Genomic DNA, 72089 nt, shown 5'->3' on the forward strand with positions numbered 1-72089 from the left:
ACGGGCTTATGATGGAATCAGGTCTGGAAACTCCACGAGCCCCGTGGGACAGAGTCTACAGAGCTCTGCAGAGCTGATCACAGGTGCTGGGGATAAAGAGAATGGGGTGACCAAGCTTCCCCTCGGTGCTTCTGCTGGGACATGAGTGTGGAGTCGATCGTCTGTGATACCTCCCAATGGGTATGAAAGCAGGATGACACTTGAAGGTATGGCCTTTGTGAAAAACTGTTGTTCCCATGAATATGATCTTCTTACCCGAATGTGAAAACTGCTCTCTTGTATTGAGTGAGTTTCCATGGTATCACAAAAAGGATATTTTCTGCTTCACAGCTTGGACCCCGTCTTTAACTTGTCAACATAACTCCTCATTTTTGTCAAGTCATTTTGAAATCTTTAGCATGCTTTAACCAGGTAGTCATGAGGTGTTTTGAACTATCCTTTGCTAGACATGGTTTGTGGACCCTCAACCTATGTTGGGGACTTCGGTTGGTCGTTAGTACCTTTGGAAAGAGAATGAGATCATTTCAAGGATCTATTGACAAATCCTTCCTAGCGTTTTAAAGGAGCCCCTTGGAAACCATGGTGCACCATGCTCTGGAAGGTTCTTTTCTACCTTGACCTGCGCTGGTGGAGGCATTTTGGAGAGAGAAACTCTGGTGGCGGCTCCTTACTTCAACCCCAGTCCTGAGACTTTCATAAATTGGGTTCAGTGCACTCACACTCACCCCATCTGCTTGAACGTTCACATTTCCAGGCTGGCTGTGGGTCACCTAACTTTGCTATTGTGTGGAATTTTTTCTCATTGTTTTATTTTTCTCCCCCCAGGTTTATCCCTAGGCATAAAAGTCGGTAATGCCCAGTCAGAAGCCTAAGTGAGTGGGGCGCCTGGGTGGCTCAGTTAAGCGTCTGCCGTCGGCTCAGGGCGTGATCCCGGCGTTATGGGATCGAGCCCCATATCAGGCTTCTCTGCTGGAAGCCTGCTTCTTCCTCTCCCACTCCCCCTGCTCGTGTTCCCTCTCTTGCTGGCTGTCTCTATCTCTGTCAAATAAATAAATAAAAGATTTAAAAAAAAAAAAGAAGCCTAAGTGAGTAATGTAATGATGTGGTTGGTGGCAGCCACAGGTGTGCCAGGCTTTTTGTGGGGCCGGGGGAGAACTGGAAAGTGACTGCCCCCACAGATGCCCAGTGGAGCTTCGGGGCCTCGGGGTAACAGACACTCAGTGGCCCTCACTCTGGCCCTAGGACGGGGCAGCGTGCAGCGTGATGTCAGCAAATCCTATCTTCCCCTACAGGCCCACCTCCCTTGTCTGCAAAATAAGGTGTGGGAGAACAACACGTATCCAGCAGGGTCTCCACAAGGATCCCATCAAGGGTGGTACTGGAGGAATTTGAGAGTGTGTATAAACCCACAAGGAGCTGCAATCATGCATGTCCAGCCAAGTTCCTGGTGTGCGTTGAGCGCTTAATAAGAGACGTGGAATTAACTCACGAACAGAATGAAGGCACGGAGGGCTGGTTCTGCACAGGACTGGGTGCCCGGGGAGGCGTCCTGCTCAGCAGCATGGGGATGGGATGTGCAGCAGGGTATTTCCAGGCTCAAGGTTCGTGGCTGTAGCAGGACGAAAACCAGAGTAATGTGCGTTAGCCAGGGCCTAGAAGGCACCTACTATGCACAGGGCCCTGTGTGTTGGGAGAGAGGGAGCTTTGTGGGACATGATAATCGCCTTTGAGCCAGGCACTCCTCCGCCACATCTGAAAAAGGAGATGAAAATAACGCGAGTCACAAAAATATACTCGAGGGGAGCTTGCCAGGCAAGGGAGCCTGCGTGCCGCTCGCTTCTCATGCTGAATTTCCTCAGGAAAATCGATGTGAATCATACTCAGTCTGCAAAACGCATCTCTGAGGATTCGAGCGGCTCCATCCATAACTGCTCCCCTAATTCCCCAGCACCCAGTGGGCCCCTATGTACCTCGTGCCGTGTTTACTTGCGTCTGTGTCTGTGTCCAGCACAACCTTGCTTCCTTGAGGAGCGTAGAATTCCCCCATCAGCTGTCCTTTCATGCCTCTGGTGTCGGGGAACATAGTAGGGATACAAGAGAAAGAACCATGTAGGCGGGGCTGAGAGAAAGCACTGGTGACTTGAAACAAGGCAGACAGTGACTTTCCAGGGCTGGCATGGGTCGGGGTGGGGTGTGTGTCTCATTTCATGCCCCAGCTAAGTGTCCTCCTCTTCACACACCTCTCACCTGACAGTCCCTTGCTTTTATGTAATAATTATTTTTACATTATGGTAAATAAAATATACCTATAATTTTTACCATTTCAATTATTTAAAAAAAAAAGATTTTATGTATTTATTTGAGACAGAGAGAGGGAGATCACAAGCGGCAGGGCTCTGAGGGGAAGGGAGAAGCAGACATCCCGCCCAGCAGGGAGCCCAACGCAGGACTCGATCCCAGGAGCCTGAGATCATGACCCCAGCCGAAGGCAGGTGCCTAACTCACTGAGCCACCCAGGCGCCCCGCCATTTCAATGATTTTAAGCACACAGGTTAGTGGCACTGAGGACGTTCAGTGTTATGCAACCAACCCCACCGTCCGAGTCCAGAACCTTTCTCATCTTGCAAAATGAAAACTCTGTAGCTGCTAAATGATAACTCCCCATTCCTCCCAGTCCCTGGAAATCACAGGTTTTTATACCTGGGATGAAAAATACAAATAGTGAGGCATGTAAAGTGCACAAATATTATGCAAATAACTGGATGAAATTTGACACATCTGTAAACTGTGTAAAACCATCACGGTTGACGTAGGGAATATGCTCACCGTCCCAGGAGGCTCCAGAATGATCCTTCCCAGTCAATATTCTTTCAAGAGATAACCACTACTGTGAATTCAAACACCATTGATTAGTTTCATCTGTTTGTGAACTTTTGCATAAGGGGAATCATGGGGTGGCCACTCCTTTGATTATGACTTTTTTTCACTCACTGTAATGTCTATGAGATCTTTCCAGCCTTTTTTGTGTATCAGTAAATTGGTCTTTTCTTATGGAATGGTATTCCAATGAATGGATGGGCCACAATTTATTTAACCCATTCCCTTGCTGGTGCGCATTTGGGATGTTTCCAGTTTGGGACTATTCAACATAAAGATGCTATGAACGTTTGTGTGTGCACATGTGTTCATGAGGACGTTAGCACTCCTTTCTCTTGGTCTAAACCCAGGAATGGGATGACCGGCTTGTCAAAGACTGGGTATATGTTTACCTACGGCAGAAAAATGTCACACCGTTTTCTTTTTCTAAAAAAAGGTTTATTTATGTATTTGGGGGGGCGGAGGGAGAGAGAAAAACTTCAAACAGACTCTGGCACTGAGTGTGGAGCCCGACGAGGGGCTTGATCCCACCACCCTGAGATCATGACCTGAGCCAAAACCAAGAGTCAGACACTTAACCGACTGCACCACCCACCCTCATCGGCAAAGTATGAGAGTTCCTGTTGTACCACATCCTCGCCAGTATTTCCTTGACAGGTTTATTCTTTTTCATTTTACGCTTTCCGGTGGCTGTGTCATGGTATCTCTTTGAAGTTCTGTATTCCTGAGAAGTAATTACATTCAGCGCACTTCCCTGTGCTTATTGGCCAGCTTGACATCCTCTTTTGGGAAGGGCCTGTTAAAGGCATTTTCCCACTTCTTAAATCTGATGCTTTGTCTTTTTAAGATTGACTTGTAGCTATCCTGTAGATGTTTGTGGCACTGGTCCTTTGTTGGACACATACCTCGTGAATATTGCCTCCTACTCTGTGGTGTGTTTTTCACTCTTTAAATGGAGTCATTTGGGGCGCCTGGGTGGCTCAGTCGTTAAGCGTCTGCCTTCGGCTCAGGGCATGATCCTGGGGTTCTGGGATCGAGCCCCACATCAGGCTCCTCCACTGGGAGCCTTCTTCTTCCTCTCCCACTCCCCCTGCTTGTGTTCCCTCTCTCGCTGGCTGTCTCTCCCTCTGTCAAATAAATAAATTAAATCTTTAAAAAAAATGGAGTCATTTGATGGACAGAAATTCTTGATTTAATTGAAGTCCAATGTACCAATGGTTTATTTTTTTAGTTAGTGCCCATTGGGTCAAATTTCAGAAATTTTTGCCAAAGTTGTGAAGATCTTTGCATACGTTTTCTTGTAGAAGCCTTAGTGTTTTTGCTTTCATAATTTCCCATCTCAAATTAAAGTTTATGTATAATATGAGGTAGGAGGTCAAGGCTCATCCCCCCAACACTGATCTCCTATTCCTCCAGGACCATTTATTGAGAAGATCATCATTTCTTGCCTGAATTGCATGCATGGGTGCCTGCATTGTAAACTAGGAGACTGTATGTGTAGGTCAGTTTCTGGACACTCTAGTCTGTTCCATTGGTCTATTTTTCTCTCTCTGGGCCAATACCCAAATGCCCCAGTTAATGAGTTTTTGTAGTAAATGTTGAAATCTGTTAATGGAAGTCCTCCGATTTTGTTCTTCTTCAAGGTTGTGTGGACCATTCTTGGTCCTTTGATCTTTCAGATACTTTTTAGAAGCACTTCCATACACTCACACACATACACACACACACACACACCCCTGTTGGGATTTTAACTGGTATTGTGTTGCATCTGTAGATTAAGTTTGGGGAGAATGGACACCTTAACAATATTAGACTTTCCTGTTTGTGATCAAGATGCATTTCTCCAATTATTTAGGTCTTTAATTTCTGAGTAATGTATTTTCGCTTTCACTTCAATGGTTTTGTCTAGATTTTGCTAGATTTATTCCTAAGCATTTGATTTTTTTTGAATGCTATTGTAAATAGTATTTTTTTAAAAGTTATTTTAAAATTATTTGTTGCTTTAGAAGCCCTGGCTTGAGTTCAGATTCTCCCATTTACTGGCTTTGTGTCTTTGGACACTTTCTTTTATCTGCCTCAGTTTCTCCACTTATAAATGAGTTATAACAGTTCCTCAATAACTGATTTGTCGCGAGGATCTGCTGAGATGTCAGTGCCAGACCAAGAGACACTCAAATCCTGCTCTTTTGGAAGATATGTTGGGCAAGTTGGTTGTGGGCCTTTTTGAGGTTGAAGCTCCAGGAAAACTCAAGAATCGCTAGTTCCTTTCCACACATCCCCTTGTAAAGTGAGAGAGTCTCTCTCTACAAGAGAATACAATTGTCAGATCTTGAAAGTGGGAGAGGCCCTGCCCACATGGTGCATGAACGAGTCTATGCTGTTGCTTTAAGCATTCCAATTTTTGGAAGAGGAGAGCCGTTTTCTTGATCGATCATTTTTGCAATTCCTTGCAAGGATGCCATTTTAAGAGCTCACTAGGGGCCTTCTGCGGAGCATTCTGCCTCATGACCACCACTGAGAACATACTTAGTGCCCAAATGTACCGAGAAAATGTTCTGCATGAGTTATTTTTCTAAGTAGATGGTTTCCTTTTGATCATAGTAATTGAAACTCCAACCCCTTAAGGGGTTTCTGGAAAAGTGTGCGTTTGGTGGACAATTGCTCGCAGAGCAGGGGGAAATTATCTGAGAGGCTGTGCTTCCTGGTGGATCGTTGATTGTGGAAAATAGGCTTCCTGCAAATAGTTTTGTCAGCTTAGCTGCCACTTGGATCCCCCACTACCCCTATTTTTGTCCAGGTCTGGCGGGGCCCTCACTACTTCCTTCCCCTTCTCTGCCATGTCATTTGGGCGTGAACTTCCCCAGGTACCATTCGGGATGTGCAGTCCATTGGGGGGGATGACCTATGAAGACCTAGGTCTTCCTTCTTCCAGGAGTCTTCTTCCCCGGGCCACACTCAGACCTGCCTTGTGGCTGGGAGATCCCCTCTGCCACAGAAGCTCCTGTCCCTGCAGCCCGCCCCTGGAAGGCAGCTTAGAGCTGCCAGAGGGGAACAGTCCTAATTTCATATTCTCTTCTCTCCCCTTGGCCATACGGTCTCTTGATACTCCTTCCTGCCTCTCCAGCCACTAAATACAGAATCAGAGCTTTGCACTCTGCCTTCGTCCCGCCTTACACACCCCCCTTTAATGAACACCATTCTAGATGTCAGTCCAGGGTCCCGCCGTTGTAGACGGAAGTCTAGATGTCAATAGAGAAAAGGTAAATGATTCAGATTTGAAGCTGGACAACTCAGAAAATGATTGTCAATCACATTAAATTGTGCCTCATTTTTAGGAAAAAAGAACATATTCATCCTCGTTTTTTGTAAAATCTGGAGTCGCCGAAGTCCCAGGGGCTGCCCTTTGCCTACGATGCCTGTGATGCCGGGAGCGCGGGCTTGCCCTGGCGTTCCATCTCAGAAACCAGATGCGGTTCCACCACGGTTTGAGTCCGCAGTTCATGGCGGGCAATGGCTATAGTGGCGTACGGGCCGCGTCGCCCGCAAAGGCTCAGGAAAGTGTGGTGCCTGCACCCGCGTGTCCCAACAGCTCGCAGGCCCCAGGCGGACCTCAGCTGTTTCAGTGACTTTGGACCCCATGGCCCAACTGGACCCTCGCTGAGCAGTAGCTCCGCGTTTTCCGTCTGGAGCAGGAATAGTTGGTGAGAAGAAGGAGCCTCTGGGAGTAGAATGTTCGTTCTGTTGTGTAATAGGAAAGCAAGACATCTGCCTTATTCCAGGGCTCCTCTGAGAAGGAGCTCTGAGCCTGAATCTTTTGTCACAGGGACACACTGAGAAGCATTTTGAGTTCTTTGTGCACAGAAGAAAACGATGATCTTCCATTCCTAGCCCATGGTCGACGCTCAGTAAATGATTGTGACATATAATCACATGTGCTGGACCTGAAAGGGTCTCTTTCTAGTTTCTATTTATTTATTTATTTATTTATCTATCTATTTATTTATTTATTTAATTATTGCTTTACAACCACTTCATTCAATCCTCACACAGTCCTACAAGGCAGGTATGGTTATCCTCATTTAACAGATGAGGAAACTGAGGCTGAGAGAATCCCTCCCCCCAGCTTTATGGAGGTGTGGGTGACAAACACAGCTTGTACATAGTCAAGGGATACAACCACAATATTTTGATTTTTATGTACATTGTGTAATGATTACCACAGTCAAGCTGATTGACACGTCCATCACCTAACGTACTTCATAGTTTTTGTGTTTGTGGTAAGAATGCTTGCAATCTACTTGCTCAGCAAATTTCAAGAATATAATACGTTATTATTAGCAACAGTCACCATGCTGTACATTAGGTCTCCGGAACTATTCATCTTATAACCAGGAGTTTGCACCCTTTGACCAACATCTCCCTATTTGCTCTGCTCTCCAGTCCCTCTTAACCACAATTCTACTTTCTGGGTCTATGAGTCCGATTGTTTAGACCTCACATAAGTGAGATCATACAGCATTTGTCCTTTTGTGTCTGGCTTATTTCACTCAACATAATGTCCTCCCTGTCCATCCACATCGTCACAAGAGATAGGACTTCTTTCTTCTTCACGGCTGAATAATATTTCATTGTATGCACGTATCACATCTTCTTTTTGTTTGTTTGTTTTTGTTTTGTATAATTTTTTATTATGTTAGTCACCATACTTTCTAGTTTCTAGATAAAAAACACGAACCCCCGGTTGGCTACCTGGTTGCGGAACAGCTCCGTAGTGACATCTAGGCTTCGGCTCTTCTACCCACGTTGTCCCCCTTTCCCAGCGAGGCCACATAGCCTCGTAGAGTCTCAGACAGAACGAAGTCATCGAGGGGTGACTCAGGATAAGCCACATCTCCTGTACACTTTTTGTGCTCTCTTGCTTTGCAGGGAAAAGCAGGAAGGGGGCCCCCGCTGATGCCAGCACCGGGGCAGTGGTGGGGGGCTGAGTTCTCTGCAGGAAGTTAGGCTGAAGGGTTCGTAGCAACATTCACAGGACCATGTGCATCCACGGGCCCCTTTTCGATAAATAGGGGTGCTGCAGACATAAAAGGTTTCCTCGTGCCTCCGTGTCTTTCTTCACCATGGGGATAGTATGAATACCCGCTCGCTGGGTTTTTGTAAGGCTGCATGGATGTGTGGCTGGTACAGAGCACGCGCTTGGTAAATCTGAGCTGTGTTTATTCTTCTTGATTATAGAACGACTTGGTCAGCGTATAGCAGGGCGGTGGAAACGGGGGTCCTCCACGTGATGGGAGGGTAGGCAGATAGTTTCTTTGTCAAAGACACTTGCAAGACATTCCATATCTAAATGTTTGCAAATGGGACATGACCTCTCTGGGTCTCCCTGTTTAAGATAATCCGTGAGACGTTTCAAGGAGAGAGAGCCTATGTTGTTAGGGATTTTTGGTATATATTTTTAATCAGATGCTATGGGGCAAATAAATGAGACGTCTTGTTCCCTCATATTAGTGATATTCTGAACGCTAACATAATTCCAACTTCTGATTTCCTTTAAAAAAAAAAACCAACAAATCTAAAAGACCCCTCATCTCAGTTCATACTCTCCTTTTTTTTTGCTAACGCTAAATTTAAAATCGTAGAGTCAGATTATCAACGTTCACCCAGAGGATTGTAGCAGAGTCATTAAATCTTATTACAAAGCAAAGTGCAGAACGTAATTGCACATATTTGTAAGAAGCTTAGAATTGATTAAAAATGCATAAAGAAAAGCTGCAAAATTCTCTGCAGGCCCAAGGATGCTATCCCCTCAGGGAGACCATCCCAGCTGCTCGTTCTCTGAGTGGCCTTTTCTGTTTCCCTGTGAACAGGCAGGAAGGCAGCTCCCGGCCCTTCAGAGCAGACCGAGTGGCAGCCTGAGAGGTTGCTATGGCTTGGCAAGCCTGGGGTGGGGGGGAGGGTGGAATTCATATTCTTTTTGGGAGGCACGAGGAAAGCTCATGGTACAGATTTGATGGGCTCTCACCCCGCTCATTGTCCCGACCTCAGAGGCTGCATTTCTTGCAAGGTAGTGTTTGCTGCAAGGGTGTATTGCAAGGGGAGAAATGGAGACAAAGAGCCGGGGGGCGGCGGGGGGGGCTTCACCCATGAGCATTCGGAAGGCACAGCAGATTTGCTGATGTTTTTCACGGGGTTGCAGCAAAATTGTAAGAAGATGCCCTGCTAGGTGTCAGTCCTGTTTATAACCTCTCGGCATTCACTTCCTACAGCAATCAATCAAGTTCGATGCGGGTTCAGGGCCTGCCGTACACGTCCCGCTGCATCCAGGAGGGTGAGCCGGGACGTCCCTCAACACACATTTGATGAGCACCCGTTATGAGCCAGCAACTGTTCTTTTCTTGGTTTTACTAGTCGAAGTGTAATGGACACACAATGTTGTATTAGCTTCAGGTGTTCAGCGTCGTGAGTCCACAATTCTGTACATTGCATGATGCTCCCGAGGTCAGTGTGGTCACCATACACCATTGTCGCACAGTTGTCGGTCATTTCCCACGCTGTGCTGTTCATCTCCCTGACTTACCTACCTAAGCACTGCTGAAGGTATGAGGAAACACCCCCGTCATGGAGAAGTTCACACTACGGGGAAGGAGGGGCGTATGCTATGGATGGATATCTGTGCTACAGTATTAGACACGTCTTTAAAAAGAAGGATCTTGGAAGTATTTTGTCCTCCTTTTTCTTTTTATTTCTTCATATTTAAAAAAATAGATATGTATCGAACAGTATACTAAGAATCCCATGAATCCAGCAGGAGGACATTCCCTAAAGTAAAGCCACCCCTGTAAATAGCACCCAGAACAAGAAATAAAACATTTGGCACCCACGGTCCTCGTTTGTGCCCCCATCAGTCATTACTGCCCCTACGTCACAGACTGTTTTTGCGTGTGTTTTGACGTTTACCAACGAAAGCATACTTTCCGCAGGAGAGGGTGACAATGTGCTTTTGACCCTACGCGGATTTAAGAAGGAGCAAACATCGGAACGCAACTAGGTTTGGGTTTTAGCACAACAGTCTAATTTGGCTGCAAAACCACAACTAAAAGTAGACACACCACCTCCCTCACATTGTCTTGGACTCATTTAAAAGCCGTGAATTCCCGTGGTTTACTCAGAGTTCAAGGCCTCTACTCCTGGAAGGCCACTTCTCTTCCTTTCCTGCCCTTTGGCCATTCTGGTTTGTTTGTTTGTTTTTTCCTGGTAATTCACATATGTTTCTTTTCTCTTACTCTCAAAACCCTACAGAAAAGAGAGTTAGGGAATGAAAAATGAATTAGCTTACAACCATAAAGAGAATTGGAAGGGAGCCGACGCTGAATGACAGCTCGCCCTGCGTTTCCTGCAGGTAAAGGCAGGTGGAATCGTGGTGACTAGTAATAAATCGGGTGGATGGTCCAGAGGGGAACGTAATTGGGGGAGACCCCGCTGCACACCTGCCCGGCACCCCCAGAACCCCATGGAGGCTTGCAACTCAGAGACACTTGGGAGGGTGGGAGTGAGATGTGGGGGAGGCAGGGTGAATCAGGACCTGAGCCCTGACAAGCCCCCTTTTCACTTTTGAGCACAGACCAGCCAATAGGCAGATGTTTACCCCTCAGGCAAAAAAGCAACGGATTCTCAGATAAAGAAACAGCAAATTGAGTAGTAGCAGCGTGGGGGGGGGGGAGGATGGGGGGTGGCGAGGCCTGGCGCCGGGAGCTGTGCGCTCTGGGGCCTGATTCCCACCCTGCTCGGGCTGCGGTGACACCTGCCCTGAGGGGCCTCATTTGCAGACACTGAGCTCCCAGCTGCTGCAGTATTTAAAATATAAATAGGGGCACCTGGGTGGCTCACATGGTTAAGCCTCCGACTCTTGATTTCGGCTCAGTCATGATCCCAGGGGCGTAGGATCAAGCCCCACGTTGGGCTGTGTGCTCAGCGGGGAGTCTGCTTGAGATTCTCTCTCTGCCTCTCCCGCCACTCAAGCTTGTATGCTTCTCTCTCTTTCTCTCTAAAATAAATAAATAAATCTTTAAATAAATAAAATATAAATGGATAGCAGGGGGTCATGGACATTTGAGGAGAGCCGGTAATGTAAAGGAGAAAGGCGAAGATAAACAAGCAGAAGAAAGTGACCCAGGAGGAAACAAATAATTCAACGGGTAAAAGTGTATTTTAAAAAACCCTAACTGGTGTCTTCAGAAAGAGCAATTTGAGAAAGTATAAAATCCATAATACATCAACAGGATTTCGCAAAGAAAGACTCGTAGAGGACAAGAATGATTTCTTAGAAAGCCAAAAATTATTTTCAAACTACAAAACTCAACAGAAGTTTCCACAATGAAATCCAGGAAGCCACCTATAAAATGAAACAGAAGTACAACACAACAGAGGGGTGGAGATGTGTGTGAGGGCCGACATGACAAATATCAGTTTAAAAGTCCAAGATAATCAAAAGAATTTCTAGAGAGACCAAAGAAAACAAAGTTTCCGAAGGAACAGTCCAAGATGACTTTCTAGGGGTAAAGAAAGCACATGTGCCTGAATAGAAATCATTCTCTGATCCCAGCAGAACCTGTGAGGAAGCACACTTCCATGCACATTGTGACAAAGGGTCAAAGTACACCCATCAGTAGAAGGTTCTGAAAGTTCCCAGCAAGTATGGAACTGTTTCCTTGCCAAGGCTCAGGGTCAGACTGCCTGTGGACTTCTTACAAGTTCACTCTTACAAAACAAGGAGGAAGGTCTTCTCAGTTCTAAGTGATTTATAACCTGGAATTATATAGGCAACAAAATTCTCAGCTAAGAGTGAAGGCAGATTGTGCAAGAACCCAGATTTTTTCCCCCAAGGCAACCATTGTGGCAAAGCTATTCGAGGATGTACTCCAGCTGAGCAAGGGACTGAACCAAAAGAGGAAGACTTAAGGTCCAAGAAGAATAGGTTTTATCCAGGATGATAGCTCTAAACAGAACCAGAGAGAGATTTGTCTAGGGCCAAAGAGCTCAGAAAGGGTAAGGGAAGGAAGAGAGTTCTGTATATCTGAAAATGTCCCTGAAACAGATAGTGGTAAGGATGTGATAAAAGCAGATATAAGATAGTTGATAGATAGATAGATGATAGATTATTAAGTATCTCAGAAAAAATAAAATCCGTAGAAAAGGGGAAATTACTTATAATGTTATTTTTGATGTTACTGATTTTTACCCTTTAGAAGACCCATCGCCAGACCAGAGACCAATCATATAACAGTTACAGAACAAAATGTATATATTGTTAACCTTGACGATGAAAAGCAAAAGTTTAACAGTCTTAGAAGTGTTTAAACCTGGATTTAAAAATCAATCACTTATTTCTTAGTTTCCCCCCTTGGTATTCCAGAGTAAGGAGATAAGGTGTTCTGACCACTGCATTTCCTTGGATGTTTCCATGGTGTACCAACGAATGTTATACACTGAAGGTATATGCACTTAGACTTAAACCGTCTCTCTCTCTCTCTCTCTCCTTTGAGAGGGGGGAGGGGCAGAGGGACGGGGAGAGAGAGAATCTCAAGCTGACTTCGTGCTCATCATGGAGCCCAATGTGGGGCTCAATCTCATGACCCTGAGATCATGACCTGAGCTGAAATCAAGAGTCAGACGCTTAACCCACTGAGCCACCCAGACGCCTCTCTACCATCTTTCTCGTTAGGAGACTGCACGTTCAAGGTGGCGATCAAAGAGGTGGTTACCCAGGTGTATTGACTGATGAACACAGTCGTATTCCTGCAGTGGTAACGGGGCTGGGTGGATGTTACTGGGTTTTACTGCCTCCCTATTTCATTCTGTGTTGTTAATGTGTTAGTCTTGGTGTTTGAAGCTGGTTTTTGCTAAGCTAAACAGATGCGCGTGCCGATAGCACAAAGCCTCATATTTGTTTTCTACGAGTAGTCAAGACAGACACCCCCACACTCATCCGTCCAGACTGTGTAGTGGGCACGGATCTGGTTCAGTTTGTTCCACTTCCCAGCACGGACACGACCACAGGAAGAGCGTGGGGAGGAGGGGGGCCAAAGACTTGAGGTCAGTTACGTGGCACTGGGTCTGACTTTCAGAAGGAGGGGCAGTCTCCTGCTGGCTGATGCAGGCAGTTCCCCTTCCTCTGATAGTGAGGTGGGAGGTGGGTCAGTCTGGTGAGCGCTCCACAAACAACTGGGGGGACCTCGGAACCCAGAGCGGCGCCCACCCCTCCCTTTCTCTTCCTGATGTCTGGGCACTAACACCAACGTGCAGGAGCACAAGGGATGTGTGGAAGGGGCGCTGATGAACTGGGGCAGTGGCCTGTACCTCATTATATGCATCTAAATATACATATATTTTTTCTATTAATTTTCAAAATATGCATGTTCACTGTAACAAGTACAAACCCATCAGAGGTACATTTGAATGCCAGGCACAGAAGGTCAGTGTATCTCCCCTGGACGGTTTGCTCTTCTTGTTCTGAAACTTCCTTTTTTTTCATCCTGTAGCATTCCTGCCACTGACAAACACGTCTAAATCTGAAAGAGGCTGGTCCCCAGCGTTCTCTCCGTGTGTGCTGAAGACTGCCTCTCCATTCAGCTACCTTTGCCAGCAGCCCGCATGGCTCTTCAGCGCTGTGTTCCATTGCTCCTGAGCTCCGGCTGGCATCCCGACAATCCACCACGATCCGCAGCGTGCAGGGCTGTGCCCAAAGGGGACATCTGGTTACCTCGCTGTGGGCGGCATATTGTCCTGCTGCCCAGGATTCAAACCACACTGAATAATTTCCTTGCATCAGCTTTCTTAAAGGAAGGAGGCCGTGGCGTGTGTGTGTGTCTGTGAGCACGCGTGCATGTGTGCGTGTGTTTATATGATGAGTTTGGAAACAGTTAAAACAGAATTTCACTTACATACACACACAGACACTCCTGAGGAAGGCACCAGCTCCCTAAACACTCAGGTCTCAGACAGGCTTTTGAGGGGTGCAAATATCGCATGTTATGCTCAAGCCAGATGCTCGCTTGATTTCCAAAATACGCTAACCCTTCCTAGAGCGCCCCAGATCTTATTCCTAGTTCCCCACGTGCCCATACCTGTTCTACAGTCACTGGGCTGAGGACGTCTGTCTACACCGCACTTTCAGAACATCATCAGTTATGGAGACACAGCTTTTTCTTTTCCCTCTCCTCCCCTTCGTATGGGCAATAAATGCTGGGAGGCCTAGGGACAAACTATAACTGCTTTTCATCGGCACGGGGGTAGAGCAGGTTTGGGCAAAACAGCACGATCCCTACCAGTTTCTGGGGGAAGCCTGTTTTCTCCAGCTGACTGGGTTTGCCACGCGGGGCGTTAGCCCGTCACCTGCTCTGGCCGCAGGAGCACCCAGCAGGGGGTTGACGCTCGGTGAGTGCCACTGTTAGGACAATGAACCCTGGCGGCTCGGAGGTCACAGTGGTGACGCCCGTGATGACCACGGTGATGGCGGTTACCCCCTGGAATCTGAGGAAGTGGGTGAAGGACACGCGCGCCTCTGAGTGTGCTAGGAGCACGTTCCCCTCTCATCCTTCACGGGGAGCGTCAGGGTAGCAAAGCAGAGCCAACGACTTGCTCAGTCAGTTTTCTCCTGCCTGTTAGTATAGTTTAACACGCTGACCATTGTAAACAGGCTTATTTGATATGCTATATTTTTCTTTGAACATTAGAAAACTTAATGTTTTCCCTTTTACAAAAACAATGCATTTTTTAACAGAAAAAAAAGATCAGAAAATCAAGTAAAAGAAAACGCTTATTACCTCCCCCATCCTTAGGCACTCTTGTTTATAGAATTCTCAACTTCCATACACACTTACGAGTCATGAAAAATTACATCCTAGTGTGTAGTTTTACAGACTGTTTTTTCACTTAAAATTGGCACACGGGTGTCTCTGGATGCCGTTCTGCCACAGGGGTGAGATCTGCAATCATCCAAGGGATATTCCATGATTTGTTCCTTAGTCTGTATTTAGTTTTTTCTAATGTGTGAAATGAATTTTTTTTTAAAGATTTTATTTATTTAAGAGAGAGAGCAAGCGAGCACGAGAGAAAGTGGTAGAGGGAGAGGGAGAAGCAGACTCTTTGCTGAGAAGGGAGCCCCACACGGAGCTCGATCCCAGGACCCTGGGACCATGACCTGAGCGGAAGGCAGACGCTTCACCGGCCGAGCCACCCAGGCGCCCCATGAGGAATGAATTAGATAAGCCTTATTACCGTCTTATGACTGATCCAGCCCCAATACTGCTTTGACTTTAATCGTTCAAACTAGGAAGGAAAGAAAATGAAGGTGGACTAGTGCAGCGTGCGGGTGTGGGGGGCACAGGGTAAGCGGTTTGGGTTCCCCTTCCCACATCAGCAGGTCTAATGGTCAGTGAGCTGGCCGCCTTCTGTTCTGTCCAACCTGGAGCCTGAAGTGCCCGTCAGGCTGTATTACGAGGTTCACATTCTAGAAAACTGCAGTCAGGTTTTCTGCTACAGGAGATGCTGTTAAGTCAACGTCACCCCTCAGCCAGAATCCAAACACAATGCTCCCCAGGAACAGAGCAAACACATCTTTATGAAAAATCATGACTCAGTGGAGACTCGGAGCCCTGGGATACCCTAACCTTTACAGCCGACGTAGTACAGTTGTACCGTGTACCTCAATAAAACCCTCATGATACCAGTAGATGAGGCCAGAGGTTTCCATGGCAACTGCAATGCTACGTGAGCCCTAGAACGGGGTGTCGCACAGGCCCATGAACCAGAGAAGAGGATGGATGTGGTCTGGCGGCAGGAGACCCCTCCCCCCAACCTTGCCCATATCAGAGGGAAGCTGGTGCTGGGCCACGTGGTCAAGTTGGAAAGTTTGTTTTCAGCACCTTCCTGTGTCTCCTCAGTCCCCTCCTCGTCCTCTCTCAGCCCCACCCTGTGGGAGCATCTCAGGAATCTCCACCTGGCCCCTGAGCTCGGGAGCCTGCCATGGAGCAGGCTGTCTGTCCATCCTTCCCCGGCGAAGGCTGTTTCTCTGCCACCTCTTTAAGGACCGGGGCTGCTGAGCCAGAAGCGCTGCCGTGCTGGAGACTGGCGGGCAAATACCCGGTCACGAGATGTCCTTGATGACATTTTGCGTTAGTAGGCTGCTTCGCCCCAGGATTGGCAAGTAGCTTTCCTTGGGAGCTGAGATCCAGCCTTGCTTGTTGGCAATGGTGTTGAGAGTGTCGAGCCTGCATGCAGGCTGGAGGGAATGGCGTTGTCATCCGCTAATGACACCTGCCAAGTGTATGGGAAGGAAGCGGATGATGGGCAAGCCACTCACCCGCTAACCTTCCTTTAACCCAACTGTGGAATATCAGTTGGTAGGAAGCCTGGGGATGGAGATAACAATACACTGGTTGAGGAGCTCTGTGATCCATTGGCATGTAAGCATTCTCGTTCCCTCCCCTCATTAACACACATCCTCACATCATCTGAGTCCTGGGGCGTAGTGACAAATGAGATGGTGAGGAAAAAGGAAACAAACTAGCTGTCTCCGTGGCTGGTGTCTACATAGAAGCTTGGGTCTGAAAAGATGGGTGTTTTTTATTTCGAGTCCTCGAGTCGTAAGAAAATACGTTCTAGAACTTGAGTCCTTGGAAAGACAAAGTCTCCTCTTGCTTTGGCAAGAGAAATGCCTGGCCTCACGAAAATGGCTTAGATACGCTTCAAAGTTTGCTTCCCATTTGCACAGACACTTGGAAGTTGGGGCCAATAGCTCCCCCAGGCAGACTCACACGTGATGTCTAGAATACGGTCTGTTAGGAGCTTAAAATTATCCTCAAGTGTAGTTTCGATCCAATGATACCGCTGCCAGAAATGGAGCAGGGCCCCGAGAATACCAGCCCTATTTCAAGATTGTATTGTTTGGATGAGAAGCTGGAAGTCTGGGGAGACGGTGCGTTGTGGCAGTGCCTGGGGGAGAGTTTCCCGTGCATCTGAATGGCAGGGATGGCGATTCCCCTGGAGGAGGCAGCCACGGCCAGCAGGGGTGGCAAGGGCCCTCGGACTCTCCGGGCTCTCCAGTGAGCTGCTTTCACAGCTGGTGTCACAAACCAGCACGAAGCCAGTGGCTTTGAGCCACACGCCCTTAGCGCCTCGCAGTTTGGGAGGTCAGAAGTGCTCACGCCAAGGGCTCAGCGGGGCCGGTCCCTTCCCAGGTCTCGGTGGGAACCTGTTTCTGTGCCTCTCCGGCTTCTAGGAGTCACCTGCATTTCTGCCTCGTGGCTTTTCGCTCCACCTTTAAAGCCCCCCACGTGGCATCTTCCAGGCTCTCCCCTCTGTCTGACTTGGACCTCTGGTTCCGTTGGCCCATCCCTCTGTGTCCCTGACCCTCCGGCCCGCCCCTCGCAGCCATCGCTGTGATTACATCGGGCCAGCTGGGATTACACAGGAAAGTCTCTCCATCCCAACCTCCTTCATCGTATCTGCCAATTCCCCTCTGCATGCCACAGGCCCCAGGGGTTAGGATGTGAGCCTCTCTGGGGGGCCATCATTCTGCCACCTCCCTAAGGGTCAGGGGTTGTCCCCGGCGGCCGGATCCCAGTAGGGTGGCATGGCCCGGCTGAGATGCCACTGGCTCTGGGCCGCCAGTGGCCGCGCTGCCTGCTGAGATCCTGCCCCATGAGCCGCTTTCACCTTGAAATGGCACCAGCAAAACCCTTTGATATTTTAAGGCGAACAAAGAGCATCAATGCTGTAATTAAAAAGTAAATAATTTCTATCCTAAATACTAGCTGTGCCTCTGTACAAATTACAGCGACTGGATCTTTAGAAACAAAACCAATGCTCTCGAGACAGGTGGCTTCCCCCCAGTCCCGTCGGTCCGTGTGACATTTGCACGAGCTCCAGCCTCTCGGGCTTCAGAGGGAGGCGCGTTGGTCTTGGCGCGAGCCAAGGGAGGTTTGTGTTTTGTTTTTTCTTTTCCGAATTCCGCCTCTGATATCAGGAGGTCTAATCTGGAAGTTCGGTGAACTGGTCCCAGCGGAGGGCACACCCCCTGATTTCGCGTTCTTGTCTGCTGTAACCCCCCCCCCCCCAGCTCGAATCACTTCTCACCAAACAGTGAGAGGCTTGATTGCCTTCGGAAGGAGCGGGCTCAGTCAGGTATGTAATCGGGCCTTCACTGGAAGCGCTGAGCCTGAGTCTGGCCTGTCAGATACGCAGATGCCCTCCAGGGGAAGGATGAGTGCAGACCTCTTTGTGGGGCCTCTTGAAGCCCCTCTGCGCTTAGTAACAGAAACGGAAGGCTGCCTGAATGGGCCCATCTAGGCAATCAACACAGCTGTTTTCCGCTGCATAAAACAATTCCAACCAATTCAGTAAACTCAATTAATCCTCTTTAAAAGATACTGAGTGGGAGAGAAGAGATTTATTTTGAATATCCTCCCCAGAGCTGTCTGCACCAGGGCTCAGCAGGGCGAATAGGAGCTGGAGATAGCAGGACCCACGCGTGCGTGGATTCAGCCACGAGTCACAGTCCACACACAGATGTGCAGGAGGCCACGCAGTGAGACTCAGGGTCTGTCCCCCTCCGGGCCTGGGCTGGGGCGCAGGGAGGCTCTCCTGTTTCTGTTAAGGGGCCTCTTTTTCCTTCTCCATGATGTGACTTCTCGGGTGGGGTCTCTGCTCCTTTTGGGGGGCACGGGAATCTCCACCTGGCGGCCTACCCAGTGCAGCCGTGGGAGGGGCCCCCCAGCGCTCCCCTCTGACAGTTCCTCTCCTGGCTGCTGCTGTGAGTTTATGAGGGTCCCCACTCTTCCTAAATCTTCCCCAAGCCACAGCCTCCAACCTTGCGACACAGATGAAGTTCCCACTCTCCCTGGTTGCCCCGCATGGACTCTCAGAGGAACTTAGGTTCTCACCAGAGAACATGTCATGACTTTCAGTAGTTTCTGTCTTCTGACTGAGACAAAGAAATACTGAGACCAATCGTCTTCCTGAAATAGAGGAGGGGAAGGGGGGGGAATCCATGGTTACAATTCAGGTGATTCTGCTACGAGATGGACGTGGTGGGCTGGTGAGTAGGTCAGAGGTTCAGGTGGGCTGTTTCAGCCCCAGTGGATGGGAGGATGGGGTGGGGTGAGGTGAGGAGAGTGAGCGGGGCAGGGCCAGCCATCAGGGCCAGGTGCTCGGTGGTCATGTGGGGCAGGACTCGAGTTCCCCAGAGGGTTGGTCGGAGGAAGGCTGGGCTCAGGTGCCCAGAAGTGGGACCCAGCAGGAACTGTGCTCCCTGAGACCCAGACCCTGGATCTGGGGCATATGAGGGGGACTTGGTCAGAAGCTCTAGCCAGTGAAATGGAGGTAGAGGGTCCAACAGAACATTTGGAAGGTCAATGGTGCTGAGCTTCCATCTGTGAATTGCTTAAATCCCCGATGGAGAGAGTCATGGTTCTCGAGCCAGGGGCAGCGTTTCTCCATCGCTGTCCTAGCCACGTTCATCTCCACTCTTGCTTGAGCGGCTGATGAATGGTGTCACAGTGGTTGGCCGATGAGTTGGCCCGCCTGGTAGATCGGACCACCCTGACTGCTGAATTAGCAACCCTCGGCACCTGCCCCACTTGCTGGGCTGGTGGGCACTCCTGCTGGGTCCATTCCCTTTCCACCTGCATGGTTCTTGATGTAAACGGCCATATCTTGCTATATCCAAGGCTCAACCCTCAATACTTTGCTCAAATACCACCCCACTTATGAAGCCCATGAAGTTCAATCATGTCATAGTTCTCTCCATAGCTGTTATTCGTGGTTGTTTCCAACTTCCTAATAGATATTAATCTTTGGGATTTGAGAGGGAGAAATCTCAGTTTGGGGGAATTCTCAAGAATGCCCATGATCATAAGTTATTCTTAAAATACTTCTGATGTTCTTCATACTCTTTGCTCACTGTTAACGATATCTAAAAATCTCATAAATAAGAAATATCAGGGGTCCTTGGGTGGCTCAGTTGGGTAAGTGTCTGCCTTCAGCTCAGGTGATGATCTCGGGGTCCCGGGATCGAGCCCCACGCCGGGCTACTTGCTCAGTGGGGAGTCTGCTTCTCCCTTCCCCCCTACTCATTCTCTCTCTCTCTCTCTCAAATAAATAAAATCTTTAAAAAATAAGAAATATCAAATTGAGCAGTATTTTCAAAGAATGCAGCCCATAGCAAATATTCAAACACCAGGAAATGCTAATGAAGATAAGAAAAACTATGGAAAATTTGGATCTCCCGTCCAGGTCGACAATACTTCGCCAAATGGACAATTTAAGGACTTATTTTATTTTCAACATTTATTATTCCCTAGCACAAAACTTATAAGATTTGTGGAAAGTAAGTATGTGATAAACCAGATTCCAGGAGCGCCTCTCTATTAGCCTCCAGGAACACACATCGCTACCCAACAGCAGCGGGTGCAGGCTTGAGGGACCACTGAGAACATGACCCTTTCTCTCCCGCCCACTCCTGCCCCAGTTACCGGAAACGTGCATCTAAGCCGTCGACTCCACGTGCCAGGGTTCCCTGCTCCTGCCGTCAATGTGCTGTCAGGAGATGCCTTCAAAACAGTCACAACTTTTTGTTGATGGTTCAACTCAGAGTCACAGAAGAATTCTGGTATTTTTTGTTTTCCTATTTCTTGACCCATTTTTCCTGAACTTGGGGATTTAGGAAAGCAGATTTCCAGAGAAACCTAGGAAGGAATTCCTGCGTGGAAGCACGTGTCACTGTTGGCATAGCTAGTGCACGACAGTACATGTGTTTCTGTGTATAGTATTGGACGTCCCGTTCCCTGAGTTGTTTACGAACTCACTGGGAGCAAACCAATGTCCCGATCATGTCGACAACAACTGTGATGTCCTCGCGTTATCAAGTTGTTATTAAATAAGTTTTGTTGCCAAATAAATATTTTTTAAAAGCTTCCTTACTTATTTAAGTCATCTCTATACCCAGCGTGGGGCTCGAACTCATGACGCCGAGAATCACATGCTCTCCCCCCGGAGCCAGTCAGGCGCCGCGCCAAATAAATACTTTTAGAAATAAATTTAACAATCATAACTTCTTCTTTCTCCTCTTTTTTCTCCTCCTCCTCTTTCCCTCTTCCCCATCTCCTCATTCGTTAGGCATTTGCTATATGTAGATGCAAGGGTGAGTGTTTTATAAGTATTTTAAAAATCAAGTTTATTGAGGTATAATTTATATGCAATAAAATGCACTCTTGAAGTTCAAGAGACTTTTTTAAAGATTTTATTTATTTATTTAGAGGGGGAGGGGCAGAGGGGGAGGGAGAGGGGCAAGCAGACTCCCTCTGAGCATGCAGCCCATTGCAGGGGCTCAATCGATCCCACGACGCTGAGATCATGACCTGAGCTGAAATCAAGAGTCAGACACTTAACTGACCGAGCCACCCAGGTACCCCTAGTTCAAGAGATTTGACAAGTTTATAAGTCATGTCACTGCCACCACAATCCTGATGTAGGACATTTTCATCACTTCTGAAAATTCCCTTCGCCTGTTGCAGCCCCGGTGGGCAATGACCTGCTTTCTGTCCCTGTAGATTAGATTTGCTTTTCTAGAAACTCAGATGTATGCATTTATCAGGGTGTACTCTTTTGGGTCTTACTTCTTCTGCTTAGCATGCCTCTGAGATTCATCTAAGCCGCTGAACGTTCCAGTAAGCCATTCCTTTCCTTTCTCCTCCCCCCTTCCTTCTTACTGAGTCATATCCATTGTGTAAGAGTACTATAATTGGTTTATCTACTCACTGATTTTGGACATTTGAGTTGTTTCCAGTTTTCAGCTACTATGAATAAAGCTGCTGTAAACGTTCATGTGCAAGATTTTTGTGTGGACACACATTTTTATCTGGATAAATACTTAGGATTGGAATTGTGGGTTGTATGCTAAATATATGTTTAACTTTGTATGAAATAGCAAAACTGTTTTCAAAAGTGGTAGAACCACTTTACCATCAGCAATGTAGGAGAGTTCCAAATGCTTTATATCCTGGCCAATTTGGCATTGTCTGTCTTTTTAATTTTGGATGTTACTGGATCTGCAATGGGATCTCAGTGTGGTTTTAATTCACATTTTCCTAATGGCTAATGATCTTGAACATCTTTCAATGTGTTTAATGTGCTTATTGGCCATTCCTATATCTGCTTTTGTAACATAGATGTTCAAATCCTACGCTCGTGTTTTATGGAGTGTTTGCCTTATTATCGATTTGTGTGCATTCTTTATACTTTCTGGATACAAATTCTTCACCAGATATATGCATTATGAGTACTTACACCCAAACTATGGTTTATCTTTTCAGTTTCCTTTTTTTTTTTAAGATTTATTTATTTATTTGAGAGAGAGCAAGAGAGCGCTTGAGCGAGAGGGGCAGAGGGAGAGGGAGAGAATCTCAAGCAGACTCCATGTTGAACGTGGAGCCCGATGCCAGACCTGAGCTCCCGTATCCTGAGATCATGACCTGAGCCGAAACCAAGAGTCAGTTGCTTAGCCAACGGCACCACCCAGGTGCCCCTATTCATTTTCTGAACAAGAACAGAAGATTTTAAATTCGATTAAGTCCAATTTAAAATTTTTTTCTTTGGTTCATGCTTTTTCTCCTTGGCTAAAAAAATCACTGCGTGCACACAAAAATCCTCCCCTTCTCGATATTCTTCTACAAGATTTAAAGTTTTAGTTTTTTTTTTAAATGAGTTTTTATTATATTATGTTAGCCACCATACAGTACATCCCCGGTTTCCGATGTAAAGCTCGATGATTCATTAGTTGCGTATAACACCCAGTGCACCATGCAATACGTGCTCTCCTTACTACCCATCACCAGTTTTTAGGTTTTGATCTATAATCTGTTGCAAACTCATTCCGGGTATGCTTTACGTAAGGGTGGAGCTCCCCCCGCCTCCGCCCACCATCGTGGGTACCCAGATGTTCCAGTGCCAACTGTTGCAAGACTTTCCTTTCTTCGGGGAATTGTCTCGACGCCTTTTGGAAAGTCAGTTGACCATATATTCACGGGTTTCTTTCTTAACTCTTTCTCTTTGTGTCTCTCTCACCGAGCGCGATTCCCTAGTAATGCCCAACACAGTGCCTGGCCTGAAAGGTAAGTCAAGACTTGTTGAGTTGATATCAGTCTATATAGTTGCTGTCACTAGGGCCTCAGCTTATGTGTGGCTGGAAGTTCTCAGTCCTGCTTCCCCTCCCAGTGTGCTTTCCAGTTTCCCCGCACATGGTCATGCAGTTTCGGCTCGGTTGCTTCTCCTAACGGGGAGCTTATTATCACACAACACAGCACATCCCATTTTGGAACTCCAACTTTGCAATTTCCCAGCCAGGACACAAGTGGATCTTAGGCGGGTGAAAGACTACAGAGACCTTCTGCAGAGGAGGAAGGGTGTAGAGCAGGGAACGTGGGAGCATGAAGAGAGAGGTCACTGAACATCTCTCCCAGTGCCCACTCAGGCTCAGGGGTCCTCTTCAGGTGTCCTGGGTCCCTCTGTCTGTGTCCTTACGCAGCAGCCGGGTAACAGCTCGTCAGAGATGCTGTTTCGGGAATTTATACGGGCTGCCTGAGTGGTGGGCTGGGGCTGGGCTGCACTGGGTGACCTCCCAGCGAGCGTCTCCTGACTTCGGAGAGCCTTCAACTTTTTACTTCCTTTTTTCGCTTCTCTTCAGAAGTGTTATCTCCAGCCAGGCCTCCAAAGTCGGACAAGCTCACCCCAGTAAGTACGTCTCCCTGCATATCTGTTGGCTGGAACATATGAAGGGTTTATTTCAAGCGTCTCCAGGACTGTCCTCTGCAGCGATGATCTCATTTCATCTGGCCTGTTTCCACATCTTCCTCTTATAACTCTGAGTCCTCGCTTCCACCCCCAAATTATGTTGTGCAGTGATCTGGAATCTTGGAGGCAGCGAGACCCTTCTCAGTAGCAAGGACTCTAGAAATCCATGTCCCTGTGTCCCCACCTGGGCCTCGGACAGCCAGCCAGAAAGTCAGGTCTGCTATGTGTTTGTAAACCAAGGAGATTTTTTTTATTATAATATTTTTTTATTATATTATGTTAGCCACCATACAGTACATCCCTGGTTTTTGATGTAAAGTTCGATAATTCATTAGCTGCATATAACACCGAGTGCACCATGCAATATGTGCCCTCCTTACTACCCATCAAGGAGATTCTTAAGAAAGTTTTATTTCTTTTAATAAAGTATTTTAATTTCCTTTGAAGAAAACAAAAAAAATCTAATCGAAAATAAAGAATAAGATTACCCTATGAATAACATTCCTCTTTCACAGTGATTCCTGGTTTTGAATAACCCGGTTAATTCAATTCAGCTGTGTGCCTGGGTTAGCTGACCTGGCGCTTAATCCAAGGAGACAATGGAGCAAATTGGATTGCTCGGAGCTAACGCACACTTCCTGTCCTGCTGGCCCGCTTCTCTCAAAGGACGACAGATGATGCAAACCTTTCAGCTTCAGCTTGAGTGCACCACCTGCTCGACTCATAGAGACATAGATCGAACGGTGGGTATGGGCGTTCAGAATAAAATATTATTGTAGATTACCTCTCACGTAAATATTTCAACTACGACATATGTGACAAAACTCTTGATCATCAAGACTGACAGGATTGAACAGCAGACGAGCCATCGCCTAACGCACAAGCCTCATTCAATCATCCGGCCGGACTAATCTCTATGACGCCCCGTTTGCAAGTGTCCAGCCAAGGATTTGCAAGTCTATCAGCAATTCCGGTCCAAAGTCCAAATTTCTGGAACATACAGGCTGACTTTCAAAACGTGCTATGAGCTGATATTGAAATGCATGACCTCTGTTTGGCTAGCAAACACACACACAGCTTCCCACCAATATTCTTTCTGCTTAATTTAACTACTTTGGCCGTTTGCACCTCTCATTAACCAAACATGCATCCTAACCCTCAATATCAAGAAATTGATTTTGTAAGAAATTCTCTGGACATGGCCTTGCATGAAGGGTACCAATTATTTTTGCTCTTTATATTCCCTCCCTCCCCCCCCACCAAGCCGCATTCTGACCTTTTATCTTTTTTTCCCTTAAGGACTTAACCCTGTACATGAAAACAAATTCACTTTTTGAAGGGGGGATGGCTTTTTGAAGATCACCCAGTTTATTGATTTTTGCTTTTTAAAATCTCATGTTATGAAACATGGGAGATACAGGAAGCCCCATAAGACACCTGCATAGCTAATTCATCACTAGGATGTGAACACAGTCATCACCAATACCCACATCAAAAATAGCATTTTGCCATCCACCCAGAAGCTTCTCCATGTGTCCCCTTCCAATCACACCAGATCCTCCCAAAGTAACCACTATCCCGACTTCCGTGGTGATAACTTTCTTGCGTTTCTTTGTAGTTTGTGAATCCCTGGACAGTTCAGTTTCGTTTCGCCTGTTTTTTTCTCTAGCTTGACAGACTCTTGTCATTTACGGGTTTCTCCTCCACCCTTTCCCTCCCCTGTCTTGTCCTTCCAATCCACCTGCCGAGACACCTGAGCTGTTTGAACTATGATGATTCCCAATCTCGGTCTTGCTGGATGTGCACACACGGTCCGGTCGGGCATACTGTACTTTCCTCCTACTTCCAGCCCTTTGGGAGCTGGATCCTGAGGTCTGATCAGACACAGATTTTGTCCCTTTGGCAAGACTGGAAGAAGCAGTGGAGTGTTCTTTCATCAAGAGGCACGTGGTGTCTGGTTATCTTTTCCTCTTTTATAAATGTTTGTAGTCATTGGTGCTCATTGCCTCAGTCATGGGGTTTTTGTTTGTTTTATTTTGTTTTGTGTTGGGAGAAGTTTACTGATTGGTGATTTCTTTGTCATTAGTTAGCCTGTTAGCCTCTTTTATAAAGAGATACTTTCTTACTCTATTGTTTGTTATCCCATAGTTTAGTTGATAGAGAAACAACAATAGGGCGCCTGGGGTCTCAGTCAGTTAAGCGACTGCCTTTGGCTCAGGTCATGACCCCAGAGTCCCAGGATGGAGCCAGGCATCTGGCTCTCCCTGCTCAGTGGGGAGCCTGCTTCTCCCTCTGTCCCACCCCCCCCTCGTGCTCTGTTGCTTACTCTCTCTCTCTGGAATAAATAAATAAAATCTTTAAAAAAAAGGAAACAGCAATAAATACCATATTTTTTCCTTTATTTACCAGTTTTCAAGATAAATGCTGTATTCTCCCTCCTTCTTTCCCAGTTATAAAAATAATTAATTGGTTCCCTATCATTGTTGAACGGTGACCAAGTAGCTTTATAAAAAATATCATTAGGAAAGGATGGATTTTAGTACATTTCCTAGGTTTTGATCCATGGAAATTTTTTTTTTTTAAATTGAAGTTGAAATTTCTCCATCTTTGGCCAGTGGGAGCTTTTCAAGTTACTCTCTGTTTGCCGCGATCCATACTTTATGATGTGAAAAGATTTCAGGTTCATCTTGTGCATTTCCTGTGCTGAAACTTCATCTGGCCATTTCTGTAAGAAGTCTTTGTTTCTTTTAATGGAAAATGTTATTTCTTATCACAATACAGCAATCTGGTTTGAGAGATGTGGACGCTACTGGGGTTGGTCATTGTTTCAAGCCTTTAAGCCATTTTAGTTGAAACATACAGAACACACACACACATAATCTTATGAATACATTTTGACACTTTTATTCAAAATAAAACCACAACATGCTCTTACGATCCAGCAATCATACCCCTTGGTATTTACCCAAAGGAACTGAAAACTTGTGTCCACACAAAAACTTGCCCATGGATGCTTGTAGCAGCTTTGTTCACAGTTGTCAAAACTTGGAAGAAACCAAAATGTCCTTCAGTAGGTGAATGGAGAGATAAACTGTGGTCCATCGGGACAGTGGAATATTATTCAGTGATAGAAAGAAATGAGCCATGAAAAGATGTAGAGGAGTTTTAAGTGCATAGTACTAAGTGAAAGGAGCCATCTGAAAAGGCTGCGTACTGAATCACTCCAACTCAGGCAGTCTGAGAAAAACTACGGAGATAGTAAAAAAGATCAGTGGTTTGCCAGGAGTTGCGGTGGGGAGGGATAAATAGACAGACTACAGAGGAGTTTTAGGGCATTTATCCAAACCTACAAAACGTACAACATCAAGAGTGATGTAAAGGGAAACTGAGGACTTTGGTTCAGTCATGGTGACCGCGGTCCGGCTCTGGTGGGGAATGTCGGGGAGTGGGGAGGCTGCGCGTGTGTGGGGCAGGTGAGCTCTCTGCACCTTCCCCTCAGGTTCGCCGGGGACCTAAAACTGCTCCAAAAAAATAAAGTCTTACTAAAAAATATAAGCAAAGAAATAAACAAGAAGACTGCCTAACTCCTCCTTTACCTACCTCATCTGTGTCTCTTTTCTTCCAAACAAAGAATACTAGTTCTCAATGACAAGGGGAACGATAGCCTCGGAATACCCGGAACTGTGTGTTTCTCCCACTTTGCACACGCGAAATCTAGGATTCTGACACACCATCACGTCGGTGTGAGAGCTGGAAGCATGAAACTTCTTGTTTGCCCCTGTTCGTCCTACTTGTCCTTCATACGACATCTACATTGTCAGAGCGGCCAGTTCACACCACCCTCGCGCCCTTGAACCCACATTAAGACTTAGCTCTGGGAGTCCCGATCCATTTAAAGCTTGTCAATAGTAGTTGCATCAGGGGCGCCTGGGTAGCACAGTCGTTAAACGTCTGCCTTCAGCTCAGGGCGTGATCCTGGCGTTATGGGATCGAGTCCCTCCGCTGGGAGGCTGCTTCTTCCTCTCCCACTCCCCCTGCTTGTGTTCCCTCTCTCGCTGGCTGTCTCTCTGTCACATAAATAAATAAAATCTTTAAAAAAAAATAGTAGTTGCATCAAGCAGTCATTTTGGTTTCTGCAGTTGCTTCTTTAGCAAGCTCCCTAGGAAGAGCTCATGTGCGCTGAAGACAGTGTTTCTGTGCCGTTTATACTTGGAAGTCCGCTTCTTAACTGTAAACCTTGGACTCACTTATTTTTAATCTTAAATTTACACCATTTTCTTATGGCATAAACCATTGCTCTCAAAAGCCTGTTAATAATCTCATTTTTCCCCTTATAAAGCATTTGTTCTTTTTGCCTAGATGCCCAAATAACTTTTTATTTATTTATTTACTTATTTTAATTTTCCAAATAACTTTTGTTTAAAGATTTATTCATTTATCTGAGAGAGAGAGTGCATGAGTGTTCCAGGTGGGGGAGGGGCAGAGGAAGAGGGAGAGGGAGAGAATCCCAAGCTGACTCCACGCTGAGCACAGAGTCCAAAGTGGGGCTCCATCTCACGACCCTGAAATCATGACCTGAGCTGAAACCAAGAGTCAGATGCTCAACCGACCGAGCCACCCAGATGCCCACCAACTAACTTTTTAAAGTTCAGTAATCTTGGTATGTATTGGTAGGATAGGCTAGTCCTTGTTGTTCTGGGTCACTATTGTCAGATACACAATATTGTCAGGTTTCCGCGTGTAGTGTGTGTGCGTGTAATTGTTAATGGAAGCAATATTTTTATGTGCATTACCACCTATCAACATTTTAGTAGGACAGTAGCATCAGATTCTGGAATTTTGTGAACAAAGTTTAGGGAAGATTCTAGAGCAAGCTCATCGAACTCTAGCCTGTGGGCCAAATTCCTTGGGGCCCACAAACTGAGAATGTTTTTTACATTTTTTTAAAGATTTTATTTTTATTTATTTGTCAGAGAGAGAGCGAGCGAGAGAGAGAACACAAGCAGGGGAGCAGCAGGCAGAGGGAGAGGGAGAAGCAGGCTCCCTGCTGAGCAGGGAGCCCCATGCGACACGTGATCCCAGGACCTTGACATCATGACCTGAGCTGAAGGCAGACACTTAACGAACCGAGTCCCCTAGGCACCCCAGATTTACATTTTTAAATAGTTAAATTTGCAATGGTTATGTAAGTTCCTACATCATGTCTTCCATATTCCCTTTTCACCCTCAAAGCCTAAAATATTTACTATCTGGCCTTTTAAAAAAAAGTGTGTTGACCCCTGTTTTATAAGAACTGTTGTAATATTCAAGAGAAAGTATCCTGGGGACAGGATGGAGCCTCTCAAACCATGAAATGAAGTGGGTTTGTCCTAGACACTGGAGGCATGGGGCTCCTAGCTTCTGCTTTAGACATCCTGCAGGGACCCTGAACCCTTACCCCCTGCTTCTCTTTCTACATCCCTAGAAAGCTCCTCTTACATGGGGACTCGGGATTTCATTCACATTCAGGTGTAAAAACATGCTGGGAAATATTGCCCTTTCAGAGCCATTCAGAGAATTGTCATCTTTATAAAAGGAGATAATAGCTTTAAGACAAAAGAACAGGCGCTTGATTTTTTTAATTCCAGGATTCACCCTGTCAGTGTGTGTGTGTGTGTGTGTGTGTGTGTGTGTGCTTGTGTTTGCATGTGCAGTGGCCATGATGTGGCAAAATTAAATGATTACGTGGGGGAGAAAAAGCCTGAAAATTACCTGGAAAATAATTAGAACAGTAGTGGGGGAAATTTACACTACATTTATTTAGCATATAATCAAATCAATATTGTTTTAGCAGAGGAACACATGGATTAGTGTAAAAGAACAGAGGATCTTGAAGTCAATCCTAATACACAGGAAAATGTAATTTATGATAAAGATAGAACTGGCATTTATTTGGAAAAGTTGGCTTATTCAGAAATGATTCTGGAATCGCTTATTGACTGTTCATCTGGAAAAACATAACATTGGACCGTAAGTCAGATTAGACCCAAAAATAAATTGTAGATTGATTAAGGAAATATGTTTTTTTTTAAAGATTTTATTTATTTATTTGACAGAGAGAGAGGCAGCCAGCGAGAGAGGGAACACAAGCAGGGGGAGTGGGAGAGGAAGAAGCAGGCTCATAGCGGAGGAGCCTGATGTGGGGCTCGATCCCAGAACGCCGGGATCACGCCCTGAGCCGAAGGCAGACGCTTAACGACTGCGCCACCCAGGCGGCCCTGTTTTTTTAAAAACCCAACAAAAATTGTGAAAGGAATTCTAAGGGTAGAGAGACTTTGTTAACAAAGAAAACAGAACAGCTATGGAATAAAGATACACATATTTTTCTATATAAAGACTCATATGGTAGGAAGATGACACGAACAAAATAAAAAACGAATCATTTGGCAAAGTGTGTTTGCCATGCAGGTGCGAAACAAAGCTCTAGTGTTTTATAAGAATGAAAAGGCAAACGGGAACAAAGCAACAGGACAATGGGCTGGGTTGGACAAGAAGACGGCGTCTCCCCCAGCAGGACTGGGCACGAGGAGGCGTGTGCAGGGAGGCTCGCGGTGGAAATCGTCACTACTCGCTTCGGGGAGTCCTTTCAGGTCTCCGAACCCCTGCTCGCTTCTCCTCCTCCCGTGGGCACAGGGCTCCCGCTGCAGCACCCCTGCCTCACGGCTCCTGCTCCCCTCGGGGAGGCCCTCCTGCAGCCCTGCTGGGTGTCCCCGCCAGCTCTGACGTTTTCCTGCAGTGACGAGTTTCTTTCTCCCCTCTAGACTAGAAGCTTCTAGAAACTCCACAGGAATAGAGACCATGGCTTTTCAGCATTTTGTGCCAAGACTCCATCGACTCTGCTGTTACGTGGGGGATATGTCACCATGTTAAGAGGTTTATTTGACCCCTTTTTAATAAATTGGGCCAAGGTTTAAAACTTGTAGATGAAAAAGCCACTTTAAAAAAGGCAACATCTGGCAGCGTGAGCCGGCATGTCCGTGCCAGAGTGCCCGGGTCCGTCCCTCCCTCCCCGGTTCCCGCCACCACTGAGTTGGAAAGCTTGCCGTCTGGCCTCACACAGGCTCCCTCCCACGAACCCTTGACATTAGCCTGCTGCACAAGGACTCCCCGCAGGTTTCTGGGAGGGGTCTTTACCTGACCCTATCTTGAGCTGGGATTTGGCTTAAACCTAAGTTTGCTCCGGTGATTTCTGCCTTTACACTCAGTAGACCGGGGCTCCTGTGTTCCCAGCTTCTGAAAATGTGAGTTTCATGGTTTGTGTCTGTCTGTCTGCTTATCTATCCACCCATCCACCCATTTATCTGCCTACTTAGCATCTATTATCATCCAGCCAGCCGTCCACATGCGTGTACATACACGTCCACACATGCCCTTGTATGTGCCTGCAAACAGACGTGTGTGTATGCAGAATCTACACGTACGTGGATACACCCCTCCATATATTTTCACATTTATATACATGTGTACACACACTCACTCACACACACAGCTGCGCCCATACACCTGTGCTCGGGACCTATGTTCACGTCTGTGTCTATACCCTGGTTTTTAGGCTATTTCCCTTCAGGCGTTAGGACTCATTTTCCTGTTGTGGAAAACCTACGTGGAGACAGTCCTGCCTTTCATTCAGGGGTGAGTCGTGGCTCCTCCACGAGCTCCCCGATTTGAGGTCGGCCCTCCCAAGCAGCCCTGCAGACCCTCTGGGGTTGGGGGAAGCAAGTCTTCAGGAGAGCCCCGGGCCTGCCAGCTCTGGGGAGAGGCTCCCGTCTTACGAGCTCTTATGGAAACCAAACCCAAAGCCAAGACCAACCCAAAACTTTGAAACTCATATGCAAAATTTAGGCTTCTGTGAAAAAAACAAAGGCTTCTTTCCCGTCATGATAAACCAAACTGCATTTTCATATCCCTCGTTTGCAGAAACATGAGAAAAGAAACTTTTCAGAGGTAAATCCTCAAAAACATATGGATGCATTTATTTTTCAGTTCAAATGTTTTAAGCAAGCTTCTGAGTCTCGGGTAGAGAGACACCTGACTGCCAGGCTAGGCTTAGGATTCCACGGGAGGAAGCTCCCGGATGAGGCTGGAGAGTCTCCCTTGCGTCCTTGTGTCCGGGGCCCCGCTCTCCGTAATTACCCCAGGGGTGTTTAAGCCCCTGCAGGGGCCTTCCTGTTGCAAGGCCTCCTCCCCTGACCTCAGCCCTTGTTCTCTTGCCGGCCCCCCAGTCTCTGCAGGGCGTCCACTCTTGGGGTGCGCCCAGGAGCCCAGGTCAGTGAGAGGAAGTTACATGTTGTGTCTCTTCTGCCTTTCCTTAGGCCAGGCTCTCTCGGGAACATCTCTCTTTCCGGCACCTCCAGCTCTCAGGCCAGGGTGAGATCTCACTGTTATGCACTGAATTGTGGCCCCCCCTCAAATGCATATGCTGAAACCCGAACCCCGTCAGTGACTGTATTTGGAGACCGGGATTTTTACAGATGTAACTAAGACGAGATCACAAGGCTGGGCCCTAATTCAATAGGACTGGTGTCCCTCGAGGGAGAGCAGGTGAAGACAGAGTCACACGCAGGGACAGCCCTGAAACACAGGGAGAGGACGGCCGTGTACAAGCCAGGGACAGCGGCCTCAGGAGAAGCCAACCCCACCGACCCCTTGATCCCCGCCTTCCAGGCTCCGGACTGAGAGACGGCACATGTCTGTAGTTTGAGGCACCCGGGAGTGAACCTTGCTGCAGCCGCCCGAGCAGACTAATACAGGCATGAAGGGCACGGCGCCCAAACTCAACCACTGGGAGTACGCAGAGTGACAAGTGCAGAGCTGTCAGCAAGCATCTCCTCCGCTCCCGGATCACGCAGATACTGTACTTCTAGGGGACACACGGGAAGGACAAAGGGCACAGCCCATGGACCCAGAATATTCTTACATTGAGTGATTCCTCCCCTTACACTCCAAATTACATAACTACAATTACATTTAAATAGATGATTTTAATAAGAAAAATAGTACTTCCTTTTTCGGAATTAGGCATTTTCAGTCTTTTTTTTTCTTTTTTTTTTTTTTTGAGCAAAATTAGAGTGATATTCAGAGTTCTGGCAATAAATGATAAGAATCCCCAATGAATTCAAAAGGAATAGCTCCTTAGTGGGTGCCTTTTGGCCTTATGTCCTGTCTTTTGAGAATGAATTAACGAGAGGAAAGATGTATACAGAAGACAACTGGGGTCAGAGGAAGGTTTCTTTAACTTTCACAGATTTTTAAATTTTTATTTTAATTTAATTTTATTATTATTTTTAACATTTTATTTATTTTAGAGAGGAAGCACACACAGGGAGGGACACAGAGGGAGGGAGGGGGAGAGAGAATCCCAAGCATAATCTGTGCTGAGCTCAGAGCCCAACACGGGGCTTGATCTCACGATCCTGAGATCATGACTTGAGCCGAAACCAAGTGTCGGGCGCTTCACCAACTGCGCCGCCCAGACGCTCCCACAGATTAAAAAAGAAAAAAAAAAAAAAAGAAACATGTGACACCACGTTAATTTATTTATCTGAGAAAGAAAATCCCTTTCTATAAAACATCCCACCGGCGTCTCCTTGAAGCATGACATGTATTTCCAGGCTGCGTATATATGTTCAAGGCTGCAAACATGGAGTTGCTTCCTGAATATTCCACAGCTTTGGACAAGGATGAGCAAACAGACGACAGCCACTTCTTGAGTGCCAACCACAGTGCTGCACGTGTAGCGTGGGTCCCCAACACGTGTGTGCCCATTTCTGGATGGTGCATGGACAAGGTCAGCGTGGCTTTCATTTTCTTACCGCTCTGAGCATGCCAAGAAGTGACACAACCGCACAAAGATCCAGTGGTTTCAGCCTTGATGTGCCTGGGATGGAATGCCATTGAATCTAGTCACCCTTAGAAATCCAGGTTCATTACTGATGCCGGTCCTCTGCTTATCTTCCCATGAAAATGTAAATCATAGAGCCACCTGGGTGGCTCAGTTGATTAAGCATCTGCCTTGGCTCTGGTCATGACCCCAGTGTCCTGGGATCAAGTCCCAAGTTGGGCTCCCTGCTGAGTGGGGAGCCTGCTTCTCCCTCCCCCACCCCCTGCTCTCTCTCTTGCTATTTCTCTGTCTCGAATAAATAAATAAAATCTTAAAAAGAAAAGAAAATATAAATCCTAGAGCAATTCTGCCCTGCTTTAAAGCTCTCAGAGACTCTCTTTCGCACAGAGGATAAAATCCAGACTCCTAGCAGGGCCAAGGAGGTCCTGAGGGATTCACCCTTGTTGGTTTCTTAGCCTTGACTTAGCCTATTGTCTTTAACGTATTGGTCCTGAGGACCATTGTTGAGCTTTTCACATAGTCTAAGCCGTTTTCAGCTTCAGAGTTGTTCTGTCCACAGAGAGAACAGAGAGGTCACTACAACCTCCCAACCTGAACCATGAGCCCGTTCAATTGCTTCACGGTTTCCTATGCTTTTCCTTTATGTCACCTGTCTTGGTTATGAAAATCCGTCATTTGTGTGATCTTGGAGTACCTATCTCCTCTAAGCAGTTAGCAGCATGAAGGAGGGGTCCTATCTATTTGGCTCAGGTTCTCTCAGAGCTAATATCCACCCTTGGGGTCTCACTACCTACTCGCTGAATATAGGAATTGATGAAGCACAGAACTATTCCCTGGCACCAACTGTTGTTGCAATGCAAGTGTGTACAGACTTCCTTTAGGAGAAGAATGCTATCTTGGGATACTTCATATTTTGCTAACCAATTTGTATTAGCAGCTGGAATGGATTTTCAAGCAGCTTGAACTGGAGGACATATTCGTCACCAGATGGGAGGAATTACTCTTTCCTAGTCCTGAGTGAGGTCTCCTAAGAACGATTTGGCCTTAGCTCCCTTGTCGGGCAATTGTGAATTACCTCGCATGCCAATGAGGTCACATAGATCACCTTTTCTGGACCCCAGCCTTAACATGTGATGAGACCATAAACAACAGTAAGACAATGCCTTTGACTGTGTAGCGTTTTCTTGTTTCCTCATTTACGAAAGGGCAATTTGGCTTTGTAGCACGCATTCCTGGGGAGGAAGGGTTCTCATGCAAACCTCACTGTATCCAGACCTCATCTTGGGGGCCCCTTGGCCTCGCTGACCACTGGTGTCCACCACCTCCTTCTTGGCTCACCCCAAGGGTCTGTAAACCTCAGGCCATGGGCCAGGTCTGGTCCGCTGTCTGTCTTCGTGTAACTGTGAGCTAAAGATGGGTTTTACATTTTCAATTGGTGGGAAAAAAGCATCGAAGGAAGAATACTTTGTGACATATGAAAATTCTACGAAATTCAGATTTCAGCGTCCATAAACAAATTTGGGGGGAGCACATCCTCTCTTATTTGTGTACTTACTGTCTGTGGCTTGTGCTGAGATGGCAGAGAGGAGTCGGGGCAGACAGGGCTGCGAAGCTGGAAATATTTTCCAGGCAGTCTTTTGCAGAGAGCGATTGCCGGCACCTTGCTCATGTGGGGATACTCTACAAGGTTTTCACCTTGCCTGCCTGTTACCTGAGCTTCTCTCCCATCCTTCAGCATCTCAGCGTCCCTGTCATTGCTGCTGGGAAGCCCCCTGATCCCCAGCTTACTCTAGGTCCCCATTCCGTATTTTCTTGTGATCCCCTCCCCTTCCACTGCCTGCACTGTGTCTTTCGGTCCTAACACCTGCTACAGTTAATACCGGTGGGATGAGGAGATTCGAACCCATGCCCCTCCAGCATTATATCGGCAGCACCCAGCACAGCACTGAAGTGTTGATAGAGTCCATGACTGAGGTTTGGAATGCCATCTCACACCGAAGAGAACAACGTCGTGTACAAGAGAAGGAGCCTTGAGAAACTCAGACAATCAGAACCCATCCTTATCCTGTTCCTGATCATGGGCCACAAGACACAGCTGATCAGATATCAGATCCAGGGACAGAAACCTCCTACTTTAACTCAGGAAACCTCCCCAAGATTGCCAATCAGAAGCAGAAAACCAATGTTTATACTATGTGGCAGAAATTTTACCAAACAGAGCAGGTGGCACTAAGCAACCCAAATGTGAATTCACTTTGGGCGCTTACCCTACACCTATCAGGGCTAATGTCATGTACATATCATGAGTCAGCTATCCCTATGCCCATTTTACAGATGCAAAACGCAGGCAGAGGAGTCATATCCTCGTCCAGAGTCTGGTTTAAAATCTCGATCCGCTTCTCCCATTGCCCGTAAATGGGACCGGGTTGAATGCAAGTGTCCTTCACTGAATGTTGATTCCAAAAGCTTGCCAATACCTTGGCGTCCCTTGGGGCTAAACGGTGCCAGCAGACATGTGGAAAGTGGGCTCCACAGCAGCTGAGAGAATGTTCCAGACCCAGTAGCTGGTGATGGCTGCAGGGCACCTTACCTGGGGCTAAGGATATGTTTATGACACAGCATTGTAAAAACTATCCATTTAGAAGGTGTTTGTCTCAAGATTTCCCTTGGGTAATCCTGAAGGGCAAAGTCATTTCGAACATAGAGGTCCACGGTGTTGTCTGTGTTACCTTGTAATGCAAATAATGTCAGCTTAACTGACTGGGCTTCTAACTTCAAAATCAAGTGAAGGGGTATGTGTCATACACTGTTGGGAAAACACTAGGTAATGCTTACAAGCCACGAATATTGAGTACAGTGAACGCAACTTCTGGTCATCATCGGCTAAACGACTCCCATCAGTTCATTTTTCGCTACCTCCATATCCAGCCAGCAGGAAGCCTGGGTATTTTTTTGCCTTCCATATGCAAAGAGCTTGAAAGTCATTACTCCCACCCTTACAACAAGAAAAAAAGCTAAGAATCAACCCCTGTCTTTGGCCCCATCTGAGAAGGGAAAACGGGCACTGCAGAGGCTGGAGAGACCGACACCTTTGGGGAGAGATACAGCCACGGAGGTCCGCTTACCCGGAGCAGAATCGCTGCGACCGTCCTTGGGCAGGAACACTGGATAGGTCGTTTGGATGAATTGCTGGAGGCTGGGTGTGGGTAGTTTGAGGGAAAGAAAGTCCTGGGGGCAGCGGTCTTTGGGGCCCCCACTTCTGACAGGTCACCCGTTCTAGCAAGGAGCTCACCTCCTGCTCAGAGCTCGCTTCCCGGTGTCGTTCTCCAGGAAAAGGAACCAGGGCTCCCTGGAGAAGTGAATAATTCTACGACGAGGACCCAGAGCATCTCGCAGAGCCGGCAAGTAAGGAACACACACTGATGTGGATTTATCAAGGAGAAAGGAACCAGAGAAAACGCTCCCAGTGACCGAGGGTGGAACAACGCGAACACCGAAGTGTTGGGTTATAACTCAGGGCATACGGTCAATACCGTTCTGTCCATACTGATTCGAATGTGTGATGGAAGAAAAATCGATCAACCAATGGGACTTAAGGAGAAGTCTCTTATGGAGAAGAAACACACATAATTTACGTGGAGGCCACATCCCCAAGGAGATGGAGCATAATTACTCGTTAGGTGTGGGCTGTACATGGAGACTGCCTTCCAAAGAGGACCATAATGGAAGGGGGAGAAAAAGAGCACAGGGAAGGCAGCTGACGAACATGACCTCCATCAGGTGACCAAGGTCAGCATCCACAGTGACACTTCATGCCGATAGTATGTGTCCTCGATATGATGCAAATGGCACTTTATCTCTGATGTGCCTCAAACCCATAACCCCAACCCAACTGTGAGAAAGACATCAGGCAAATCCCAAATGAGGAGCGTTCTGCAAGGATCTGCGCAGTGTGCGTGTGCACATGTGTGTGTGTGTGTGTGTGTGTGTGTGTAAAATCTGCCTTCTTTGCTCCAATGCCCTCCCAGAACGTAAACCCATTGGGTCAAGCACTTTGCCTTCATGACGCACGCAGTCACATTCCCGCACACCACGGTTCTCCCTTCCACGGACAGAGCTGAGGTGTCATTTCTCAGCAGCGAATCCCAGATGTGTGGGTTTACCCTCCACATTTGGACCCCCCACCCCGATCTGTTATGTCCTTCTTGAAACTTGCAAGTAATATGAGGGAGATAGTCATCGGATTCTTGCGAATATTTAGCAAGACATGTAATATGTGCCTGACACAGAGCAGATGATCAGCGAATCTTAGCTTCTGCTGTTGTAAGTGCCGTATTTGGCTGTTTGGCTCATGAGCAGGTCTTGACATCATTCTGGTGATGAATTTCACTTTGTACTTCTTCCCACTCAGCAAAGACAGTTCCTTCATCTTCGTGGGACACTCCCCCAGCAGGTGCCCTGTGCTTTCTTGTCTGTGCAGATAGCTCTCTTGTTCTCTAGAGACCCCGTCACCGCCGGGCGAGGCAGCTAGGACTACATTTGCCACGACAATGAGGAGAAAGTGCCAGAGGACAGCCAGGACTGAGAACCGGGTGCATGGTGGCCCGTACCCTTCCTAGAAAACAGCTGTAATAGAAGTATTGCTTTTAACAGTCAAGACAATGCGTTATCCACCTGCAAAAGGAGACGATGATACCCACTGTTCTCCTACATTAACAAAAGTATTTTTGAGCTGTTCCCTTAATTCCAATGTGTGCCCCGTTGCATCTACGTAAAACATCACTGGCGTGAAATAGCAAGGAGGTGTTTGTATTTCATTCACGCATTCCGTGGGCAACCTCTGTCTCCTTGCCGCTGATGAGGATCTGAGGGCCTGGCGGACAGGCGTCAGCACCCTGCTGCTGGTCTCCTCCAGGAAACAGGAGGGACGGGACTGCCCCAGTGTGGCTCTTTTCAGAAGAAAATCAGGTTTAAGGGGAGATCTGCAGAAGCTGAATCCTCTGATACGCACGTGCATCTTGTCATCTGTCCCAGAGCTTGGAAAGCTTCTCTGGCTAACACATGTGTTCCCCATAAAAAACCAGTAGGGAGTTCGGTACAGGAATATTTAGGCAAGGTTGCCTGGACGCATGGTCTATGACAAGCAGAAGAGATACTTTCACCAGGACGACGGACCCCTGGGACCCCAACAGAGTGGGGCTGGAACAGTGAGGTTCTTTTTAAAAAGAGCAGTGAAGGCCTAACAGAGGTCACTTGCTGCCTCTCACCGTGCGTGGGTGTGGTCTGCATCGAAGAGGTCCTGTCTGTCTTCACGTCCAGCCCCCGCCCCCCAGCCCTGCTCTGGGCCAGAAGGAGGAGGCAGCTTTCCTCCGCACAGACCTATGGTTGGCTTCATTGTCAGAAGATTCTGGCGGGTTTAAAGCAGTGCTAGACCTTCAGATTACTCCCTTGTTACAATTGTGGAAAGACAGCTCCTAACTTGTCACGTTGAGTCTCGGGCCCTCCTGAGGGGACGCACGCATCACCTTCCTTTCTACTTGCAGGAAGAGAGCCCTTCCCGTGCCCCCTGCCTCTCCGTGTTTTCTCCAAGAGAGGCTGGTGGGCAGGCTTCATGCAGAGTCCGATCTTTCAGCCCGCCCCGCTCATTGTCTCACCTAGTCCTTGCCTTGTTATTTTACAGGCCAGGCCGTGGGCTCGCTGGGAGGTTTCGCTGCCAGAAGGGGGTGGGCCGGGGGTCCCAGGCACATACGGGGGAGGCTTGCCATTCCTCTGGCAACAGACGCCTCACTCTGTCGCCACCTTCCCAGGCCTTTCCAGCTGGCTCTGCCACGGCGCCCGCACGGGGGTGGGGGGGGGAGGGCGAAGCCCCGTATTCTAGAACTGTTGCTGCTGGAGCTACTCAATGTTCTCTGTGCCACCCATACTCCCCTGTCCACCCTCCCCCCAGGCAGTGTCACCCTGAAGCTTTGCAAGGGAGGAGGGAAAGAGAGACTCTTGGGGGCAACTCTCAGGGCTTGGCATCTCTTTTCCTTCTCGTTCCTTTTTCCAGCTCCTCTAGGTGTAGGGTTAGCTTGTGTGTTTGAGCGTTTGCTTGTTTCTTGAGGAAGGCCTGCACTGCTCCGTCCTCCCCTCTTCGGACTGTCTTTGCTGCAGCCCAGAGGCTCTGAACGGACATGTTTTCATTTTCATTCCTAATGGATGAGTGTGTGTGTGCGGTGTGTTTGGTGTATATGTGTGATGTGTGTGTTGTGTGATGTGTGTGTTGTGTGATGTGTGTGTTGTGTGTGTGTGTTGTGTGTGTTGTGTTGTGTGTGTTGTGTGTTGTGTGTATGATATGTGATGTGTGTGGTGTGTAAGGTGTGTTGTGTGTGATGTGTGTGTGTTGTGTGTGATGTGTGTGTGTTGTGTGTGTACCTGTGTGGTATGCGTGTGTGTGTGTGTGTGTGTGTGTGTGTGTACTTTCGCCCTCCCCAGGTGAGGGTAGGGGGATTCAAGGGAATAACCTATATATCCTGGCAGACTGAGCCAAGGCTGGTGACAGAGCCCGGGAAGACCTCACTCTGTTCTTTTCCCCAAGTGCGTGACGCGCAGGGTGTCTTCGTCTTGCTCCAGGGCTAAGGCTCATCGTTCAGATTGTCTTGTAATCACAGTTTTCCTACCAAGTCACACTGACACATACACATTCAATCAAGGATCATGTAAATGAAAAAGCAATTATGTCTCTTTTTATTAGAGAAAAATGTCTGATGTCGCAGTATAAAAATTCCAACTAGGATATATAAACTCTACTTAATAAAAGTAACACATTGAAGAAGTTAATTTCTGAATTACTATGTTTATTTTTTAATTTTTAAAAAGATTTTATCTATTGATTTGAGAGCAAGAGAGCACAGAGGAGAGGGAGAAGCAGACTCCCCACCAAGCAAGGAGCCCAACGCGGGGCTCGATCCCAGGACCCCGAGATCATGGCCTGAGCCTGAGACGGACACTTAACCTACTGGGCCACCCAGGCGCCCCAACCATACTCTGTTTAGAGGGAGGGTAGGAGATCCTGAAGAAAGAGGGGAAGGAAGGTGGTCAAGTCTGAGTTTGCGTGGGCTCCGGGAGACCACCTTCTAACTAATTCTCTTTTACAAATTCTACGAATGTATTCCGTTGTGGTGGGTGAGGCTCAACTGGTCTCCCCTTGAGGTGCTATCCCACTATTCCTGTAGCTTTATCGTAAGGCTTAAAATCTCGTCGTATCATCTTCCAGCTTTGCTCTTCTTTTTCATGGTTTTCTTCAAGATTCCGGGTCCTTTGAATTTCTAGATCCAAATAAACTTTAAATTCAGCTTGTTAAATTACAAAAAAATCTGCTGGGATTTTGGTAGGAATTGTCTTGATGTTACTAGAAAACTTGGGGAGCCTTAACAATATGGAATATTCCAACCAAGTTGTATATTTCATTAAAACATCTTTGGTAGTGCCTGGTTTGCAGTGTAGAGTTCATGCGTATCTTTGTTACATTTATTCTCAAGCATTGCTGTTCTCTAATAGGATTTGCCGTGATGTTTAATTTTTCATGTTATAATTCTTTGTTGATAGTATCTAGACAAACATTTGATACTGTGTGTTTACCATTTGTCCAGCACACTTGGTAAATTCACGTTTTAATGCTCTTCCTTCCTCCACAGATTCACTTTGCTTTTTAAATATACAATCATGACATCTGCGAAGAATGACAGTTTTATTTGATTCCTTCTAACATTTAGACATTTTATTCTTTTTCTGGCCTTTTTGCACTGTGTACGGCCTCAAGCACAATGTTAGATGGAGGTGATGACAGTGGAGACCTTGTATTTTTTCTAAATTTTACAGAAAGATTTTGATATTCCGTCACTAAGTATTATATTAGCTGTTGGGTTTTTTGTTTGGTTTGGTTTGTTTTTTTTGGTAAACATCTTCAACAGACTAAAGAAGATTCCTTCCATTTCTAGTTTGCAGAAAGGTTTTTTTCTTTTAACATCAGAATGGTGTTCGAGTCTACCACTGCTTTTCCTGCGTCTGCGGAGATGAGCACATGATTTGTCTCTATTCTATTCAGGTGGTGCAGTAAAGTGATCAATTTCCCATGTTAACCCACCCTTTTATTTCCGGAACAGGCTTCCCATGACCATGATATTTAGTCCTTTATATATAGGGCTAGATTCAATTCAGTTATTTTATTTTATTTTGTTTTGTTTTATTTTATTACAATTTTTAATTTAAATTCCAGTTAGTTAACATAAAAGGAATACTCATTTCTGGTGTCAATGTGGTAATTTTAAAAGGGACTTTTGTTTCTCAGAGTCCATAGTATCTCATACTTCATTCCCCCCTCTGATTACCCCCCTTTCTTTATCCCTTTCTTCTCCTGCCGATCTTCCTAGTTCTTATGTTCCATAGATGAGAGAAATCATATGATAGTTGTCTTTCTCTGCTTGACTTATTTCACTTAGCATTATCTCCTCCAGTGCCGTCCACGTTGCAGCAAATGTTGAGAACTCGTTCTTTCTGATAGCTGAGTAATATTCCATTGTATATGTGGACCACAACTTCTTAATCCAGTCATCTGTTGAAGGGCATCTCGGCTCCTTCCACGATTTAGCTATTGTGGACAGAGCTGCTATGAACATTGGGGTGCATATGGCCCTTCTCTTCACTACGTCTGTATCTTTGGGGTAAATACCCAGTAGTGCAACGGCTGGGTCATAAGGTAGCTCAATTTTTAACTTTTTAAGGGACCTCCACACTGTTTTCCAGAGTGGCTGTACCAACTTGCATTCCCACCAACAATGTAGGAGGGACCCCCTTTCTCCACATCCTCTCCAACAATTGTTGTTTCTTGCCTTGTCTATTTTTGCCATTCTAACTGGCATAAGGTGGTATCTCAGTGTGGTTTTGATTTGAATTTCCTTGATGGCTAATGATTTTGAACATTTTTTCATGTGTCTGTTAGCCATTTGTATGTCTTCATTGGAAAAGTGTCTGTTCATATCTTCTGCCCATTTTATGATTTGTTTATTTGTTTCTCGTGTATTGAGTTTGAGAAGTTCTTTGTAGATCTTGGATACCAGTCCTTTATCTGTAGTGTCATTTGCAAATATATTCTCCCATTCCGTGGGCTGCCTCTTAGTTTTTCTGACTGTTTCCTTGGCTGTGCAGAAACTTTTAATCTTGATGAAGTCCCATAAATTCATTTTATCTTTTGTTTCTCTTGCCTTTGGGGATGTGTCATGAAAAAGGTTGCTTTGGCCGATGTCGTAGAGGTTGCTGCCTATGTTCTCCTCTAGAATTTTGATGGATTCCTGTCTCACATCGAGGTCTTTCATCCATTTGGAGTTTATTTTTGTGTATGGTGTGAGAGAGTGGTCAAGTTTCATTCTTTTGCATGTAGCTGTCCAATTTTCCCAGCACCATTTATTGAAGAGACTGTCTTTTTCCCACCGGATGTTTTTTCCTGCTTTATCAAATATTAGTTGCCCAAAGAGCCGAGGGTCCATTTCTGGGCTCTCTATTCTGTTCCATTGGTCTATGTGTCTGTTTTTGTGCCAGTACCATGCTGTCTTTGTGATCACAGCTTTGTAGTACAGCTCGAAATCCGGCATTGTGATGCCCCCAGCTTTGTTTTTCCTTTTCAACAGTTCCTTGGAGATTCGGGGCCTTTTCTGTTTCCATACAAATTTAAGGACTATTTGTTCCAGTTCTTTGAAAAATGTCCTCGGTATTTTGATCGGGATAGCATTGAAAGTGTAGATTGCTCTGGGTAGCATGGACATTTTAACTATGTTAATTCTTCCAATCCATGAGCATGGAATATCTTTCCATCTTTTTATGTCTTCCTCAATGTCTTTCAAGAGTGATTTAGATAGACTGGTGAGGGGTAGTAAGGAGGGCACGTATTGCATGGTGCACTGGGTGTTATACGCAAGTAATGAATCGTGGAACTTTACATCAAAAACAAGGGATGTACTGTATGGTGACTAACATAATATAATAAAAAATATTCTAAGAATAAAAAAATAAAAATTAAAAATAAAAATAAAAAAAAAAGGACTTTTGCATCTATAGTCATAAGAGAAGTTGGCCCCAAATTTTCCTTTCTTCAAGCGACCATGTCAGGTTTTGTTATCAAGATTTGGGGCACCTGGGTAGTGCAGTTGGCTAAGGGTCCGACTCTTAAGAATAAAAAAATAAAAATTAAAAATAAAAATAAAAAAAAAAGGACTTTTGCATCTATAGTCATAAGAGAAGTTGGCCCCAAATTTTCCTTTCTTCAAGCGACCATGTCAGGTTTTGTTATCAAGATTTGGGGCACCTGGGTAGTGCAGTTGGCTAAGGGTCCGACTCTTGGTTTTGGCTCAGGTGGTGATCTCAGGGTAATGAGATCAAGCCTTGTGCTGAGCTCCGTGCTCAGCGAGGAGTCTGCTTAAGACTCTCTCCCTTTCCCTCTACCCCTTCCCCCTTCCACTCCTCCACACCCCGATGTTCACTCTCTCTCTAAAAATAAATAAGTAAATCTTAAAAAAAAAAGGTTACAAAATTATCTGGAAAGAGTCCCTCAGTCCTCTATTTTCTGAAACTTGTTTGTAAAAATTCCTATTTACTATTCCTTAAATATTTTGAAGAGTTTACTAGTGAGGCCGTTTTAGTCTGGAATATTTGGTGGAAAGTTTTTAATGGGATCAACTCTTTAGAAAATATCAAATTCTTCAGGTTTTTTGATTCTCCTTTTGACAGTTTTAGTAGTATGTGTTTTTAAAATCATGTCCATTTAATTTTTCAAAGAATTGGCATAAAATCATTAATTATACTTTCTTCTTCTTTTGCAATGCCCACAGGATTTATAGTAACATTCTTTTTAAAATAACGATATTGGTGGGGTGCCTGGGTGGCTCAGTCGTTAAGTGTCTGCCTTCAGCTCAGGGCATGATCCCGGCGTTCTGGGATCGAGCCCCACGTCAGGCTCCTCTGCTATGAGCCTGCTTCTTCCTCTCCCACTCCCCCTGCTTGTGTTCCCTCTCTCGCTGGCTGTCTCTATCTCTGTCAAATAAATAAATAAAATCTTTAAAAAAAAATAATGATATTGGTAATTTTGTCTTTTTTCATTTTTCTTGGGTAGTCTTACAGGTGGTTTAACCATACCATTAGTCTTTGCAAAGTATCTATTTGGCTTTATTGATTTTCTTTATTAAATGTTTGCTTTCTATTAAACTGATTTCTGTTGTTTATTTTACTATTTCTGTCTTTTGACTTTTGTTGGGTTTAATTTGCTTTTCTTTTTTCTAGCTTATTCAGATGGAGTTTTAGATAATTAATTAACCTTATTTTTAAACACATTTATTCAAAGCCATAAATTTTCTCCTGCTTCGTTGGCATCGTTCTACAAGACTGGAAATGTTAAATCTTCATTATTATTTAGTTGAAAATATTTTCTAATTTCCATCGTGTTTCCTTATTTGATTCAGTGTTATTTACACGTGGTGTTTAATTTTCAAGTGCTTAAGAGTATTTTAGTTACCTATTATCCATGTCCAATTTAATCCCATTGAGGGCAGAGAATGTGCTTCATATGATTTTGATTCTTTGGAATTTGCTGTTATGGCCCCTCCTAGCGTCTATTTTGGGGAATGTTGCATGTGAACTGGAAACATATGTATTTGGTAGATCGGGATTAGTTTTCCACAATGTCGTTTGTATCAACTCAGTTAATCATATTGTTCAATTCTTCTATAGCCTTACTATTTTTTTTCCTGTTTCTTGTATATTCTATCAGTTACCAGGAGAGGTTTGGTATTTGGTATTGTTCTTCTTTTTAGTTCTGTGAATGTCTGTTTTAAGTGCATTTTAGTTATGTTATTAAACGCATACACATTTAGGATTAATTTTATCTTCTGGCTCAATGGATCCTTGTATTATTATGATAGGTCCTTCCTACTCTTTTTTTCTTTTCAAGATTTTATTTATTTATTTGACAAAGAGAGAGACAGCGAGAGAGGCAACACAAGCAGAGGGAGAGGGAGAAGCAGGCTCCCTGCTGAGCAGGGAGTCAGATGTGGGGCTTGATCCCAGGACCCTGGATCATGACCTGAGCTGAAGGCAGATGCTTAACAACTGAGCCCCCCAGGCGCCCAGGTCCTTCCTAGTCTTTGATTATAATTGTTGCCTTATAAGAATGATATTAATATAGATATGGACACAACAGCCTCTCCTGGTTCTGTTCGAGTGCCGTATACACTTTCACCCTTTTACTTTTCCATGACAATGAAACATATATTATTGTCTCAATTGAAGCTTATTTTTAATAAATCATTTGTCTTTTAATTAGATTGCTTAGTCTATTTATAGCGGATGTAATTAATGATATAGTTGATTTTAATTTTATCTTCTTTTCAGTGTTCTCTATCCATCCCATCTGTTGTTGGTTCTTTCCTTTATCCTTTCCTGACTTCCTTTGGATTAAGTATATTTTTTCAAAGTTTTTCCCTCTTTTAGAAATTGTTTACGTCTTCTTCTTACTGTTATTGTGGTACTTTAGGAAATCAGTGTTCGTCCCAGAGATGTATTTACCTTCACCACGTCTGGAATATTGGCAGAGTCTTACCCCAGTGCGGCTCCGTCCACACTCGGCACCTGTGCGATCACGGGCACACATTCGGTCTTCTGCATATGCTATAGACCACATAAGACACTATCATCACTTTTCGGATTAACTCATTATTAAGATTAAGTGGCTTTCATTAATAACTAACATCATTTGCTTTTGCCCCTGTATTGACTCCTGCCAAGACTCTTCCCCTCAGAGTTTTGTTCTTTTATCAAGGATCGTTTACCTTCAACCCGATGAGCTTCCTTTAGTAATTGTTATTTACCCTTCCACTCTCTGGCAGCAAAGTAATTTAGCATGAACTTTCCTAAATATATCTTCATTTCATGCATATTTGAAGGACATTTATGAACGTATGATGGAATAAAATTCCAGGTTAGAGGGTTCTTTTTTTCTTCTCTCAGCAATTTAAAGACGGCACCTGCTGCTTGTGGCTTCCACACACTGTTGCTTTTTGGAAGGTGACGTGTCTTTTCTGGTTGGAAAGATTTTCCTCCTGCATCTGGTTTTCAACATTTTAAATAAACCTGCTTTGGTATGATTTTTTTTTTTTTTGGTGGAAGTAATTATCTGCTTATGTGTTGCTGAGTTTCTAAATACATGGGTTGAGACCTTTTATCAGTTTTGAGAAATTCTTAGCCATTATCCCTTCAAATATTTTTCCGCCTGCCCCCTCTCCTCCTCGCTTTCTGGAACTTCAATTACACATTTATCAGAACTTTGAACTATGTCCTGATTTTTCTTTATGCTTTGAATTATTATTTCCATTCTTTTATTTTTAATGTGTTTCCGTCAGGCTGTTTTCTGTGTACCATCTCTGAGTTCATTACTGCTGCTATCTGCTATGTCAAGTCTTCTGTTAAATCTATAAACGTGTTCGTAACCTCAGATATCTAAACAATTCCAGAACGGCCACTCGGTTATGCTTCACACTTCTCCTTTACAGCAATACTCTTTATCCTTTCATTAATTTTACAAATAGTTTTCTTTCTAGTATTTAACATATGAATTATAGTTATTTTTAAAGTCCTTTTCGACCGGCTTCAAAATCTGGATCTTCTGTGCGTGTACCTCTATTTTTTGAATATTTGTGTTTTTTTTTAAAAATAACCTTTTTATTTTAGAATAGTTTTATATTTACAGAAAAGGTATGAAAATAATGCAGGGAGTTTCTATGTACTCTGAACCCAGTTTCCTTTATTATTATTATTATTTTAAATTTTATTTATTTATTTTAGAGAGAGAGAGAGAGAGAGCACAGCAGGGGCAGAGGGGGTGGGAGAGGGAGAGAATCTCAAGCCGACTCCACGCTGAGGGCAGAGCCCCTGAGATCATGACCTGAGTTGAAATCAAGAGTTGGACACTTGACTGACTGCGCCAAACAGGCGCCCCTCCCTTATTATCACTGATATATCAGTACAGTGTATTTTTCATAATTAATGAACCAATACAGGTACGTTTCTAACTAAAGTCCATACTTTATTCAGATTCCTTTAGTTTTTACCTCAGGTCCTCCTTCTGTTCTAGGATTCCACATCCTCTTAGCCATCATGTCTCCTTAGGCTCTTCCCGACTGTGGTAATTTCTTACACTTCCCTCGTGTTTGACGACCTCAACGGTTTTGAGGTGTTCTGGTTAGGTATTTTGTAGAATGTCCCCCAACTTCTGTTGATCTGTCTGGTGTTTTTCTCATGAGTAGACTGGACTTACAAGTTTGAGGGAAGAAGAGATACAGTGTGCCGTTCTCACGCATGTATCTGCGATCCATATTATCAATGTGACTTACCACGACTGATGGGAACTTTCATCCTGAGCTGGGCTCTACAGTTTCGTCCACACTGCACTCTTTGGAAGGAAATCCCTAAGCACAGTCCACACTTCAGGGGGAGTTATGCTCTGTTCTCCTGAGGATGAAGAATCTGCATAGATTACCTGGGATTCTTCCTCATGGGAAATTTGTCTCTTCTCCATTATTCACTTCTTCAATCAGTTATTAATATTTGATACGGGCTAATGGATATGTAGGTGATATTTTAGGTTATAATCCAATATTACTTTATTTTTTGCTCGAATTATGCTAGCTTTGACTAGCAGGACATCTCCCAGTTGACCCTTGTGCTCCTTTGACATGTCCTACAGTTTCTTTTGTTTGGGAGAATTTCTTTACATTCTGGTAACACAAAAAGCTGCAGGCTCATCTTGTGTATTTGCTGCTCTGATCCTAGAATCAGCATTTCTCCAAGGAGCCCTGGCTCCTTTGATTAGAAAGCAGTGTTAGGAAGCAAGTTTTGAGGCAAGATGTGCTACCTGATCACATGTCAACACACATTTCCATATGTAACCACCTGTATCTGTATTCAACTAAAGTGAGTTTATACTGATGACTCCAGCTCCAATCCAGTACCTCCTGGATCATTCTAGCCTCCTCCCCTGCTTCTGTGTAACCTCCCACTGCAACAATGAGACATCTAGTTTCCACCACCTGCCATGCTCCTGAGTTGTGGCAGGTCTAGTACGCATCTGTAGTAGTTTCAGAATTAACCCGTCGTCCTGGGGGCAGCAAGATGACCAACTAGAGCACTTGGCTTATGTGCTGTTTCTTTTACTTTTAGACTTACAGGCTTCGGTCATTTCCAAAGCTACTTAAGTCCGTATATTTTTCACCCCTCTCTCCCCTGAGGCTGTTTAATACAGTTTAATTGAGTTGGAGTCTTTTGTTACATTCTATATTCCATGCTGGGATTGCTGAGCTCCTAAGTGACTTAAAATTTGTATACATTAAGATTCCTTCTCTGTGCTATAAAGTTCAATGGGTTTTGGCAAGTGCATAGTGCCACGTAGCCAACAATACAGTATCAGAATCGTTTCACCGAGTCCAAATGCAGGGCTACTGCATGCATAGTATATTGTGTGCTGGATTTCATCAAGGCCAGCTCTACTTAAGCGTACAGCATGGTATAACATTCCCAGGAGCCCCTTCCAGACATGGCAACATCTAATGTGTACTTTTTTGTGTCTTTTTGAAGCATATAAAATATCCTATCTTATCTTTCACTTTTAGAGGATAATTTGTTCTTATAGAACTATAAGTTGATTTTTTTTATTTTTAAAAAAAATTAAAAAATATTTTATTTATTTATTTGAGAGAGAGAGAGAGAGGCTGGATATCAGGACCCCAGGATCATGACCTGAGCAGATAGCAGATGCTTAAACAATGGAGCCACCCCTTATTCTTCAAAAATTTTAATATTTCACTTCACATTCTTCTTACTTAGGTTGTTTCTGACGAGACACCTGCTGTAATTCTTATGCTTATTCCTCTGTAAGTTAGATGATTTCTTTTCCTCTGGCTTTTTTTCAAGATTTTTTGTTCGACTTTGGTTTTCTATGGTTTGAATTCAGTGTGACTTGGTATTTGGGGGAGAGGGTTGGTATTTATCTCATTTGGTGTTCTCTGAACTTACTGGGTCTGTGGTTTAGCATCTGTTATTCATTCTGGAAAAGTCTTGGCCATTATTATGTCAGATATTCCTTATGCACCAGTCTCTGTTTCTTCTGGTGTACCAATTGCACATATGGTACAACTTTGCAATCGTTCCACAGTTTTTGGATATTCTATTTCTGGATTGCTTTTTTTCATTCTTTTTTTCTCTTTGAATTTCAGTTTGGGAAGTTTTTCTTGATCTATCTTCGAGTTCATTAGTGCCTTGGCTCTCCTGCATTGACAGATGAGCTCATCCGAATAGCCTTAATTTCTCTTAAAGTATTATTCCTGACATTTGTCTTCTTATTCTTAGAGTTTCCCACTCTCTGCTTACATTACTCGTCTATTTTTGCACGTTGTCCGAATTTTCTCCTGTACACATTAGCAGAGTAATCGTAGCTATTTTAAATATCCATCTTTTCAGATTTGGCTTCTTCTTGCTTTTTTGGATGCCTCATAATGTTTTGTTGAGAGCTGGATGTGGCATTTCAGCTGGCTGTAACAAGTCCTAAAGTAAATAGGGCTCTGATGCTAGGTATTATGTTACTCTGGCCAAGAGTGCTTGATACTTGTTGCTGTAGGTGCCAGAAACTTCTACTCCTTCAGTGTCACTGTTTTTTTCTCTCCTGTTGACTTAGGGCTTCTCTAGGTACTCTTCCCTATATAAAGTCTGAGTTCGGCAGCACTTTCAGCTTTAATCCATTGCTTTTCATACTGCGACCCTGCTGGTGTGGTGGTCAAGTGTGGGGGAGGGGAAGCATTTTATAATCTTACGGATCAATCTTGCTGTTTAGTGATGCTGTGCCTTGGGGCTGTGACCTTCACAGGTGTTTCTGTGGCAGCCTAGCTTTCCCCTTTGGCCCTTGCTTCCTACTCTGTTCCCTGGCTGCCACATTCCCAGTCTACTTCTTTGAAGCCTTGACCGTTGATGACTATGTTTTTCCACTTAGCTGAGCAAGGCTGCATGGAGCTTGACTGGGAGGGATGCCCTTTTCCCAGCTGAGCTAAGGTTCTGACAAATCTTTCCTACTGGACAGTAGTCCTGTGTCGTGGAGAAGATTGTTGTATTTCACAAAGATTGCCTTTCCTTACCCAAGCTAGGAGGACATCTTTCTCAAGTCTTCACCATGAGAACCTGGTGTGGTTCCTGGAAATAAAACCCACAGATGTGTCCCCTCCAACCCTAACACACACACTAAGACCGTGGCCCCCAGGAGTTTCTCCGTCTTGTGCTAGCTTGTACCTCAGCCTCTAGCAACTCAGCAAAGTTGCCATTTATTTATTTTTAATAATTTCTTATTATGTTATGTCAGTCACCATACAGTACATCCCTGGTTTTTGATGTAAAGTCCCATGATTCATTACTTGCTTGAGACAGCACCTTACACCAGTTAGAATGGCAAAAATTGACCGGAGAAGAAACAACAACTGTTGGAGAGGATGTGGAGAAAGGGGATCCCTCCTACATTGTTGGTGGGAATGCAAGTTGGTACAGCCACTCTGGAAAACACTGTGAAGGTCCCTTAAAAAGTTAAAAATTGAGCTACCCTATGATCCAGCCATTGCACTACTGGGTGTTTACCCCAAAGATACAGACGTAGTGAAGAGAAGGGCCACATGCACCCCAATGTTCATAGCAGCATTGTCCTCAAAATTGCCATTTAAACATTCCTACCAGTCTGCAGCTCCAGTGGCTTCTGCTCCAGGTAAGCAGATTTTGGCTGTGGTTCTCTGAATTTGCCTGTCTCTCTCGATTTTGAGGTGGTGGTTTAACTTGTGACCTCAATTTTCTGATCAGTTCCAGGAAAGTCATTGATTTTCGGTTTGTCCAGATTTTTGTTGTTGTAGGTAAGTATAGAATGATACTTCCAAGTTCTTTACATGCCAGAGTCGAAATCATTTACCTCTAATTAACAAACAAACAAACAAACAAACATCTTCTTGATTGTTGATCCAATCGCTTATCCGATGGTATTTTTTTTGTATCCCAGACATGGCATATAAACAGATCATGTGTGCTCTAGATAATATCTTCAGTCAGTGAGGGTTCCGTTTCCTTTTGTGGACATGCAGAATGAGGAGCTGATCCCTTCAGTCCAACGGAGATTATCTTGGGTTGGGGCTGGATCGTAATTTTGGCAACATTTGTTCGTATCTGGTAAATCCTTGTTTCTTGAATGTGGTGCTCCTAAGCCCTTGCTTTATCTCGTTGCCCTCTCCAGAATGTTCTACCCCTCAGAGTTTTTGAGCTTAGCGTTTGCCTTGCACAAGTTCAAGTATGGCTATTGACTTGAAAGGAAGCCTGGCTTCGTGTTTGCTGCAGAACGTCTCTCTCTAACGGGACTTCATCTCTTAAGCACGTAAGTACTTAAGTATGAAATTTCAGTCTGTGCTGGTGTCCAGGTCCCCAGCTTCCAGCTCTGCAGCAGAGCTCAGCAAATGTCTCAAGGGGAAGACATGCTTGTTGGGGGCTCTCTTTTCAATCCATCACTCTGGCCGCCCAAAGTCTTCCGGTAGCATCCCTCAGTTTGGGCCAAGCTTAATCTTCCACTCATGTTCAGAACTGGCAAATACGCCAAGAGAAGAAAACAGTCAGCAATGAGCATCTCAGCTGGGAAAGCTCTTGTCTCTCTCTGGCTTGAGCTCTTTTGGTCTTCATCCCTTCTATACCTCTTCAATCTTTTAAAAATATAAGCTGTATAATTTATCCACTTAAAAATAAATTACAGTGGTAGTATAGGTCGGCATGTCTTACTGCATCTACCTGGAATCACGTGATATAGATCATTATTTTTTCATAGGGAAAATTAGAATTCTTTCATTTGGTATTTTTCTGTCTGTACCACGCCGGTAGTACGTATCAGCAAAGCTACCTAATTCTACCCATCGCCTCACAAATTAGCTGGATATCTGCGATCATCTCCGCGTGTTTAGTGTTGGACCGTCAACAAGAGTAGGCATCCAGTATCTGTGTTTCAAACTTGGAAAAGTATAATAAACACACACCTATGGTTCTTACGGGAATTTGAGGCAGTGCAGTGGAGGAGAGCTCTGCATCTGTAAAGAGGAGCAGAAAGCATAATAGACAAAATTGCACAATATTACACGAAGCAGAAGAAAATGGGGGTATCCTGCGGGACACTTTAATTAAAGCCCAGAAAATTGCAATTTCTTTAGAAACAACACAAAGAACAGGAAACATCCGGTATAGATTCACAAAGGACTACTTAGAGGTATACCAGAAAAATTATACTGGAAATGATGAACAGCGGAGGGAACCTCAGAAATGAACGAAGGAAAAGAAAAAGAAACATGAGCTTCAAAAAAAAAAAAAATCTCAAAATGTTTCAACATCGTATAATGCCAATAAGGTCAGCGTGCTGCAGAAAACCCGGAAAACCACCGCATTAATTTCTCAAAGTCTCTGGCAAGGATGTGAGTTGTCAAGTCCTTGGGAAAAATGTGAAACAAATGCTCTTTATTGACTGCTAGTTGGTTGGAGTGCAGGATTGACGGAGGTTAGTGAGGGTGTAAGTTTCTAGCCGCAAAGAGGTCTTTGCTCACTTCTGGTGTTCCCTAGGATTGAAATGTCTGCCTGTTCAAAATGTACAGGAACATTACACACAGTGTCTGTGGCGTGTGTATGTGTGCCCTGGACCAAAGGCTGAAGACTTGTGTGTCCCTAGTTTCTCACGTACATATGATAACTCTCCTTTCCAAATGAAAATAAATAATCTGACATATGTGCACATGTACTAAGGGCTCCCAAAGGACACAATATCTAAAATCAATGATGTAATGATATTCTGTAAAACTTAAGGCACATTGGGATGCTGTCCTGGGGCAGGAGAGAGAGAGCATGGATTCTGGAGTCAGACACAGGTGCGAATCCTGACACCACACGGAACTCATAAGAGCATGAGAAGGTCATTAACCTCTCTGAGCTCCAGTCTCCTCACATGTAGAGTGGAGATAACATCCCCTTCCACCCCTTCCACTGCTTTTTGTGGTGCTTAAATTAAGTGATACATGGTGAAGGCCAAGCACATTGCTAGGTACCAGACAGGCATCCCAGAAATGATAGCGGTCATGACCAGGCGGTGCATGTGGAAGAAGAAAGATCAGGTGGCGGAGGCAAGGGCATGACTAGAAGGGACATTTCAGGTTGAGGGGGAGGGGACAATGGTAGCAGTGTCCTAAATGAAGTCACTAGGAGATGAGAGGTGGAGAAGGAGAGGTATAAGGGTGAAGGATTCTGGTGCTGGTATTACAAGAAAACATGAGTTCTAGGAAGGCAAGAAAGAAAAACGATGAAAAATACAGGATGCGGGTGGGAAGGCCCCAGACTCAATTCCCTGAGTGTGGCATCTTCTAGGTTCTTCTGAGCTGTGGTTCAGTTGTGAGCCTGTCACCACGAGGTCACAACAAACCTGGTAATCCAGGGATCCGACACTGACCACGTCTCTATGGTTGCCCTCCCACGAAGCTAGTACAGTGTCCGATAATTTCAGGATTCCTGTGTGATCTGCTCCTGCTCTCAGTAAGTCACCAGGGGGCCCCTGGCAGGCCACTCGACTGCACTATTCCCACTAACTTCATTTCTAAGACGAGAAGTTGATATCCTTGAAGTTTTTTACAAGGCTAAAACCCATGATATGTAAGTTGAAGAAGCACCTTGTGTTTTTTTAGTAACAATTTTTTATTATATTATGTTAGTCACCGTACAGTATATCCTTAGTTTTTGATATAATGTTCCATGATTCATTGTTTGCGTATAACACCCAGTGCTCCATGCAATACGTGCCCTCCTTAATACCCATCACCAGCCTATCCCAGTCCCCCACCCCCCTCCCCTCTGAAACCCTCAGTTTGTTTCCCAGAGTCCATACTCTCTCATGGTTCATTTCCCCTTCTGTTTACCCCCCCTTCATTCTTCCCTTCCTTCTCTTACTGATCTTCCTATTTCTTATGTTCCATAAATGAGTGAAACCATATGATAATTGTCTTTCTCTGCTTGACTTACTTCACTTAGCATAATCTCCTCCAGTCCCATCCATGTTGCTGCAGATATTGGGTAATCATTCTTTCTGATGGCTAATATTCCATTGTATATATGGACCACATCTTCTTGATCCAGTCATCTGTTGAAGGGCATCTCGGTTCCTTCCATAATTTAGCTATTGTGGACAATGCTGCTATGAACATTGGTGTGCATATGGCCCTTCTCTTCACTACGTCTGTATCTTTGGGGTAAATATCCAGTAGTGCAATTGCTGGATCATAGGGTAGCTCTATTTTTAACTTTTTAAGGGACCTCCACACTGTTTTCCAAAGTGGCTGTACCAACTTGCATTCCCACCAACAGTGTAAGAGGGATCCCCTTTCTCCACATCCTCTCCAACATTTGTTGTTTCTTGTCTGGTCAATTTTTGCCATTCTAACTGGTGTAAGGTGGTATCTCATTGTGGTTTTGATTTGAATTTCCCTGTGTCTGTTAGCCATTTGTATGTCTTCATTGGAAAAGTGTCTGTTCATATCTTCTGCAAACATTCAAAGAAGAAATAATACCAAATCTCCTGAAGCTGTTTCAAAGAGTAGAAACAGAAGGAAAGCTACCAAACTCATTCTATGAGGCCAGTATTACCTTGATCCCCAAACCAGGCAAAGACCCCATCAAAAAGGAGAATTACAGACAAATATCCCTGATGAATATGGACGCCAAAATTCTCAACAAGATCCTAGCTAATAGGATCCAACAATACATTAAAAGGATTATCCATCATGACCAAATGGGATTCATCCCTGGGATGCAAGGGTGGTTCAACATATGCAAATCGATCAGTGTGATAGATTATATCAACAAGAAAAGAGACAAGAACCATATGATCCTCTCAATTAATGCAGAAAAAGCATTTGATAAAATATAGCATCCTTTCCTGATTAAAACCCTTCAGAGTGTAGGGATAAAGGGTACATTCCTCAATTTCATAAAAGCCATCTATGAAAAGCCTATGGCGAATATCATTCTCAATGGGGAAAAGCTGAAAGCCTTTCCCTTAACATCAGGAACACGACAAGGATGCCCACTGTTATACGCAACTAATGAATCATCGAACTTTACATCAAAAACCAAGGATGTACTGTATGGTGACTGACATAATATAATAAAAAAATTTAATAAAAAAAAGATGCCCACTCTCACCATTATTATTCAACATAGTACTAGAAGTCCTTGCAACAGCAATCAGACAACAAATGGAGATAAAAGGTATTCAAATTGGCAAAGAAGAAGTCAAACTGTCTCTCTTCACAGATGACATGAAGAAACACCTTGTAATTTTTTTAAAAAGATCAAAATAAGAAAAGAAGGATACAAGTGTAATATGCAAGAAGAGGTAAAACAAATTACAAATGACTTCTGTGAGAATAAGAGTTCATTGTGGTCTACAAGCCAGACACGCACCTTCATTTGTGGCCCTTCTGAAGAACGGAGGTGAATCAGGGGCAGGGGATGGTGAGAAGGAGCAATTTCAACTTGTACAACCTGCTCAAATCGCCCTCCTCAGAGCCCAGTGCTTCCAGGTAGAGAAATGGGGGCTAACTCTTCCTTGACAAGGAGTCATCCATAGAGAGGTTTAGAATGTGAATCATTTTTGCTTCCACAGCTGGAAGGACTTTCTCTCCTTCTATTTTTAGCCTTAAGCCTAGGTATGATTGGGCTTACTGAGTGACCGGCCTCTTAATTGATTTACCTGATGAAGGAAACATTTTGTGCTTAGTCAAACCGTGGGTAAGAACTGGGTCTGGAAACACACCATCAAGATGGAACAAACCTACTTCTAATGAGGTCAGAAAAGAATAAGGAACATTTCAGAGAAACTGGCCAGAGTGGGCAAGGAAAGGACCAATTAGATTTCCAGGATCACAAGATCGTGTACGTGACCCCTCATTAAAAATGATGTTGGCTATGACCGAGCTTCAGGCGAAGGGCTCTGGTCCTGTCCAGGGATGGAAAAAAGGGCGGTCAGTGTGATCTCAGTTTTCCTGCTAGGAAACAGTGCACCAAAAGTTTATGAATTTACAGGTCAGCATTTCAAACCAGAGTTTCTGAAGTGATGGAGCCCCTTCCCCCAATCCTACTCTGTTTAGGCAGCAGGTCATAGTCATGAATGGGATAGGACCAGAGATCTGTCACAGTGAGAGCCATTGCATGGAAAAGGAAACCCATCCTGCAGTTCAGTTTTTCCCTTAACTTTCCCAACAGTGGGGAATGTCAGAATTTTGGAAAAGTGATGGTAACTGTGTCCCCTGAACAGCTCTTGGGAAGCTGAGTGGGGGAGAATTGTTACAATTCTTCTTTTTCTTCTTCTTCTTCTTCTTCTTCTTCTTCTTCTTCTTCTTCTTCTAAGATTTTATGTATTCATTTTTATGAGAGAGAGAAGGAGAGAACACAAGTGGGGGGAGGGGCTGGGGCGAGGGAGAAGCAGACTCCCCACTCAGCAGGGAACCCGATGCAGGACTCCATCCCAGGACTCCGGGATCATGACCTGAGATGAAGGCAGACGCTTACCTGACTGAGCCACCCAGGCATCCCTGTTACAATTCTTTTTTATTTAATTCCTTCCTGTGGTGAACAGATCCTAAGGTGATCCCCAGTGAGCCCTGCCTCCTGGTGTTCATGGCTTTGTGAAATCTCCCTTCACTGAGTTTAGGTGGGATCTATCACCTGCTTCTAATCAATAGAATATGGCAAAGGTGGCAGGAGGTGTGTCCTGTGATTACACCATGTTGTGTAAGGCTCCGTCTTACTAGCACTCACACTTGCTCTCCTGTGGGCCTTGGAGAAGCAATATGCTATGCTGTGGACCGCCTGTGGAGACACAGCCGTGGGCACCTGGAGGAGCTATGGACGGCCTCTGGCCAACAGCCACTGAGGAATTCTGCCAACCTCCCGCGTAAGCTTGGAAGTGAATTCCTCCTCAACCCAGCTTCCAGATGAGAACACAGCCCAGCACACACCTTAACCTTGGGAGACCCTGAGCAGAGGACCAGGTAAGCTGTGCTTTGTAGTCCTGAACCACAGAAACTGAGATAATAAGTAGGTGTTGTTTGAAGCCACTAAGGTTGTGGTAATCTCTCACATGCCATGGAAAGTGACTACAGCTTGCCAGACCATACTCTGCCCGGGGACTTTGATGCCTTCACGTTGAGAGTTCTTGAGGACTCAGGTGGTGGCACCCAGCCCTCCCCTTCTGTAGGCTGTCTACACTGGTGGCTATGAGTGGCTCTCCATGATTGGATGTCCTTCTGAAGCACATCTTTAATCTTGAGGCATAGCCACCAGCAGTGGCAGATACATAAACAAAGCTTCATTAACACAGTGCTTCCCTTCCGCATGGATTCCCCTATTTTCTGGTCCTTCTAGTGTGTCAGGTCCTAGGCTAGGTACCTCAGCAGAAATATTCATGGTGAAGACCAGAACTGCCAGAAAAATCTAGAGCCAATTGGAGGAGAGGAGTATTGAGATAAATAACCTCAATTTAAGGCACATCAGTTGTCCAGGCAATAAGGCAATCGTAAGGAAGATATGAACCCCTCCTCTCTGAGCACCTTCTCCCCAGTTTGCCCCCATGGTCTAGGCTGCGTGTCCTTCCACACTCACATGTTCTCATTTGAGCTGCTTCTCTGCTCATTCCCTCATGTTCGAACAAAGGGGGACACAAATGGACCTCACTTCCCACGACCTAGCCTGCTGACTTTTATGACATTCTCAAATGTTGTGCATTTTGTTTTCTAAATGATTCTGTATTCAGTGGTGCTCTTTCTTTGCAAAATTTTGTATGGGGTGAATCTAGGCTTTAGCCCTACTGCTGTTCAGTTTCTGCACCCTTTGTCTGTTTCATTAGTCTCTCTTTCCCCTTCTGGACCCTGACCCTTCCCCTCTGTCAAATGCTGATCTCCAAAAGAGCATTTGCTGTGTTAGCCATCCAGTCTGGCAGTCTCTTCCAAGTGGGTCTATGCAGCGGTGGTACCTTTCACGGGGGTCTTTGCAGATTCAACTTAATCATTGTGGATGAAAGGCTTGGTTACCATTTGAATGGGTTACTTATGGGGATGTCTAGGAAGACCTTTTCAGACAAAGGAGAAATAATCTGGTTGGTTTGTGCATAAAACCAGTTCTTCCCATCATGGGTCTATGGTGTCACGTGTGCTTTTACAATAGTGGTTCTCAACCAGAGCGATTTTGCCCCCTACTGGACATTTGGCAATGTTTAGGGACATTTTTGGTTGTCACAGCTCAGGGGGAGCGGGTGTTTCTATTGGCGTCCCGTTTTCAGAGGCCAGGATTGCTGTTGCATTTCCTCCGATGCACAGGACAGTCCTCACAATGAAGAATTTTCTAGCCCGACTTGTTAGCTAGGTTGGGGGCAGGAACGCCTGATTTAACGGACTCAAATCCAGCACCATATATTTGGCAAAGGAAAAAAGCAATGGCAACAAATATAGATAAAGTAAGAATTCTCTCCACTCACCCCATTTTTACCCTTTAGAACAGTCCTTCCCTCCCCTTGACTAGCCACAGGTGAAGATCAAAGGGAAATAGAGTGGGCTATTTTTTCCCCTTTGAATTGCTGTTAGGATTTCATAATTTCATATTCATCTTTGTTAACTTTATCCTGAATGTGTACATGAGAATGTATATTCTGGATTAAAGACAGATGATCATTATTCATTTGGGAAGCAAATAGCTTCGGCGGGGTTCCCCGTGCCTTGATTCTCACCCCTGGGGTGACGTGGCGAGAAGTAGGCCAATGCCGTGCACAAACACAAAGTCTGCATCGAGCGAAGAACGAATTTTCTCTCCTAATGCATGGGAGGCAGAGGCAGCTGCCTCCTGTTCCCTCCCAAGAGGAGGGAGGAAAACCTTTGCTCCCTAGAGGTGGAAGGGAAAGGCTCCTGGGTTCTCATTCTAACTGTTTGGAGTGTAAATACATCCCCTCCAAGGCCAGGTGAGCCCTGGTGTCCAGTTTGCTACACCTAGAGATGTTTCTGTCTCTAGACTTGAAACGTCAACATCCAGCCAGAGTTAGCGCATCTCCCTGGGGTTCTCTCACTCGTTCCAGTTGTACTTAACTTCTTGAGACCTTCTTTGAGCCCAGGACCCCCGGTTTGCAGACAAAGTTATTCAGAAAGCCCTAACACTGCCCAAACACGGACATAGTTTCTTTACACCCGGCCGTTTCCAGGGCCTCTGGGGACTGAAGGATCCTGACGACCACTCTTCTTTCTGTGACAGCCCCATGTAGGGTAGGCTCTCGTGTCATGCAGAAGAAGACCAGCACACTCGTGCAGAGCCCTCCTGAGTCACGTCCCACAAATCTGATCAGAAACCTGCTGAGTGAGGAGAGCACCGACCTTTCTGCAGATGGTGTGTCTGCGGTTGAGAAGGAGCCACCTGGAGACCATGCTCCACCCGAAGATTATGTCAGGGTGGGAATTTGGCCCCGGGACTAACTGGTGGGGGGAATGCTTTATGTTCCCCTGCAATCAGTCTAAGGGAGTTGCACCCAAGAGGCCTTTCCTGAATTCTTTCTGCCAGTGCCATGCGCGCAGCTCACACAGTCAGCAGCTCCATTCAAGGACAGTCATAACACACTCTTGGCCTTTGGGGATTACTAGAAACAGTGCTAAAAATGAAGGGAAAGTCATTTCAAGATTCCTTCAAATTACACTCTTTGGGGGTAAATGTGCTCTAAATTATTCCCGAGGGAGAAAAACAAGGCTGTTAAGTTGGTACTCCATACCTAGAATACAGGAGACCGACTGGCACATACCAGCAAGTAGGTGCTTATAGTTTATGAAATAAAGCTGGAAGGTGAAACATTCACTATATTACTCACACTCCGTTTTGGAGGTTTAAGTGTTCACTGGGGAGAAATTGCTAAGAAGCCAGAAGCTGAGCTTGGATCCTGTCATCCATGCTGGACATCCCAAGTGTGAGGGGCCGTTCAGCTCAAGTTCGTTTTCAGGAGGTCAGTGGCAAAGCAGGCTGTCCGACTCCAGTGGTGTGGCAAGCCTCCTTTTACCCAGAGAGCAGCAGAGACACTGGCAGTGAGTCGTAAAGATTAGCTCTCAAACTCTGTATTCTGTGAGTCCATCATGTGACAAGAAACTCAGTTTGGGTTTTTTGTTTTTGTTTTTGTTTTAAGTAATAGATATTTTCGAAGAGGATCCAGTTTGCACCGAAGCTCAGGGAAGACATACAACAGTTGCCATCCAAAGGTATCTGTTCAGCTTGTAATTGTCCAAGGATGATACAAGTTAAGACCACCTGAGTCCTGCCTTGGGGTAACTTCCAATTCATAGTGGGTGGAACGGGGGGGGGGCGGGCATCTGCCTTTGGGTTTATCTCCAACTCGATAGCTTCCCCTGTTTCAGGTTGGAGGATGAGGTGTATTCTCTGGAGAAGTTTAACAGGCTAATGGTTCCATTTCTCCAAGAGTAGCGTCAACAAGTTAGATGAGATGGTTTCAAGACTCTTCCACTCTGCCCGAATTAAATGTACGGCACGTGGAGCCCAAAGTTCGGAAGACCGTCGAGGCTGGGAGCCAAGGAAGCTCTTCCTGGATTGGTTGGCTACCACTCTTTCCCCAAGACCCCCAGGAGCCAACCAAGCCATGTTTGCAGGAGTTCAGTACATGGTCAACCCCGGATGAATGCAAGAAAGGGCAAATATCCTCTGGTCTCAGGAAAACACAGAACCTGTCACCTCATGTAAGCGAGTGGGAAAGTGTTTAATGAGACGCCCTGAGCTCATGAATTCAACTGTTGACTGTTGACCAGGCGGCTCAGGGAATGGAATCAGAAACATGGCTGATACAATGCTTTTCCCCACAGAGTTTATAAATTAGTAGAGAAGAAAGACACTGAAAGAGGGTGGCAACCACAGTGTGTGATGAGCACCTGAGGGAAAGAGCCAGCCTGCTTCAGGGGTCGCGGGAGGTCTCCCCAAAGGAGCAGCGCCAGAACCCGTGTGGGGCTGGGGCAAGCCCACCAAGCAGGCTGCCTGCAATGCCAGCTGCTGCCCTGGGACATGCCCAGCAGAATGCAGGGTCCTGAGCAACGATTTAGTCTTCTGTCTCCTATAGTCAGAGAGACCCGTAGCACCCCTCCTGCTGCAACCGTGGAGACCATTTGACAGGAAGCAGTGTTTTGTGTTTGCTTTTATTTTTTTTTTAATTTCTCTCTTCCTCCCTCCCTCCTTTCTCATTCCTTCTTTCTTGTCTCTTTGTAGAAAATATAAGCCAAGCTCATTCATACCTGTGAGGACTCTGGCGTTTCAACATCTGCTCAGAACTGCTCAGCACACAGACGTCCTGCAAGAGAAGGGGTGTAGAGAGGTATAGAGACTGAACTTTTGTCACCAAAGGACGAAGCCCCTGTGTGAGAGGGATGGACAGCTGCCACCAGAAGCAAACTCTGGTTGTGCATGTGTTTGATGGTACTTAGCAGCTGCTGGCAAATAATTTTTATGATGATCATTTTTTAAAGATTTATTTATCTATTCCAGAGAGAGAGAGAGAAAGAAAGAGCGAGCCTGTGGGGGGAGGGCCACAGGGAGAGGGAGAGAGAGAGAGAATCCCAAGCAGACTCCCCACTAAGCATGGAGCCCAGTGTGGGATTCAATCTCACACCCCAAGATCATGACCTAAGCCAAAATCACATAGCAGACACAACTCACTAAGCCACCCAGGAGCCTCGTAATCTTTGATGTATATTTGGCTCTTCTCTGTTCATGTTTGTGCTTTGTATTTATAAAATCTGAAGACAAAACCCTTCCCCACTCATGCAGAATGAGAACTGTATCTGCTGAGCTGAAGTGAGAACCACTGGTCTGGTATCCAGGGAAGCTGCCCTCATTACAAAATGGCGCCTGAACAGAAGATCAAGAAACCGCCCCTCTTTCCATGACACCCTCCCCGCATAGGTTTCCTGGGGGAAAGAGTTGAGCAAGGTGGCCTCTCTCTTCTTCTTGCTCTGAGAACTTGGGGTTTGTGGAGTGGGGTTTTGCCAGTCTCAGGGCTTACCTGGACATGAAGGAGGAAACTCCTACAGTCCTTGGAGAGACAGCAGGACACCTCTGGAGGCGCTCACAATGCAGGAAGGTCAAGCTGAAACAAGACATGGTGCCATTTTACCGTGACTCATTAATGAGGGGATGAAAAATAGGTCACATTGATGTTTCAAAATATGGTGGCTTATGGAAATTCAAAGAACACACAAATCAGAATTTTGTGCTACAAAATAATCTTTTCATGTAAGCTGGGTATGCTGACCTGGACAGTGGTGGTGACATAAATGCTATTAGTGAGCACAGTCTTTGAGCCCTGAGGTGTGACTTAATGGTCCCAGGCTCAGACTTACAATCAGTAATTTTGTGAGTCTTTTTTTTTTTTTTTGAGAAAGGTAAATGTGGACCATTATTCCTATGGCCCCACAATAATGCTGGCACGCCTTACAAGAAATCTCATTACATTACTTATTTCAGAGTCAAAGTGCTTATGTTATAAAGAAGCTAAAATTTCACCTGTAGGAAAATTGGCACAATTTCTTATTTTACCATCCTCAGTGCCAAGCATAAAAAATGCACTTTCTGTTTGGGTAATTTTGCACAGCAGGAACTTTAAATTATTTACAGCTTTCCTTGTCTGGAAGCAGAGGAAACACACCATTTTCCAGGCCACAATTTATATTGTGAAATGTTCTTAGGAAAAAAAAAATGGGAGTAAATTACTGACGTGTGCAAGAGTCAGAGAAAGAACAAAGAGTGTCCAAAAACAAGGGGTGTCTTTCTCTTGCTATAACCACAGTAGATCTGAGGGACCCACAGGGCAGTTAAACATCAAGACGCCTGGAAATTGCATTGTTCTTGGAGGCTTCTGCAAAATGGCTCCTACACAACCATGAATGACCAAAAACTGGAAGGAAATGGTGAAAACCTGGGTGTGGAAGTGGGAGCAGTGTTGGATGGAGGCAAGAGCTGGTGGTCAAGGGCGCATGAATGAAGGTGGGTCCATGTCTCATGGATACACATTTTGGGAACACAGTCCTCTAGTTTTCAGGCAGAGCATTTGCACGCCTGGGGAGGCAGAGGGAGCACCCAAAGTCATTTTCCTTTCTTCTCTCACCAGCCTCCAGTGCTCCGCCAGCCTCGTGCCCACCCTCCCTTCCACCCAAAGAGCCTGTGTGCCCGGAGCATCCTCCACACGGCACCACTTAGCATGGCTGTACGTTAATCAGTGTTAGTCTACACTGCTGATGGAGAATTTCACATCTTGGTTTTGAACTGATTGGCTGCCAATTTAATTAGTGAAAATGAGTCCATTAAGGTTAAGATTCTGGACCTGCATGGTTGGAGACCTCACCTGTTGGTGGAGAGAGGGATCTACATGTCATTTTTCTCGGGCTTTCCTTCCAATTCTCTTAATTGGGTTCAACTAAACATAGTAACAGTAATGGTTTCTATTCCCTGAGCAGCGCTAGGATGAGTGTCATGCGATGACCTCCCTTAATTCATCTCAATACATACACTAATTCAAATTTTCAAGTTGGGGAATCTGAAGCTCGCAGAGGCAGGAAGAGGTGTTGGTGGGATTCAGACGAGACACTCTGTCTGCAGAGGACCTCTCCCCCTCACTGCCCTGCTGTCCTGAGTAACAAGCAAACCCTTCTCAGCTGGAAGTTACCATTGGATGTAACTCACGGAACATTCACTTACAATCCATTTATTGCAACGGCACCTTCAGAAACCTGCCTCGTAGGGGTCAGGTACAGGCGAGAAGAAACATACCTTTTCTTTGAGGAGCCTACTGTTTCTGCCCTCCTTTGGCTGGGGAGAAGCAAAGGCTAAAATAATTAACCCATGTTCATAGATAAGAAGGAAAATTCCTCCTGCTTGGAACATGGTCTGGACCCCTCCTCCACAGACAGTTCTTGGGTGGTTCAAGAACTCACCTCTTTCGGGATAACTAGGCAAAAATAAACCACGCTGAGATCTATTCAAAGGCACTTCAAGGGAAAGCAAGAAGATGTGGCAGGTCGAGAGTACTCACCAGAAGAAGGTGACCACGGAATAGGCTCAACACATCTTCAGAAAATCTTTGAAATCTTAATTAACTTACCACCACCAAGCAATGTAAAGTGAAAGAGAAAAAAACCCAGACATTCCAGAGCTCAGGGAAGAGCTAGTAAGAGAGAGAGAGGGTGAAAGATGGAAGTCATATGGAGCGGAGAGTAACTGGAGTTACAGCCCCACTCTGTCCAAGTGTCACAGCGGGAGAGCTGGTTTGTGGGGGGAGCATGTCACCCTACTGCTAGCAGAACTGCCTCCAATACTGTTTATACTATCTCAGGGTACAGAAAAAGAAGAACATCTTACTTTTTAAGAAATCGAAGCAAAGGGTCACCCGGGTGGCATAGTCAGTTAAGCATCAGACACTTGGTTTCAGTTCAGGTTATGATCTAAGGGTTGTGATCTCAGGGTCGGGAGATCGAGCCCTGCGTCGGGCTCTGTGCTCAGCACAGAATCTACTTGAGATCCTCTCTCCCTTTTGCTCTGCCCCTCCCCCTACTCACATGCATGCACGCACTCTCAAATAAATAAATAAATCTTAAAAAAAAAGGAAGCAAATACAGCTTTGTTATCAAAGGTTAAAAAAAAAACAGTGTGAAAAACAAAAACCACAGGCAAATCTCACTTAATAATAGTATCCAGTAACACATTGGAAAAAATAATATCAAGAGAATTTTGTTCCCAGAATACAAACTGCTTTCAATATTAGGAAACCTTTAGTAACAATTCACCACATTAATAGAGCAAAAAGAGAAAAAATTCCCATTAGATGCTAGAAAAACAGTTGATAATTGCTACATCTAAATTATAAATAAAAAAGAATAAATCTTGCTTTCTCAGCAATCTGAAATATATCCAAGACAAGATAAAACAAACTAAATGAAATTTGTGATTTCTGATCATTTCCTGCCATAAAATCCACTTTGTGGTCAATTGGGCACATTTGAAAATGTGGGTATTATTCTAATAAAGCTGGGTATTATACAAATTATTGATTTTGTTTTGTTTAATAGGGATTTGTGTCCATGAGAGGAATAGCTTGGTGTTTTGGAGCTCCATGACTTCCATTATTTACTTGAAATCAGTCAGCAATGGGTGTAGCTACACAGGGTGCACACGTGTGTAAAGCGAGTGAGTTAGGATGTTAGCAATTATTGAATCTAGGTTATTTGGTTTATGAGGTTTATTTTCTAAAAAACATCTATACTTTCTAATTTTATTTATGTTTTAAATGTTCATGATAAAATATTTTTTATTTTTTATTAATTATTTTTAAATTGTTATGTTAGTCACCATATAGTACTTCATTAGTTTTTGATGTAGTGTTCCATGATTCACTGTTTGCATATAACACCCAGTGCTCATTGCATCACTTGTCCTCCTTAATACCCTTCACCATGCTAACCCACCCCCCACCACTCTCCCCTCTGAAACCCTCGGTTTGTTTCCTGGAGTCCAGAGTCCCTCACGGCTCATCTCCCCCTCTGGTTTCCCCCTCTTCATTTTCCCTTCCTTCCCCTGATGTCCTCTATGCTATTCCTTATGTTCCACATATGAGTGAAACCATATGATAATTGTCTTTCTCTGCTTGACTTACTTCACTTAGCATAATCCCCTCCAGTTCCATCCATGTCGAAGCAAATTGTGGGTATTCATTCTTTCTGATAGCTGAGTAATATTCCATCGTATATATGGACCACATCTTCTTTATCCAATCATCTGTTGAAGGGCATCTCAGCCCCTTCCACAGTTTGGCTATTGTGGACATTGCTTCTATGAACACTGGAGTGCATGTGCCCTTTTTTTCACTATATCTGTATCTTTGGGGGTAAATACCTATTAGTGCAATTGCTAGGTCATAGGGTAGCCCTATTTTTAACTTTTTAAGGTACCTCCACACTGTTTTCCAAAGTGGGTGTACCAACTTGCATTCCCACCAACAGTGTAAGAGGGATCCCCTTTCTCCACATCCTCGCCAACATTTGCTGTTTCCTGCCTTATTGATTTTTGCCATTCTAACTGGTGTAAGGTGGTATCTCAATAGGAATGGCTAACAGACACATGAAAAAAATGTTCAACATCATTAGCCATCAGGGAAATAGAAATCAAAACCACATGGAGATAAAATATTTTTTGAATAGTTATCTCTATTTGAAATTGACTATTCGAATTTGAATAGTCATCTCTGTTCGAAAGGCACTTTAATGCTTCATAAGGAAACATCGAAAGCATCCCCATAAAGTCAGGTGTAAGACAAAAGGACGTGAAATGTTACAACTCTTATTTATCTTAATCTAGATAGTCAATGCAACTAGAAAGGAGAAGGAAACGAGAGTGGAGGAAGTACTGTTATCACTACGGAAAAAAGTGGAAAAACCAAGAAGAAACAGTTGAAAAGCAATTAGACATGACAGAATCCAGAAAGGGTCAGAATAGCACAATTAATATACAGATACTAATTGCTGTCTCACACCCAGAGAGGGAGGTTATGGTGGAAGAAAAAAGCCATTTGTAACATCTACAAAAAACATGACACAGCTGGGGAATGAACTTACCAGGAAATGGCGGAGATCGTGATGAAGAAAACATTAAAACAGCATGAAAGGCCATGCCAGACTTGATAAATGGGAAAGCCTACTCTGCTTGGACAGGACTCCACTTCATGGAATTATCAACTCTCCCTTGGTGAATCTATACGTTTAATATAATTGCAATAAAAAAACCTAAAAGCATTTTTTGAAGGGAGGAATAAACAAGCTTTCCAAAAAAAATTCTTAAATGAAATTACGATAATTAAATCAATGTGATCCCGGCTTTAGAAAAGACAAATGGAGAAGAGACACCTGTACAGACCCAATTTGGTAAAAAATTTGAAAATGTTATTTTAAATTAGAAAGAAAAATATTATTAAATAAGGATTATATTTGGAAAAAATAACTAGATAGTATCTGGAATAAATAAATTGTAGAAAACAAATTTTCAATAGCTCAAACTATCAGTATATATAAAGAACACACACACACACACACACACACACACACACACACACACTAAAAGCACTAAAAGAAAGCATAGGAATGCAGACTTTCTCTTTAGCTATTACACCGGACCTGAACTAACACATTTGACCTGATACAGGGAAAAACTTGACCACAAACAAATTCAAAACAAAAAAGACAATCTTGCAAAAAAAATTGCAGTTTTTGTCGCAATCAAAGGGTTAATTTTTCTAACAAACCAATAAGAAAGTATTTAAAATAAAATAGAAATAGAGGGCAGAGAAGACACAGAGAGTTTCCACCACTGCACCCAATACAAGTACGAAAAGCGACTAGACACTTGGAGACATGTTCTGCCTCGCTCAAGTTAGGACTCCTGCATATGTATGCATGTATGTATGTATGTATGTATGTATGTATGTATTTAGGTTCATGCCCACTTACATGATAGTCTGACTCTGTTGTTCACCTGTCAGGTTGACATGGATCAAAGACAACAGCACTTGGGGAAGTTAAGGGGAGAGAGACGCGCTCTTGTTCTGCGGCTGGAAATTGTCACCCGGTACATCTTTTGAGGTAAATTTGACGATTTTTATTATGAATTTTAATGATGTCTAATTAATCGTATTTCCTTATCATTGTATATTTATAATATTGGACGACATGGTAATAACATTTGTACTACTAATAGCGCTAGGAGCACGAAGGACCAGGTGAGTCTTGGTGCTGACCTTGAAGCATCCCCAAAATGGGAGCAACGCCAATGCCAGAATAGGGCGCTCAGGAGGCTATTACGTGTGTACTTTCCTCTCCCATGATTGTCCCACGCGAGTGCAGCGCTCCCATCTCTGTGAGGGTCCCCAAGACGCCGGGAGTGGTGCTCGCCTCGGGGGTCGGGCTGTGGATAGGGGTTGCTGAGAAGCTTACATCCCGCCACACGACACTTGCATCTGAACTGTGGTGTTACTTGCCCACAGTGTTTATTCAAATCACGACCACGGTTTTGGAGACAATAACTGTAAGAGCCGTGGGGGCCGGGCTCCGTCGGGCGGGCGTCGAGGTCTCCGGGCACACCTTCCTCACGGCGCAGGACGCAGGTGCATGGCCAACAGACGGTGAACGGGGTGCCAGGCCGCCCGGGCTCAGGGAGCAGCGACACTGGGACTGCCTTGGGGTGTCTGCTGCATCAGATGCTTGTGGAGGTATAGTGTAGAAAGGGGATTTTTCTGTGGTTGGTGACACTGGTAAGAAAGCGAGTACAGAGAATTGAAAGGAAGCCCCTTTCCAACGGTGTGAGTGGGTGGGGCCCAGACCCTAGGCTGGATGGAGCCGATTCAGAAAGAAGGCTCCTGCTCTTTTGAGAAGGGAGGGATCTGCTAAGGACTGATGCCATCAGCAGGCGATTTGCAGAGCTGGTGGTCGGAGGCTTCAGGGTCACACCTGTGACCTACCCCGCCCTTGTAACAGCCACTCCTAAGGAAATGCATCATGATGGATTTACACGTTTCGTAATTTAGGTAATTAGGGTTTCTTTGTTTACTTTCTATTACAGTTTTATTTCTTTCTTACTTTTTTTTTTTAGATATTTACTTATTTATTTGACAGAGAGAGAGCACAAGTAGGCAGAGCGGCAGGCAGACGGAGAGGGAGAAGCAGGCTCTCCACTGAGCAGGGAGCCGGACTCAGGGCTCGATCCCAGAACCCTGCGATCATGACCTGAGCCGAAGGTAGATGCTTCACTGACTGAGGCTCCCAGGTGCCCCTATAGTTTTATTTCTATTATATATATCATATTTATATTATATATGTTATATATTTTTATATTTTCATTCATAGTCTATGTAATATATACATATATAAATATAATCATATTATATGTACTATGATTATACGAAATCAATAGTGAGACAAGGGGGTTCAAGGAGCTAAAGACTAGCTATGCAAAGACAATGAGATGAAGATTCACCCCAACCAGGATGCTAGAATCCAAAAGAGAGACAATGATGGGTGTGGGCCAGGATGTGGAGACCCAGGAAGCCTCTCCCTGCGGGTGGGAATGTAAAATCTGCAGCCACTTGGGAAAACAGTCTGTGGTAGTGTCTCAAATGGCTAAACACACAGTTACCGTAAGACCCAACAATTCCACTCCCAGGTGTAGACTCGAGGCGGATAAAAACGTGTGTCCCTGCAAAAATGTGTACAAGAATGTTTACAGCAGTCTTTCCCCCCACCCCCTTAATAGCCGAAAAGTGAAATCACGCAGACATCCATCAACGGAGAATGGATGAAGTGAGGTGCGCCCGCATGACAGAGTCATCGAAGCCAGGTACAGCCCGATGCACCTTGAAAACTTTCGTCGCGTGAAGAGCGGCCAGTCACAATGGCCACATGTTGTATTATCCTGTTTTTATGAAAGGTCCAGAATAGGCAAATATAGAGACACACGAAGTAGACGAGAGGTCGCCTCGGCTGGGAACGGGGGAAGGGGAGAACGGGAAGTGAATGCTTCATGGGCACAGGGTTTATTTGGGGTGATGAAAACGTTCTGGGATTGATGGATTTGACAGGCGCCCAGTTCTGTGACTAGAGTAAAACCATAGAATTGTACACGTCATACCGGGATTGTCAGTATATGGATCACATCTCTCTGAGGCGATTTCTCTGTGGGCTGGTGAGTGAGGTTGTCTCCCCTAAGAACGCAGGACAGGCAGTGGGGGAGCAGCCTTAGGGAGGGAACAAGGTTTGAAACAGCCTTTGTGGCCACGAGTGGGGAATCTGACCAGCGACCAGAGAAGGATACAGGGCCGCAGCCTGGGGCTCAGCCAGTCCTCGAAGATGTGTGGTTTCTCCAGCAGCCTCAGCAGACAAGGTCTAGGAGTGTCCTCCTGGTTTTAAGCAGAGGCTTCGAGAATGCAGGACTTTACTTCACTTGCTGAGCACATGTGTTCCCTGTGGTGGGCAGGGCTCGTTTGCAGGGACGCTGGATGGAGCCGTGCCTGACTGCGCCGTGCCCTAATAACGCAAGCATTGCCAGCCCCACACTCCCAAGGAGCCGCTGCAACCCCACTCTGCCCAGCATCCCGGGTTCCTTCCCAGCAGTAATCACCATACTGGAAAAAAGTGTATTGTGCCCTGACTTTTTCCTGCCGCTGTGCGAGCGCCTTTGCTTGCATAGATGGCTTTTTGATTTCTGCAGCAAGAAAAGTGTTACCACGGACACTGTAGGGACAGCGGTCAAGACTCAGAGGTGGTGGGTGACCTACTCAGACCCCTTGGCTTGCAGGCTTTGAGGTTTGAGTCTGATGTGGGTCTGGCTTCCGGGTGGGTAGGATTTCCACCACCCCAGGCCACCTCTTCATTCATTCCATAACTATGCATTGACAGGCACCCAGCTCGATGGTGAGAACATAGAGATGGCCTTCAGGAACTTGCAGACCAGCTGGGGAGGCTCTGTCCTCCCACGGGGTACCCCTTGCAGCACCGCCAGTGGTAGGAAGCAGAGCTCTTTCAAGCAGGTGTTTGACTTGCTGGACATTATGATGCCACTGGTTGACATTAGCTGGGGTCGTGATGATTCTGCCCACATGTAAAATCACTGCTTTTTCAAATTCCAGAACACTGCTTGCAGCAGGCGTTCCCGGGTTGACTACATCCCTGACTCCCACCCCGGCCAAAATTTGTTTCCGTTTGCTATGTTAGCAATTTCTATCGAGTTCTTCTCTCTCTCTTTCTTTTTCCCTGACAAGGTATTGCTTTTATGATCAGAAAAGTAATAAGGATTTTTTCAAAGTTTATGAGAACCAGACTCACTTATAAGCCCAGTTGCCCCAAATCAGACTTTTCAAAGGGATTTTATGATGTTTAATATATACTGGATTAAGAAGTTGTGGTCCACATATACAATGGAATATTACTCAGCTATCAGAAAAAACGAATTCTCAACATTTGCTGCAACATGGACGGCACTGGAGGAGATAATGCTAAGTGAAATAAGTCAAGCAGAGAAAGACAATTATCATATGATTTCTCTCATCTATGGAACATAAGAACTAGGATGATCGGTAGGGGAAGAAAGGGATAAAGAAAGGGGGGTAATCAGAAGGGGGAATGAAACATGAGAGACTATGGACTATGAGAAACAAACTGAGGGCCTCAGAGGGGAGAGGGGTGGGGGAATGGGACAGGCTGGTGATGGGTAGTAAGGAGGGCACGTATTGCATGGTGCACTGGGTGTTATACGC

Source organism: Ursus maritimus, unplaced genomic scaffold (genome assembly GCF_017311325.1).
Source record: "Ursus maritimus isolate PB19 unplaced genomic scaffold, ASM1731132v1 scaffold_4, whole genome shotgun sequence".
Classification (NCBI taxonomy): Eukaryota; Metazoa; Chordata; class Mammalia; order Carnivora; family Ursidae; genus Ursus; species Ursus maritimus.